The following is a 72089-nucleotide window of genomic DNA, read 5'->3' on the forward strand; positions in this document are numbered from 1 at the left end:
GCCGTAGTTCTTGTTTTTACGTTGTCGTAGCTTAGATCGTAGAAGTAATTTTAAGTTTTATGTGTTTTCTTGTGTTTCGTCTTCTTCAACTTAACTTTTTCAGATCTGTTGCTACTCTGTTTTCTTTACGCTGATCTGTTGAGGAAGACGATTCTATTAAAGTTAATTTACTTTTCGTACTGTTTCGCAGGGTTCTGACAAACTCGTTTATGCTGTTTCCCTTTTTATAGTAATGTTTTCTGAGTTGATCAGTTAGGTAGTTTAGTTGCTCAGTTTAGTTAGTTTTTTTCTTTTCCACGCCAGTAGATACTTAACCCAACCCAAAGTAAAGCGTGGAAGCAGCCAAGCCCCAAGCCGTATCACACAAACAATTCAAACCGCTTCATCTCTGTGGGATCGATCCTTACTTCCCTATACTAGTTGTTAGTATTAGTGGGTTAAGGTTTTTTTGACGCCGCTTCCTTTCCATCCTCTCATTTTCTCTCGCTCAAGTCAGAGCCGCTCAGCTTGATCAGCCCGAACCTCTACTAGATCCACTCACCTGCATTTTGTAGGTGAAACAGGCAGGAATAGGTTGGTTTGATCAGGTCGGATGCCCAACTTGAGTAGTGAAGTTCACGCTAGACACACTAGTGTGTGGGTGGTCACTGTGTGCATAGAAAGAAAATAACAGGTTTCCTAGGTCCAGCAAATCCACTAGATCACACGGTCTAGGAACTCGTTGGTCGTCGGAAAATCCTGGTCGTCGGACACACAGAGCACGCCTTCAAAAACCCTCAACCACTTTACTATAACCTAGCACAGGGAAGTAGGGATTGATCCCACAGAGATGGATGCGTAATAATCATGCTCAAGGATTTGGGGATTGTTTTTGGGTTGGCTGCTGCCACACATTTTTTTGGGTTGAGGAAATTAAACTTAACTTGGGATTTTAAACTGCTACGCTAAAAGCTAGATCTAGGCGAAACAACAAAAGCATGCACGGAAACTAAACCGAACAATCACTAGATTTGAGAAACTACTCTAATTACCTAGATCTGGGAAACAAACTGACGGTGGGGACCATAACTGGGCAGAGTACGGACGAAAAGCTGGAAAAACAACTAACTAAGGTACTAACTAATAGCGACATCCTCTTCTCCAACCAATTTGCGTAAAAAAAACTCAGAAGAAAGCAGCATGAGCGAAATCGGAACAGAGCAGACTGGATTTAAACAATTTTAATGAGTAACAATTAAGAACTAAACAGATCTACAGATGCTAGACGAAGTAAAACAGAAAGCAAGCAGAAAACTCAAAATCCATGCATAACTCGACTTCCCCTGTTCAGATCCAACCTCGAACGCTAAATCCACTCCGGATCCAAGCGCCCGACACAAACTCCAGCCAAAAGAAACATTTCATAACTTCAGATTTAACCAACAACCTCCGATCAACAACAACACCGCAGATCTACAACCAAATTCCCAGATCGAGCACCAAAGCAACAAAAACAGAGATCAACATGTAACTTGCCGAAATAAAAACTCTCAACAGCAGGATCAACGTAAATCAACTTGAAATAACACAAATAATACGAAAACTAAAAGAAGTGCATAGATAATCAGTAACATCAACAGCCAAATCGACTTCCAAAAGTGAAGTTCGAACGAAAAGAGTGCAAAACAAACTGAAAATAAAGAGATTGTATCTTCGCCCTCACGCGGACGGTGTTACGACGGAATCTTTCTGAAGAATTCACCCCTTGAAACCGAAACTACCCAAGAACTCCCATTTTCCAAGTGTGTGTTGTGTATGAGCTAAGAGTGAGCGAAAAAAGTTCTTTTTTTTGTGTGTTGCATGCTCCTCTATTTATAGGCGTTGAAGTGGGCCCAGCGAGGTATAGATAGACTTTGTTGGCCTCAGCTATTGACTCCCTTCTTCAAGCCTTCTTTTTCCTTAGATTCTTCTCACTTCTACTTCATTCCTTCGCTAGACTGTTTCCTTCAGCATCTCCTGGATCTAGCGATTCTGTCACACACCTGGCTTAGAAACCGTGTTAGACCCAGCAAAATGTAATGTTTTTCACTATATAACCGATGCATGAAATTAACCTTATCAAGTAGCTTACGACAACACAATCAGCTTTTAAGAGGAGGGAGAACGAGAGGGGAGAAAGCGGTCCGGTCAAAATGGCGCCGTTGCCGGGGATAATGGCGCAAGGGGTAACTTCTTGTGAGATACCTTGGGTGTAAATATTTTTAATGTCTTCTTTGTGTCTTAGTTTTTATTTGCAGTTTTTCGAGATAGCTCAGGCAGCAGGAGAAGATCAACAACCTTGTCTATGAGGACTGTTCAGTTGTCGTTCTGGTGCTAGCCCACGACCACCAATGCCAAATGATACTTAGATGGGCAGAGCATCTCAAGTTTTAGGTAGAAATTTTAGTTTAAATTTTATAAATGAACTTTTTGTTTCTATTTGTTTACCCCAGTTCGATGGCACTGAGTTGGAGAGGCAAGAGGCAGAAGAAGGAGTGAAGCCACAAGATGCTCAAGTTGAACCATTCCCCACTCCACCACCAACTGACTCAGGGGCCTGCAATGAAGAGAGTGAGGACACCACCTTGGTGAACTCACAGGAAGTGATATCCGCCCCAAACCAAGAGGAGATACAAGAAGAAGTCATAATGGAGGGTGCACAGAAGGAAGATCCGGAGATAGGTTCGATCTATGCCCACTCTATGGCTGAACCACTATCTGCCATATCTATGACAGAGGGGCAGAGAGCTGTGTACATGGACCCAGAAGTGCTTCCCATCTTGCCTACTTTCTTGGGAACTGATGCCGAGGACCCGATTAAATTCCTTCATGAGTTTGACAAAATTTGCAGAGTGCAGAGGAGACCAGAGGGGTCAATTGAGGATGATCTCAAGCTGAGAGTCATTTCCCTCTCTTTGAATAATGAAGCAGATGCATGGTTTAGAGGTTTGGAGCCCAACAGTATCAACACTTGGGCAGAATTCAAAATGGAGTTCCTAACCACTACATCCCAACATCAATCACTACTGCACGATGAAGGTAAATTAGGGAGGCTTCGCAAGGGTATGGTGAGAGCTTGGGCAATAACTGGGACAGATATCATAGCCTTCTGGAGGCCTGTCCGAATCATAATCTGAAGGAAGTGGAGATATACTCCATATTTTTGACGGAATGGATGCTAAGAGCAAGGACCTGATGAACTCATCAAGTGGAGGAAGTTTCTACGAACTGAGACTTAGTCAAGCTAAGATTGTCCTAGAAAATCTGCTAAGTGTAAAGCGGGACTACGAGGATGCAGATGAGACCTCATTGCAGGAGGAGGAGAAGAGTACTCCCACAAACGACAAGGACAATCTACTGGAAAGCTGAATTGACAAGTTGGAAGAAGCCCTCCAAACAGTGATCCAATCCAGCCAACGCTCAACCATTCCTATTCAAACCCATTTCCGAGCTGAGCATGTTAACCGCCTCCAAAGTACAAGAGAATTCTGGAACACAAATGAAAGTCGAGGGGCAGAGGAGTATCAGAGTTTCCAACCCTATACAGACCTCTACCCTATTTTTACCCAAACACCCACCTGACCGGTGGAGTATCCAAGCTACCAATCGTACTCTTGATATCAAAGTTATGAATCCTACCCACCTACATACCAACCTGACTACTCCAACCCTCACCCTTCATACACCAAATCCTACCCAGACCAAACTTGTCTAGATCAACCTTATCACCACCCTCAACCGCAGCAGAGTTGTAGAGTTGTGAGTGTTAACATCTGAGGAAAAGTGCAATACGAACTCTGCAGCAGGGGAGACTGAGGGAGTTACTGCATTCTAACCAGACGTGCGGAATAGCACGAAATCAGAAGCTGAAATGATCATGGAGAGCAGCACACTTACGAGGAACAACAGTCCCACATGGACAACATCATCAGACAAGTGGCTTTACTGGCTGAGATGATCAAAGAAGTGAAAGAAAATAGAGGTGAGTGGAAGTGCAGAGGTGAATGAAGGGGTGAAGAGAGCTAAGGAGAGAGAATCAGCTGAAACAGAGTAAGAGTCAGAGGCACTATTCGAAGGAAAGGAAGCTGAGGAGATAGAAGCAAATGAGGAGAAGTCGTCAACCACACCTCTTGAAGATGATGTATCAAATAAAATCATAGAGGAGACATGCGATGAGTCTCGTGGGGATGAAGAGACCATCGAGTGTGGTGAGAAAATCGACAAAAACTCGTTCTATCCTAAATCAGATATAGTGCACGCGCCAGAAGAGAAGGTGAAAGAATTCACAATCTTGGTGGAACAAGAAAGTACACCAGCAGAAGAACCATCTCCAGTGATCGACCAATCCGAGGGGTGTAGCTATAAGGAGGAAGAACTAGAGTGGAAGGAGGAAGAGAGATCAAGGAGAAAAGCTGCAAGAGCTATATATTGAGTGCAACTATAACCATGGCCGGAAATACGAAAGATGGCCAAGCCTCCTCACTCTGGAGTACGTCCCAAGGAGAATAAAAAGGTTCTAGGGAAGTACAGACATTATCAGAAAATGCAGGATATCAAGCTAAAGGCAATCCCCAAGAAAATCAGTGGATAAGGGTGAAAAAAGTTGAGTTGGTATTCTCCGAGTCTGCTACCTTGATAAGTGGTCTACTGATACCAAGTTGATCAAACTGGAATGAACCTGGACCATCTGAATCCAGTCAAATGCAAAAGAGGCACTTGGGTCAGAGACTACTAAATTCAGGGAGTATCTTTTTCCGCAGCTCTTGCATCGTTATCCACAGGAAAAAAATATAATAGCTTTAGATAATAAGATTAAGAATAAAGACATAATAATAATAAGGTTTCGTTGAAGGAAATGAGAAGGGAGAAATGTAATTTTCGTTTTTAACTAAGTAAAGTAAATAGAGGCGGAACGTTGAAAATTTTTGAAATTCAAATTCGGCGAAAAAGTCGAATGGCCACTGACGTCATTGACACCATTCCCTACTCTCTTTTTTTACTTTCGATTAATCAAGAGATTCTCTCCTTCAATTCAATTTTAGCAGAAAGTATATCCTTCTCTATTCCAAAAACCGCTAAATTTTTCCTCTCAGTTCAGGCAACATCACTCCCTATCGTTATCCATGGACAAACCCTCGGCATCCAAGAAATCAGGAAAAATATCAATCAAGTGACGGAGCCGGGAAGTCCCCATAGTCGCCAGTCTAGAAGACAAAACTCTCCCGACGCTCGGCACATCAGGGGGTGCGCACACCAGGATTATTAGGAAGGCTATAAGTGGGGCCAGTCTAGAGAAGAGTAGTGAAGAAGAGATGGAACCCATATCATCCTCCATCCTCGGACTGAGTTCGGGTGAGGATAGTCAGGAGTAAAAGAGAATCAGAAGGAGAAGCATAGGGCTGAGCAGTAGGCCAGGAAGTGAAAAACTTAATCGGGTCATTGAATGGCTAGCGGCAAAAGCGAATCGAGAAATGCAGGAGATTGAACGATAGAGGAAAGGGAAGTCGGTGGAAATTCCAGGAAAGGCAGGGGAGCAACTGAAGGACAAACGTCAGGTCGCAGATGTACACCACCTGTCTGAGACAGAAGATGAAAATGAGGCTGCACCTCATGGTTGGGAGAACCTCATGGAAGAGGCGGTAGACACATTGATTGAAGTTAGTGCGGCCCAACATGAGTTGATGGAGAGTCATAAAAGGCTGAATACGAAGGTTGCCAACCCCCTTGATAGGATGATCTCCCGGAGAAAGGAAGAGCATCGACCGTGTCATCCTACCTTACCTAGATTCAGGAGAAGGCCCAAACCCACCACCACCACGTACCAACCACCCTCTGCACGACATGGCCCGTCCTCGGCAAAGAAAGCAAGGCACTCTAGCCCCCATGGGGGCCAGAGGAGAAACTAGAACAACTAAACCAAGTAAATTTAATTCTGGTTTTAAGTTCGTTTTTTACATTGCGCTTAAAGCATGCCTAAACATCTTTTATCAATACTTACTCTCACACTAAGCCCATTGCGTGGCCTCCGTGTGAGAGGGTTGTTGCTTTCTTTTTGCTGGTAGTATATTCTGCATTTCTCTCACTCAGCACAATGTCTGGATTGACTTGTATTCGTGTTCCTGTTAATAATCATATCTATATGTTTTGTACTCTCACACTTAGCCCACTTCCTGGTCTAAGTGTGAGAAGTTTGTTTGTTTTCTTTGTTTAGTTTGTTTGTTGAGCATGTTTGTTGAGCATGTTTGTCTTCAAGTGTATCATCTTCTCCCACTTAGTCCAGTGCCTTGTCTAAGTGTGAGAAGTTTGTCTGTTTTTCCTTCGGTTTTCTCTTTTTTGGAGCTTGCTCTTCAGATTGTTTTGTTCTCTCCCACTTAGCCCAATGCTTGGTCTAAGTGTGAGAAGTTTGTTTGTTTTTATAGATAGTTTCCTTTTGCTAGTTTTGTTCTCTGTTCTCTTTGTGTTTTTGAAAATAAAGAACTGGTTTAGAAGAATAGGCAAGTTTCCCTTAGTGAGAGCGATTGATGAGAGGATGCATGTTGATTTGTGGGATTCCCTTCTTTAATAAACCAACTCTGCTTGGAAGATGTAAGAACGATAAAAATAGCTTCGATCCAACCCTCCGTGAAGCCCTCTAAAATGTGAGTTATAAGTCAGAGTAGAACACTTTCTACTGAGAAAAAAAAATGTACATACAAAATGCCCTTCAAATTTGAATAGGATAAGATTAAATTATTTTGAAATGATAGTATCATTAGTTAGATACTTCTATGACTAATTTAACCTTATTTATAATTACAGTAGGAAAGTTACACTAATACAAATTTTCCTATGTAACTAATTTTAATCTTGAAAATATCCACAGCTATTAAAACATTCACAATGAAATTTTAGATAAATTATTCATAGTATTTTAATAGAATAAGTCTTTCTCATTTATTTTATTTAAACTATCACCATGATCTGAATATAAATAAATTGTTCATTTTTCTACAAAGTAAAAATGGGACAGTATATTTATATGTAATATTTTTTTCTTATATTTTATAAATACGACTAGCATTTTGCTAGTATATAATATTTCTCTATTTGTATAATGTAATAAACAAAGATTTCAAAATGAAAATTTTATATAATTTCGAAATTATTATGGTTGAATGATATAATGTAGATGTATGACATTTTTATAAATTATTAATAATATAATAGGGTCAAATGATGAGAGATTGTTTGATGCAGTATATATAATAATTTTCTAATGTATAGTTCGTGTTGCACAAATTGATAAGATCATGAAAATTTGAAATTATATGATAAATTACTATAATTTCAATATTTTACTAAAATATTTTAATGTAATTTCATATTTATTTCCATAGTTTATTGAATAATATCATAATAGGGATGGTCTGATGATAGCAACCCGTTACACCCGACATGTAACTTATATTTTAATTGTATGACTACCAGATAAAACAATTATATATAATTGATAAACTTGTTTTATCAACTGCCTAATATTTAACGTCAGCATTATATGAGGACAAAGATCAGGATATGTATGAGGACATTTTTTACATGTAAGAACTAATTCCAAGAATTTGATATCTACAGCAACTGCCTAATATTTGACGTCAACGAGCGGTTGAGAATTGGTTAGCTAACAACTAGTTAAGTGGAGAGATATGTTATTCATTTTGGTATGGAATTTTATGAGTATTGTTGAGAGAATTGAGAGGCGCTTCTAGACCTCTGGAGAGTTCGTATAAGTGAAGCAGTTTCCGTGTATATTAAAATATACATTAAAATATAACAAAACAAAATCGCTTCATGACCTATAGGCATGCATATTCTAAAGGATCCTTTCGGTGCTCCCCCGCACACCAATACTTCCGCTACTATTGCTCCTGAGGATATCCGCAACGGAAGCAGAACTGCAGAACCCGAACTAGGATAGTTCCTAGGATCCCCACCCGGGATGGTAGGGTAATTTCTTACCACCACTCTCCTTACATAGTCGAACAAGATAGCTCGATTGTTGGCGAAGACAAACATATTCCCATCCACATTCAAGAAAACAAAGGGGTAGAGATTGTTTTCAATGGTCGGATCACGAGTGTCCTTAAGGAAAGGCAACTCAACAGCTAGATCAGCTCCGGATGTTTTGGGGTAAAACTCGTACGAGAAGCGGTCGCGTCCACCAAAAATGATCTGCCTACCATCAGGTAAAATATGATTGGAGGCATACCATCTTCTGTGTTTGAGGACATTGCTAAATTCCTGCCAATCACAAGAATTATCGTTGCATGGTTTGAACACTCTAACGGTATTATAACCGTCGTTGAATCCTCCCGTCTGCATTAGAGAACCATCAGGCATGGCGGCTCCAGAAGAGCACCACGTGTTGCTGTACACGAACAGGGGCCGGATTGAGTTGGAAGCCACGTTGTACTCAACAGAATGCGCTGTGCAATCGTGTTGGAGTGTCAGATCCTTTGGGTTGTCGCGACACCGGTTGTTTGGCAGGGAAATGTTTGAGGCTCCGAAATCAGTCAGGTCGAAGATCACAACACGATCGTTGTTCAGGAGTTGCATGTGCATCGCAGACACCCCGATGTTCGACCGTAAAAGGTCCCACTTGCCCCCACCAGCACCAACAACAATCATTTGCAACATTGCTACTAGCATCAAACTCAAACCAATTACAATCTTTTTCATATCCATCATATATTCAATTGAAATCAAATCAAATGTTTTTTCAGATTGAATTGAATTGATGTTTTCTCTCTTCACTCTTCCCACATCCTTAAATACTAGTAATTTCCACATTTAATTTTTAATTAGGTTGGAGTGTGCTCTATCAATTTAATCCAATGTTTCATTTCATTCATTCTTCTCTACCTGCATGTACTAGACGTGCTCAACATGCCAGATCACTATTTCAATTATTATTATGTTATGTCTAGCCTATATACTTATTCATTTATTTTATTTGTTTCTACCAAAATGTTTCTTCAAAATCATTTCTGCCTACCAAAACTAGTTCATTGCCCTTTTATCCAAATTCAACGTACGTCAATGTATTATGCATACTAATTTAATAGGCCCCTGAATAGGCTCAAAGAGAAACTTACATATCATTCTTCTGAAGTGCTTGACAAAATATAAGTAGACCATATATAAAATATTGTTTGTGCATCAAATTTTTAAAATAGCACACACAATAAAGCTAATTTGGAATAGAATTATTACACGCACTTTACTAAATTGAAACTCTAAAGTATTATCAATTTCATTAATAAAACTCATCATAAGTAGACACACAAGTCTTGTTTACATTAGAACGAGGGACATCTTAATTATTTTTGAAGTCACTAAATTAGCCTACATCATAGTATATATCCCTGTCTATATAGCGCTTGATCCATCTACTATACGTGCTCACCTTCCCATATCATCAACATTAATTAATAAATTATGTTTCATTTCATTCTGTTTGGTATGTATATGTATCAATCTTCATCTTAATTTTTTAAGCTACTCTTGTCGCTGTCGTTTACTCTTCTCCAAATGTTCTTCTATTGTTTGACTTTAGTTATTTCCCATATTTAATCCTTTATTCACGTAATTAATATATTTATAAATTAATCTTAATTGTGGATATATTTGATTATCTTGTCTCACCTTTTTAATTAGATATAACCTCATTGATATTGTGTGTGTTTCTAACAAGTAACAAGTATGTTACGACTTACGACACAAAGTCTTCTCAAACGTCAAACGACCAGATGCATGTATTAATTACTGATAATATTATGCTTTATTTGAGCAGCATAATAGACTTTTATGGGCTGAAATCTATAGTATATCAGTAGTTGGTAATTTTTAGTATCTAATGGAAGCGCCCTAAAAAATAAAAAGATTAAGTTAATTTGTTCTTAATTTAGGAATGCTTTCTTTAACGTCCTAAATTGTTCTTATTTTTTAAAATTCACAACGCAGGTAATTACGTTTCAATTTTTGTGTCCGGATTCATTTTTTGAAGTGATATAATGCCTTTTTTGTGCTGCAAAATAAATTTTGATGGCTCTAATTAGTTGGAAACTTTTAATAACCGATCATGATTATTATTAATACAATGTACAAAATTTCTTACAATGTTTGGGCAAGAATTACCCAGCTATTGGAATTTCAAAACTCATATCCCTTTATCCAAATCATGACTTAGTCAAGTATAGTGATTTATGTTAAGATGTTAAGATAGACAGACAAGTCTTGTTACAATTGGAATGAGATATGTATATCTTATTTTTGCGTATAAGGTAAACAAATCTATCAATTATTCTTGAATTTTGAAATCATTTGACTTGAATTAAGAAATTATGTTTCTCTATTTGACTTGAATTTAGAAATTAATTTTCTACTCAAATTTGTCCAACATTATTTCTACCTAATCTAGTTCATTACCCTTTTATCTACCTAAATTCTTTGTTGAAAATATCCTTTGTTAGCCTTCTTTTTAAGTCACGGTCCCTAAATTCGAGGTGTTAGTACATTATTGAGTAGTTATTGTTGGTGGCATGAAAAATATTATAAGTTTGAATTATTATTGGATGGTATTCTATTCACTTGGGGATACACATTTCAAAAGGTCATTGTTTTATATTGAAAATGAAAAAGGCAGCCTTTTAAAATAGATAAAAACCTATTTAAGCAAGTTTGAGCAAAAGAAAAGGTTAAATTTTTTAATGAAAGCATAAAAAGAGCAGATATTGTATAGTAGTTTGTATTATAAAAATCTCCAAGATTATTAGGGGTATTGAGCTGTCAAAATTTCGTGCACAAATTTAAGTTGTGATTGATGTTGCTATTATGGCAAGTGATAGATGTTGTTTTCATCCCACTCTAACTGAAAAATTCTATTACAATCATATAATAATGACTTTATAATTTGAGCATTATTGTTGGGACTATATTGATTTGTTTTTCTTGAGTTTTGTGGAAAAACAAAATATAGTTAAAAAAGAAAATAGACTATATTTTGGTCGATGACAAGATCTTAGGTATTTTTATTTAGAATATTTTTACCAAGCCATCCATGTATGTCTAACGCCTTGCTTTGTAGTACAAATTGTTTTGAACTTTATTTAGAATAATTTTACCAAGCCATCCATATATGGCTAACGCCTTGCTTTGTAGTACAAATTGTTTTGAACTTTATTTTGATAGACAACATCAATTCATTTTTTTTATACTGTGCTTGTATCTATTTGTGCTATTAGAACGTGAGTATTTAACATGGCCTTAGCCTTACTTATGATGTCTCTTTGACTTGAAATTTTGCTTTTACTCTGATGTATTCCAAAATTATTTCAATCTGAGCAAGTTCATTGCCCTTCTATCCAGCTACCTAAATTATTTGTTGATAATTTTGAAGTCACTAAATTAGCCTACATCATATATCCCTTGTCTCTGTATCCCATTATCCATCTACTTTACGTGCTCACCATGCCATATCATCAACATTTAAGTAATAGCTTATGTTTCATTTCATTCTATTTGGTAGTAGTATATGTATCTAATCATTATCTTAATATTCTATGCTACTCTGGTTGCATACGTTGACTAGCTTTTTAGTATGTTCTTTTATTGTTTCACTTTAGTTATTAATTTATTTGGGATTTTATTCATTTAATTTATATATTTACATATTAATCTTAACGTGGACATCTTTGATTATATTCCCTCACATTTTTAATTAGATGTGTCTTCGTTGATATTTTCTGTGTTTCTAACAACTAGGACATGACATAAAGTCTTCTATAAAGTCAAACGACGAGATGCATGTATTAATTTATGATAATATTATGGCTTTTTTGAGTTGCATAATTAAGTTTGATGGCTGAAATTCATACCTTAGTAAGTTTCATGGATTTAATTTGATTCTATTGATAACAGCAACTCCTCGACAATGGAACATTTTTATAGAGTTACTAAGGACCCTATGCAATTCAACTCTCTTTTGCGATACGTAAAAGAAACGACAACGAAAACCCGAAAAAGGAGTTGCAAACTCATTTATTTATTATGTTAAAGCTATATAAAAAAATGATCACATGTTACAATCAAACTCAAATCTTAGGAGGAGTACTTTTTTTATTTAATAAAGATGGTTCAAACTCAAGGAAATAAGACACATTATAGCAAACAAATACTTGTTGAACCAACTTTATTTCGGAGGACATGTTGAGCATCTAAAAGCGCAATGGCAGACTCCAGATGTGCAATAAGCATTTTCTAGATTTCGGACAAATAAAGTAACACAGTCGGCTTGACACCGATCATTGCACGGTCCAAGATCTTTTACACATGTGCATACCTGCTTTATCTCAATGCTACTACTAACTGCAAAATTTAAAAAGTTGGGGAAACAATTAAAATTGAGAAATCTTGAAGTAGTATTTTTGTAAGGAAATACAAACAAGTACTTTTATAATTATTTAAGCGTGGAATAAAATTTAAAAACGAACCCGATGCTAAAAGGATAGAGCATAAGATGATGACGAAGACCTTTGAAGAGATGGCCATTTTCTATTAGAGTATATGTTTGACATTGGATTAATCGGAAGTATATATATGTATATAAATGTTTCCACAATTTAATTGTGGTAAAATTATTTAATTAATATTGCCACAATTTAAATTATTTTACCACAATTAGATTGTGGCAATAGATATTAAATAATTTTACCACAATATATATCATGTCATGCCCCAGTTGTTAGAAACACACAATATGTCAATGTAGATACATCTAATTAAAAAATGTGTGAGAAGATAATAAAAGATGTCCACGTACATTAAAATTAATATGTAAATATATAAATTAAATGAATTAAATCCCAAATAATTTAATAACTAAAGTCAAACAATAATAGAACATACTGAGAAGCTAGTCAATGAGAGCAACAAGAGTAGCATAGAATATTAAGATAATGATTAGATACATATACTAGTACCAAATAGCACTACAAAAAAAATACTGTTTCTCGACCAACACTCGCCAAGCACCTTACTTGTGCTCGGAAACTGCCGAGCACCTTTACCTTTGCTCGGTAAAATAGCGATTACTTTTACTTGTGCTCGGCAACCCAGCGAGCACTTATAATTGTGCTCGGAATATACCGACCACTTCCACTTGTGCTCGGCAACATGGCCAACACCTTTAGTTGTGCTCGCAAAATATGTAATATAGATTAAAATGCCAATATGATTTCAAAAACAACAAGTAAGAAGAAGAATGGAGATAGAGAATAACAATAATTTTTTTTTAAAAAAAGCAACAATATTCACCACGAATGATAAAAGCTGCACAATGTATGCAAAAAAAAAAAAAATAGTATAATTATTCAATGAGTGTCAAGCGAATTGAGGTTAAATATTTTTCAAAATTCATCTTCGCTCTCTGCGAGCATTGGGAATCAAGAAGCAATTTGTGGACTACTTCAGAGGAATGGGATTTGGTTGGATAATGGAACATGCACCTTGTGCGGTACCTGTGAATCTTGCGAAGGAGTTTTTCACTTTCTTCCATTTTGAGTCAACTACTGATCTGGACAAGGAGTTCATTTACTTCAGGTTTTTCAACCAAGATATGGCCATGAATCTAAAGGAATGGTCGTTGAGGTTAATATTATTGAGCTCTAAGATGAGCGAGAAAGGGGACTGGTCTCAGAGGGAAATTGGCCAGCCTAACTGTACAAAAGAGTTCAATGCTGAGGAAGCATGGAAATAAATAGGGGTTGACGGTGCAAAACCGTTTAAAACAAGTGAGTCAAGAGGGGAAGAGATAGCAGATCCTGTTTTGCGAATGGCACACCTCTTTCTGGCCAATAACCTCTTGGGCTATGTAAACACCACAATCACCATGATTGAACTCTATTTCTTGTGGTGTATGGTCAAGAAGGTTAAGGTGCATCTTGGGTATTGATTGGCACATTCGTGCCACAAAATATCCATCACCATGTTCGACGTTTGTATGCTTGTCACCTTGTGGGAGTATACCTGCAGTTCCAAGGTCATCCATGGCTTTGTGTGAGGAACCAGAGTGGTTCGACAAAGATTACTTTATCAACATCGGCCTTATTGAGGAAACAGTGGAGGGTTTGGTGTTTTGCGGGCCCAAACAAGCCAAAGGGGAAGGTGAGGAAAAGACGGATGAAAAGGAAAATGAGCCCGAGGAGGCTGTGGAAGTGGAGATTTCTCCAGAAAAACCGTCTCCTACCCCAGCAAAGCCGGAAACCCCAGCAAACCGTCTCCCGAGGAGGCTGTGGAAGTGGAGATTTCTCAAGCGAGCAGAACTCAAGGGGTATGGAGGAAAAATGGCAGAGGATAATCGAATTTAAGATGCAGAAATTAGGAGAAGCCAATAAGAAGCAACATGAGTTTCTCACTCTCCAGAACGAGAGCATGAACCAAGCACTCTCCTTGATCGAGAGGATGACAGATTTGGGAGAGCAGAACAATCAGATTACCCTCCAGCACTTATCCGCAACCTCTGCATCAAAGAGTAATCAAACCCAGGAGACTCCCCAGAGACAGCCTCTATCAGGACACTGAAGAGAAGAGATACCACCAGCCAACCAACATCCGTCTGGACGGGCAGAACCAAGTAAACCTTACTTTTGGGTTCAATCTAGCTTTGCGCTAGTTTAAACATAATCGTTCCTATATGAAGTTATATGCTGACTAAGTCTTCTCCGCATGTCTATACTGTGTATATGTTTGTTTTGTCTTGGTTGTTCTTGTCACTGTTTAGTATGATCTGTTATTCTCACACTTAGCCCACTGCTTGGTCTAAGTGTGAGAAGTTTGTTTTTATCTGTTCATGTGTTTTTGTCACACCCCAACTCTTATAACTTATGCACTTACTATAAATAAATTCAAAATTTGAAACAAATAACCAACATTTATCAAGTACATATTTCGTAACATTCTAAACCGTAGTGAGATTTTCTCACCACTCGATATACTATACATTTATCTACATGCAAAAATGACGAGGAGGAGAAGGTTGCCAAAACGCGTCAGCCGCCGACCCTGATAACGTATGGAGTTCTTTTGACTCACATCAACCCAAAAGGTTCACTGATATCTTAATCCTGAAAAATATTAGTGGTTTATATGTGCCACAACTCAGTACGTATAAACCTTCCCTTTAACTTTACACACAAATATCAAACATGTTCTTTCGCCAACATATATCACCAAAAGTAATAAAATGTCATAAACACTTTAATATTCATATGCATATGCCTCTCCGTTCTTTTTATTATTTTGTGACAGATCAAGCCTGGTATCTGCCCGGGATTTCCATTGTATACGACCCGAAGGTCCCTTTTAATTATTTGACATTTCCACGAAGGCCCCTCTTTACATTTTAACCTTTCCACGAAGGCCCCTCTTTGCACATTTTCTTTGACCCGTATGTCCTTTATCATTGAATATGATCCGTAGAACCCAGGACAAGACTGTCACATATCCTCTTTAATCCAATGATGCAAATAATTCTAATGTTATATTAAAAATATATCCATAGCACCACTCTCATATTTAATATTCCACCATCAATATCAAATAATACATAACCATTTTAGGCTCACATCATATGATTCAAATATTCACTCCGAACAATTAATCACATAAAATATGTAAAATTAAAAGTGTGATTTATACACACCTGATAAAAACTGAACTCCTGATTCCATCTACTAATTTACTCCTCGATCTTCAATCTATTTCCATACCATTTGTTATATCTATCGTTTGCCTTTTTTTCTTTTTAAGAACTTTTGTTTCTCTCCTCCACCAGAAAATATCACTCACATGTGTGTGTGTGTGTATATATATATATATATAGGGGAGCACTAGGGTGCTCCCTTATTTAGAGTCACAACGTACATCCAATCTGGTGCTGCCATGTGGCACAAAACATGCAATATTTTAAACACAAAAATGCAATCTAGTTGTATATGCATTTTCGCAGATTGCATATTAGTTGTATGCAAATTGCATTTTATAGTGTTGAGTTTTGCATTTTCACATAAATTGCATTTTTTATTGTTAAGTTTTGCATTTTCACATATAAAAATGCAACTCGTCTATATATAAAATGCAAATTAAACAGTCAATATCAAAAATGCAAAACTCAATGATAAAAAATGCAATCTGCATATAACAAAAATGCAATCCGCCGAAATTCATTTATAGCTTCTACAAATGTGTATTGCATTTTTCTGTGTACAATATGGCAGCACGTGGTTGGAAGTACGTTGTAACTTTAAAATTAGTTGTTATACTAGTACATCCCTATATATATATATATATATATATATATATATATATAGGGGTGCGTTAAAATGACAACACTCTTAAAATGACACTGTGACACCACGCTAGACTGCAATACCCAATACACTAGACTGCAATCTATAGATTGCAGTCCAACGTATTGGATATTGCAGTCGGGAAAAATTGTAGTCTAATGTATTGGATATTGCAGTCCGCGAAAATTTACCCTTGAGCAATTTTTATGATTGCCACATGGCAGCTTATTATTCGTCCACGTGTACAAATGATTGACTAGGAATGGTGGTATGGTGTTATTTTAAGAGATGTTGTCATTGGAGTGGTACATCCAAGGTATAGATGTGGCGTTCTGTGTCTCAAACCTGGAGCCGAGCTGATTATTGGGTCGATAAATGAGGGGTGTAAGCACAGGATTACGAGCTATACCCCAGCCAGCTGTACAGCAGCGGCCCCATTAATAATCAAGACATTTCCATTGAGGAGAAGCACCATGTCACCCATGACTCTGGCGAGAGGCATGGTTTCCATGAGCCACTGCGGATTTGGATCGTTTATTCCGATCATCCCACATGTATTAAGGGCCGCTACAAAAGCAATAGAGGCGGACGAGGAGAGCTCCTTCACAAAGGAGTTGGTAGAGCTGAAAGTTAGGGTGAATCAGATGGACGCATAGAGGAGACAAGATCCGGTTCCACCGACTTCCAATATCGCAATCACCAAACCCGATGTTGAAGCCGCTCCCATTGAGGATGTCAACTACGTGCAACAAGGAGGCGGACCCAACAGATCATTTAACAACAACAATTATCGCCCTAACCACGGGGCGGTAATTACAATAATTATAATGGGAACCGCCCTCACCCCAACCTTTCGTACTCTAACAACAATTTCTCGCAGCCCTCTACAGGATTTAATGTTAGTAAAGATGGAGTAGTTGAGCCCGCGAAGAAGGAGGAGAAATACGAGGCAGGGATCATGAAAATCCTTGAAGTGCTAGTGCAAGATAGAAAGACCAACGACACCAAGATTGGAGTCGTGGAAGCAAGGTTGAACAACCTCGAGGCTGGGATAAGTACGCTCATGACTACCGTCACTTCGATAAAAACTTAGATGGACCAAGTCCAACAAAAGTTAGAGGAGGACAAGAAGGCAGCAGCACGAGTAGCAGACATCAACAAAAAGTGGGTCGCGAAGCATAAAAGATTGGCACGAAGTTGGTCCAGTTCGCGGTCTTTAGCACTAGGGTCATTGATTCGCCCACCTAGTTTGGTCTCTTCAAGTCGAGCCAATGACTTTAAAACAAAGGCGTTTGTTAGGAGGCAACCCAACAATGTTTTGACAATTTTTTATTATTATTTTGGTTATTGTTGCTTTGAATTTTCATTTTAAAGCCTTGAAATTTTTCGCAGGTTTCTGGACTCCCGCTAGCGACCGCTGCGTTTGTCGCAGCGGCCCGTTGGCCATGTACTGGAACAATCTGACTCATCCGTAGCGACCGTTGAGGGACGCCCAACGACCGCTGCCCAATGGCAGTTCCAGCGTGATTTTCGAAGTTTGTCGAATTTTCGCCCCGTCCGGATCCCACGAGAAAAATTTCAAGGTATCTTTATTGTTTTCTAGTTTACTCACGTCCCTTCCGACTCTACAAACGTATTTTACACTTTGTTGTATATAAGTATTGGAGGATGAAGTGGTGGACCGTGAGTTTTAGGGTTTCTTTTGTTTTAAATCTAGTAAATTTTTGCTTAGGTTTTTGTTTTTGTTTTTGCTTTGGTTTGAAATAAAACCCAAAAATGAATCCTTGTGAAAACCTTGAAAAGTGTCGTGGACTTAACATGAAGAACTTAGAAACACACATGCTTAGGGACACACTTTAGACCGAGTTGCCAATGATATTACATTCCATCCATGTTTAAGTATAGCTTGACGTCTTGATTTGATGGTTTGGTAAAAAGGTGCATAATTAGCGAATTGCTTGTTCTCCTTGATTCATGCTTTATACCTTGTGAGATTTAAGCCTAAAATTATTTCTTGTGTGATTTATCTGCATTCATGTATATGTTTCTAGAATTACTTCTAGTCTTGCCTAAGTTTACATAGTGTTTAAGTTGATAAAGGAGGATGTTTGGCCATCTTTTCTAGCCTACTTTTTATCCAAAATTTTCGACCCTCTCAAAATTTAAAATTTTTCCCTTTGGAGCCAATTTTGAGCCTTTAAGCCTTTTCTTTGGAAGCCGATTAAATGGGGACAATTCATTGGGTTAGTATAGTTGTAAAGGAATTGGAGAGATAAGGAGAAAAGTTGAGAAAATTAGCGTGCTTAAATGAAGAGAAAGTGCAAGTTGTGAAATAAAAAAATTCAAAAAAAAAAGTGTGCTTGATCTCTAGAATGGATGTGTGTGAAAAAGAAAAGAACAAAAAAGAAAAAAAGTGTAAAAGGTTGTGAAAAGAAAAAAAAAATCAAAGGATTGGAAAGTGAGTTAAAAGAGAAAAATAATGAGTTGAAAGTGTCTTGGGGTTTAGAAAAGTGGAGTCAATTTTACTCTACATGGGATATCTTTATGTTTAGTCACTTTTTAGCAAAATATTCCTCACCTACCAAAGAGCCTACATTACAACAAAAAAGAAAGACCTTTTGGACTTTTGATGCTTAATCACATCTAGTAGAGTAGGGATTAGACTTTGAGCAAGCCTATGGTAAACTTTGCATGATGCATGATTTGAGTGCTTATACACTTAGCCTATATACACTTTGAGAGTGAGAGAAAGAATGCTTCCCATCTTTGGAAGTTTGCCATATGTGAGTGCTTGAATTCAAGGTGTTCTACGAGTTAGTAATGAAAGTGCACTAATGAGCCTTGCTTGATTTGATTGCGTTAATACATGCTTCATCTGCTTTTCATCTTTTGAGGCAATTATGACGTCTAGTCCTTGTGCATTCCGTGCGTCTATATTTGTGTCTTTATTGTTTTGTTCGAGGACAAACAAAAATGTAAGTTTGGGGGAGTTGATACGCTCGGATTTTGCACTCTTTTAATGCCCTTATTTGGTCTGTTTTTAATGTCTAAATTGCAATCCATGTCCGTATTTTACTTATTTTATCCATTTTGGTATTTTGACATGTTTTGAGAAAATTATACATATTTTAACTTAAAAGATAGGAAAAAGTCGAAGATGGAAGTATGTAGCGTTCAAGACGGCCAGCGGCCCGCTGCGTGTGTCGCAGCGACCGCTGAGCCCCAGCGATCGCTACACCTATAGCGGTCCGCTCCGGAGAAAGTTGTGCTAAGAGTCTGAAGCAGCGACCGCTGGCCAAGGTGCAGCGGTCCGCTGCAAAAACACGGCGCATGATTTGACCTAGATTTTCTCCAGATTTTACCAAAATTAGCCAACCTTTTCCTTATATCCACAGGATTCGAAATTCTCCCTATATATACCCCCCTCAAACCTCTTCATTCACAGACACTTTTACCTTGCTTTTTGCCTCACAATTCTAGAGCATAATATTTGAGAGATCTTCACTGTATAAGAGGTTGAAGACGGATTCAAGTGAAGATCAAGGCTACAGGATTCTACCTTTGGGTTTTATCGCTTTAGTTCTTATTTTTACATTGCTTTCCCTTCAAACTATGTTTTTAGATTATTCTATCATGTGTAACTAAATTCATAGAATTCTAGGGATGTGCTAGTAACTTTTATTGGTTTATACAATTCCTTTTTCTATTTAATATCTGTTTTGTTTATACTTCGTTTCTTCCTTAAGTTGTTCCGTAATACTACATGTTTGAGTGACACATTCGATGCTGATTTGATATAACTTGCTACATAATCGTGAGAAGAGGTTGGCGAGTTAGATCCACTTAATACACACTACAATTAGCTTCCCTTAAAACTGTACTGTTAATTGAGAGTGAGGACTTTTCAAGGGTCTTAGGAGCTTTTAGGAGTTATGGATTTAAGATTGACAACCCTAGTGTTAGTAATCTACGCTTGTACCGCATGTGTATAACTAGTGTGACTCGTTCTATCGAAGTATAAACCGTGCTACGGTATTGTAGTTGGAATTTGTATAACTATAATTATGAACGGACATCCCCCGAAATTCTCTTATCTCATATATTTTATCTCTAGTCTTTGTTGCAATTTGCTATTTATTGCTTTCACTTTGTTTGCTTTCAAAAGTTTTTCAAAACCCTACGCTTGTACCGCATGTGTATAACTAGTGTGACTCGTTCTATCGAAGTATAAACCGTGCTAGGGTATTGTAGTTGGAATTTGTATAACTATAATTACGAACGGACATCCCCGGAATTCTCTTATCTCATATATTTTATCTCTAGTCTTTCTTGCAATTTGCTATTTATTGCTTTCACTTTGTTTGCTTTCAAAAGTTTTTCAAAACCCACTGTTTCTCCAAATAGTAAAAGAAGCTCAGTAGAAGGTAGCTAGTCGGTGATCTTATTCCCCGTGTTCGAAAACCTGGTACTGAACTTTAGCTATATTAGATCTACCCTGTATACTTGTAAGTATTTTTAGTGCTAATAAAAAGTGCATCAGCTGACTGTACAAAGGCATGTACGCTCGAAGCATCTTTTAGTATACAAACCCAAACAGAATTTGGTGAACATGGGTTAGGCGAAGGTATTTGATGAATGGTAGAAATAGTACGACTACGAATAGATGGTGTGTGATAACACGAAGAAGAATTATCAGTAGGTCTAGTCTGGTTTCTTGAGGAACAGTTTTTCATAGGGAGAGAGGTTTTTTATGACTTTAGATGGCATGAGATTGATTAGGTGGACAACAGTTATGAAAGAATCATCCCAAAACTTTTGAGGCAGAAAGGATTGGGCTAAAAGAGCCAAACCGGTTTCAACTATGTGCCTATGCTTTCTTTCAGCTAGACCATTTTGTTGTGGTGTATATGGGCAGGATACTCTATGAACAATTACACTCTCCCTAAGGAAAAGAACTGGACCCTGAAACTCACCTCCCCAATCAGATTGCAGGATTTTGATTTTTGTACCTAAGAGGTTTTCACTCATTGCCTTAAACTGTGTAAAAACAACATACTGATCACTTTTGTTTTTGAGAAGTAAATCCAAGTAAATATAGAGAAATGATCAACAAATGAAACATAATAGGAATAGCCATTTCTAGATTTTACAGGAGAAGGCCCCCAAAGGTCACTGTGAACTAGCTCAAGAGGTGAATGATATTCTGAAAGTGAGTTGGAATATGGCAGTTTGTGAGCCTTTGACACACAACAAGGATAACAAAGTGAAGGTTCTTTTATTGCATCATAGGGAATATTACAACTGCTTAGAGCAAGTTTAACAACATCAAGAGTAGGATGTCCTAATCTATTATGCCACAAAGACAAATCTAGACTAGAAATATGAGTTGAACTACTGCTAGAATTGAAGTTGCGCAGGCTCAAAGAGTCTGGGTTTTCTTGACTGGAAGGTTAGTTGGAGCTAGAGCTTCTCTTGATTGGGGAATGATCTTCTAGGAAATGATAAATACCTTTCTCAAGGGTTCCTTTGAGCATTACCTCCCTGGTGGTGCTCAGACTTAACAATACAAAAATTTGGGTGAAATTCAAAAAAATATAGAATTATCTTGAGCAAACTTAGACACACAAAGCAGATTTTTAGTGATGTTAGGAACATGTAAGAGATTTTTAAGATGGAGTTTTCCGGAAAAATTAGCTGAGTGAGATTTAAAAGCACATTCTCCAATATTTGCAATATTAACAGCAACCCATTACCAAGCAAGAGATTTTTACCTCCTGTATACTCTAAGCTTTGTAGAGGTTGCTCAAATCATTTGATACATGATGAGTGGCTCCTGAATCTGGATACCAACTTGAAGAGGCATTTGGTCTATAGTTGAACTCTGATGGTGCAACAGAGAAAGAACCTAAAGGGGATCTTGGAACAGATTGAATCAGGTGAGCTGAAGGATTAAAGAAGCTCTGTTGTTGCTGTTGTTGTGGTGGAGAATTTTCTCTAAACTGAACTGAGCTGGTGTGTAGTTCTGCTCGAACCTGTGCCAGTACTTAGCTGCAGAATGGCAGGTTTCTGACACAACTGGCAAAAAATTTTGTTGCCTCCTCTACCAAAGCTTCTTACACCACGGTCACCTCTTTGGTTTCTTCCTCTAAAGCCACTTCCACCTCCATGCTCAAACTTGTTGTTGCCAAAGTTTTGCTGATCCATTTTCTGTCCGAAAAACTAGATTGAGTGATGGCTGCTATCTGAGCTGATGGAGTGAGCTCTAGTTGATTCCATTCTAGACTCAAAACTTAGCAGAAAGGCACTGACATCTCCAATGCTCCATGGATCTGACCTTGAGGTCACTGGATCATACTCTTGACCCAGATCTCCCAAGATGTGTAGCACTTGTTCTCCTTATGAGATTCTGCAACCAACAGATCCAAGTAAATCAAATTAGGTTCTCATCTTACCCAAATATTCAATCATTGTCAAGCCATCTTTCTTCAAGGTCTCCATTTGTTGTCTGTACTGCATCACCTTGGCCGTTGAGCGGCTTGCAAAGTTGGTCTCCAGTGTTGTCCAGATATCTCTTGCAGATCTGAGCCCTACCACCAAGGTCAAGGCATACTCTTCTATCTTGCCTTTGCCATGTCACAAATGTTGGATTTAACACCATTGATTTGTTGGAGATCAAAGAATATTCTGCAAATAAAGAAGATTGCACAAAATCAGTAAAAGATTGAAGGAAGATTTCTGCCAGTTAATTAGGAAGATTTTATTGAGAATATCTTACCGTGTATAGTTCTCCCTTGGCCTATATATGATGTATCATCTCATTGTGAATAATATATCAAACAATTATACAATTCTACATGGTATCAGAGCAGGTTCAGAATATTATCATCATAGCCCGCAAATACCTTTCTCGACCAAAAACGGCGAGAGATCAGTCCAACCAAAATGACAGAAAACAAACCAGAAATCGAACCTGTTGTCGAAAAAATCAGATCAAGTAAGAGTGTTACCGTAGCCTTCAAATTGAATGGCTCAAACTATTCACTATGGGCACGATTGATGAAGGTGACCATCGGCGGCCGAGGAGTCTACCGCCATATATCTGGAGCTCCGCCTCCACCACAGCCGGAAGAAATCGGATATACCGATTGAGAGGAGATAGACTTAATAGTCTTCTCTTGGATTATTGACAACACGGAAACCAATCTCATAGCGGATTTCGTGCATCACCAAACGGCGAAATCACTGTGGGACACCCTCGCCGTAACTTTTGCAAGTTCGGCGGACTCATATCTCATATACGACCTGCGAGACAAGGCAAGCCGAATTTTACAAGGAGACTCAACGTTGGAGGCCTACTGGAGCAAGCTTCACGGACTATGGATTGACATCGATCGATGCCCACACAAGACAGTTAATTGCTGTGACAAAGGAGTAGCACAATACCGGGAAATCAAATCGGAACTACGATTATTCAAATTTCTCACCGGACTGAACGAGAAGTATGACTGGGTCTGACGCGAGATCCTCAAGGAGGATCCATATCCCTCAGCCGACGTATCGTATGGATGGGTGAAACGGGAGGCGGCTCGACTCAAGATCATGTCGCCGGCGACCGATTCGACCTCTACCGCCGTCGGTAATGACACATCATCGGGAATCGGACTCGGATTTGGAGCTAGAGAGTACCGCCCATCACAGCCGCAGAACAGGAATCAACCGCCGATGCCACGCTCCGCCGCCAACCGCCGGGGAAACAACAAGCCGGATAAATCCAAGCTCTGGTGCTCCCACTGTGGAATGCACAAACACACGAAGGAATCGTGCTTCCAATTGATAGGATATCCAGAGTGGTGGGAAGAGGAGAAAGCCGGGAAGGCGAAGGTCGCCATCGGAGCAGAGGGTGGAGGAAAGAACCCGAGCGAAGGAAGCCGAGAGGCGACGGGATTCCAGGAGAGGAGGCCTGATACCGGAGGTCTCCCAACCGGCGGTGGCAGGCGAGGCGACAACGGCGGCGGTGGGGGGAAGACGGCAGAGGCGATGGTGGCGTCTCTCAGATTGGATGGCGGCGGCGAAGATGGAGGTAAAGGGTTAGGGATCGAAAACCCTAACCCTAATAAGACCCCTTTTTCAATTCAGTCCTCAATTTCTGAGTATTATAAAATTTTACCCCATCTGGATAATAATTACAGAACTCGCCCCCAGCCTAGAAATACTTGCAAAATCGACCCTATTATATGCAAAAATTCGTTTGCACCCTTGGAAAATTTATCGTATGCTTTTGAGGCCCAGGATTGTGATATAGTTGATGATACGAGGTGGATTTTTGACTGTGGGGCCACCGATACCATGACATATGATAAAAATGATTTTTTAGAAATTCATAAGACTCCTAAATCACATATAAAAGCTGCCAATGGAGGGGTTATACCAGTTGAAGGAGCAGGGACTATAGAGATTTTTCCTAATGTGCATATTCCCAATTGCCTTTATGTTCCTAGATTATCTCAGAAGTTGATGTCGATTAGTCATGTAACTAAGGATCTAAATTGTACTCTACTGATGCACCCAAACTTCTGTATGTTACAGGATATCCGGACGGGGAAGATTATTGGACGTGGCACTGAACGTCATGGGCTCTACTTTGTGGATGAGATTGCTCGACAAGATGGTGCGGCGATGCTTGCTCACGGATCCACTAATCGAGATACTTGGCTCTGGCACCGACGGATGGGCCATACCTCTCCGGGTTATTTGAAATCCTTATTTCCTAAACTTTTTGTTCCTAGAAACTTCTTATGTGAAGCTTGTGTTTTGGCCAAGAGCCACCAAAACACTTTTAAACCAAATGATACTCGTGTTGACACTGTTTTTTCCTTGGTTCATTCTGATGTGTGGGGCCCTGCGCCTATAGGAACTAGCTTTGGTTTTAAATACTTTGTGATATTTGTTGATGATTGCAGTAGAACAACTTGGGTATATTTCATGAAACATAAATCTGAAGTATGTGATAAATTCATATTGTTTTACAAAATGGTCCAAACCCAATTTCAAACGTCTGTTAAAATCCTACGATCTTGTTCCCACACACCAGAACAAAATGGAGTAGTTCAACGAAAAAACCGAATCATCCTTGAAATGACCCGAGCCCTCCTATTTGACTCAAAAGTCCCACCATCCCTCTGGCCTGAAGCCATAGCCACCTCAGTTTATCTCCTTAACAGACTTCCCACTAAAATACTAAACCGGAAAACCCCGCTAGATCACCTTTCCACCTTAACCAAAATTCCCTCGGCCTTATCCTTACCACCTAAAATCTTTGGTTGCTCTGTCTATGTACATGTCCCAAAGCATGAAAGAAATAAGTTTTCCCCGTGTGCAATTTAAGTGCGTTTTTGTAGGGTATGGGATCAACCAAAAGGGCTATAGATGTTATGACCCTAAGAACAAACGGGTTATTACCACCATGAACTGCAACTTCCTTGAGATAGAATTCTTTTACCACCTCGGGACTCAGGGGGAGAGTGAGAAACAGGGGGAGACCCAAGAGAGTGACTCCCTTCGGTGGTATGTGCCAAGTAACTTTGATTCGGAACCAACAGAGCAGGCTGGCACTATCCATGAGCCGATCTCGTCTACAGAGTCGATCCCAGCAACGCTTCCGCCGCGTTCCTCTGATCCAACCGTAACAGAATTCGAGGTAATATCTAGTCCAAATCCTGAAAGTTCAGATGTTATTTCTGACCCACTTGGTACAGAAGAAGAGGAAGAAGATACTACCATCGATCACGATACAGGGCAGTACGTGCGTCCCCCACGAAGTACGAGAGGAGTCCCCCCCAAGAGATACTCCCCGGAAAGAATAGGGAGAAAAAGCAGATATTCAATGACGAATTTTGCTGAGGCTAATATGTCAAAAATGGCGAAGGCATTCCATACAGCATTATGTGAAGAGGAGATACCGAGGACTTTTGAAGAAGCCATCAAAATTAAACACTGGAGGGAGGCAATGTTAGTCGAAATGAGAGCACTGAAACGAAACGGCACTTGGGAGGTCAGCCCGTTGCCCGACGGGAAACATACAGTAGGCTGCAGATGGGTCTTTACGATTAAAAGAAGACCAGATAGGAGCATTGAGCGATACAAAGCTCGATTGGTGGCAAAAGGGTATACACAGACTCATGGGGTGGATTATTCAGAGACGTTCTCTCCTGTCGCAAAAATGAACACTGTGAGAGTTCTTCTCTCCATTGCGGCAAATAAAGATTGGCTGCTCCATCAGTATGATGTCACAAATGCATTCCTTCATGGAGAATTGAAGGATCCTATATATATGGAGGCGCCACCGGGCTTCACAGAAGAGTTTGGACAGGGCAAGGTGTGCAAGTTGAAGAAAACTTTATATGGGCTGAAGCAATCTCCGAGAGCCTGGTTCGGAAGATTCACGGAGGTAATGAAAAGATATGGCTATCGGCAAAGTAACTCCGACCACACTCTCTTCATCAAACAAAAGGGAGAAAAGATAACTTGCTTGATAATTTATGTAGATGACATGATAATCACCGGGGATGATACAGAGGAGATAAGGGATCTCAAAGGGCATCTGGCTACAGAGTTTGAGATGAAGAATCTAGGGGATCTCAAATACTTTCTCGGAATCGAAGTGCTCAGATCCGGGAAAGGAATCTTCATCAGTCAACGAAAGTATGTTCTCGACCTCTTGACAGAGATTGGAATGCTCGATTGTAAACCCGCAGATACTCCAATGGTTCAGAATCACGGCCTTCAAATAATCAAAGGGGCAGCTTCAACTGATCGGGGGAGGTACCAAAGACTTGTTGGAAAACTAATCTATCTATCCCACACCCGGCCTGATATTGCATATGCAGTTGGAGTGCTTAGTCAGTTTATGCACAGCCCGCAAGACGAACACTGGGAGCCGGTGCTTAGAGTGGTGCCCTACTTGAAGGGGACCGCCGGACATGGAGTATTGTTCCGAAAAAATGGGCATCTTGACATTCACGGATACACTGATGCAGATTGGGCAGGGAACCCGGTAGATAGGCGCTCTACAGGAGGTTACTTCACCTTTGTCGGGGGAAATTTGGTTACTTGGAGGAGCAAGAAACAGAAGGTGGTGGCTCTCTCAAGTGCAGAGGCCGAATTCAGAGGCATCAAGAGTGGACTAACTGAAATTATATGGCTTAGGAAAGTGATGAAGGAGCTAAACTTGGAGTCACAAAGGAGTTGCAAGTTACTTTGTGATAATAAGGCAGCGATTAGTATCTCAGAGAATCCGGTGCAACATGACAGAACCAAACACGTTGAGATTGATCGGCATTTCATAAAAGAGAACCTTGAAGAGAAGATAGTTGAAATTCCATATGTGAAGTCTGAAGATCAACTAGCGGACATTTTGACCAAAGCCGTATCTGCAAAGAATTTTCAAGAAGTCTTGGGCAAGTTAAGCTTTGGGAATCCTGTCACTTAACTTGAGGGGGAGTGTTGGAGATCAAAGAATATTCTGCAAATAAAGAAGATTGCACAAAATCAGTAAAAGATTGAAGGAAGATTTCTGCCAGTTAATTAGGAAGATTTTATTGAGAATATCTTACCGTGTATAGTTCTCCCTTGGCCTATATATGATGTATCATCTCATTGTGAATAATATATCAAACAATTATACAATTCTACATGATTCACCACCTAAATCTGGAATAAGCTTCTCAAGAAGATCAGTATCTCCTTTAAGATACCCAAGGCCATGGCCATAAACTGCAACATCTACTTGTTGCTGCCACATGAGAAAATTTTCATCACTTAACTTGACAGAAATGGGAGGTAGCTGAGAAAAAATAGGAGGCAATGTTGCCAGCGGTATGGATTCGTTGGCTTCTGCCAATTTTGAAAAAGAAACAAGAAACTAGGTTGAATAGGTAGGAGAGACATGATCAAAAGGATCCTGCTCTGATACCATGAAAACATCCGGTTAAATTCATGAAGAAGAAAGTAGAATGCAGAATTTACCAAAAATAGTTTAAGAGGAATATGATTGTTTCATTGCATAAAGACAAATTCTCATTGAGCTCATACATATACACATCAATCGAACTCTCCAGAATCATTCTCTAAACTGTGTATTACCAGATAAACACATACTAAACATAACTACCTCTGCAAATCCACTGTCCTCTTTAATCTTTTGATCAACACGTCTCTCCAAGTACTACAATGGTCCTGCACCTTAGCTGTTATCTTAGGTACAACAACCAACTCAGCTCGTGTGGAGTTGTTGCTCACTTTCTCTCGTGCACCACACGTACCTGCATTTTCCGGTTGCTCATCAAATTTGGCTGACAGCTTCACATTGCAAGCAATAGCTTGATCATATTTGCAATGCTCTCTAACCGAAATCTCATCAAAGTATAAAATGTACTTCGCCTAAATTATTGTAAAAGTATATGTGGGTAAAATCTCACTTACTAACATTATTTGGGAAAGATTGTAATCGAAGTAACTTTTACGTTTATTTTATTTTATTCGCTCTAATTTTAAATATATTACTTTATCAGCCAATTAATAAATTTTTTATTTTGCCATTTTTGACCATCCATAATAAACTTTTCATTTGCTCTTTTATTATTAACGCTCCACGACAAGAGCCACATTTTGTTATTTCGGTCTGTTTCACAATAAATAGTAAGTAGACTCCAATTGATGAGTTATGTAATCAATTAAAATACAAATACTATATTTTATTTTCAACATTTTGAAATAATAGTAACCCACAAGATAATATGTTATTTTGATTTTTCAACGTTACCAAAAATAATGAATAACATAATCAGAATTGATTTGTAATTAATGGATTCGTTTGTGATTAATGAGATTTAAAAATATATATTTACTCAATGTTTCAAATCATATTCTTTAAATATGATTTCACTCTTTGTTTATGCTAAATGAATATTTAAATCTATACCAATTTCACACATAATCGCCACTTTTATATGTACAACTCTATGAAGTGATTCCATTAAAATGTCAAGGTCTAGCTTTTAAATTCATGGCAGACAGAGAAGAGGAAACTCTCATTATCGACATCCCTAAATCTTAGCGGCGCATGCTGTACAAAGTGCTGGTGCAAGTGCGACGCGACAAGACGCACATTTATGAGCCAGCAGTTGTTTCGTTCGGCCCACATCACCACTGTCAGTTGATGCTGGTGGAGCCATTCAAGGATGAGCTACGAGATATTGTTTGCGGAGGTGCTGACCGAGAAAGGACCCTACTAAGAAACATCTATGAGCGGATAGATGAAATTCGTCATTTCTAAGGCAGAGCAGATGGATACACCGACAAGGAATTGACTGAAATGATGCTTCGTGACGCTAGTTTATGATACGACCATGGAGCTTGACACACAAGTAACGCCGGATCGTATGTCGCCGGCGGCAAGGGAGGAAGAAGCTGGCGGAAAGGACGAAGCATGAGTAGACCATCAAAGAATGATCAGCCCAAACGTGTCCAATCTCGGCCCATGAAGTATAAAGACTTCGTTACCTATTAGACCATGGATTTCCTTTAGATTTGTTTTGCTATTTTTAATTGTTATTTTCCTTATTCTGCTGGACGTTTTTCCTTTTAAGATTGAGTCAAATCTTTTCGGGTTTTCTTTTGATTCTTTCCCAAATCGTAAGTCCGAATCAAGCAGGGGGAATTCTATAAATTATAGAATTCCCTTAGATCGAGTCCAGAGAAATAAAGCAATAAAAACCTTTTATTTTCTCATCCCCTGTTCACGTTACCAACTTTAGGCCATTGCTAGAGTTTTTGATCAAGTTTTTCTGCAAGTTTGAGTGTTCAATTCATCACTAGGATCGCTAGTCCTATTATCTGGTGCTTCATTGACCTTCTCTTCCCCCGCACACACGACGACGATGACGGGAAGCACTTCTTCGCCGCATGATGCCACAGATCCGGAGGTATATTCCTTTCAAGAGGTTGGCCGGATGGTTCACGACTTCACGCTGCGTATCGCTAGCGATGAAAAGAAAATTCAAATTAATCGCTTCGCGCACGAATTGTTTGAGCGGCAACAGACAATCCTGAACAAAAGCGTCGAGGACCACATGACTAAGTTACTTGTCGCAGTTGAGAATCTCGGCAAGAAACCGCCCAAAGGCGACGCGGCGATAGCAAGTAACCGCCCAAAGGCGACGCGGCAATAGTAGGCAAACCAACGAGAGGCTGGTCTATTCTGCGCTCAATCTTGGTCAAACCTATTAGTTTTGACGCTGATTCCTGGCCCAAACTTAAGCTCGACCCCCCGCGTTTCAGTGGCGACGGGGTCAATATGTGGATCAAGAAGATCCAAAAGTATTACAACCACAATTTCACTCCTTTGAACGATAGGCTGTACTTGACGGAGTTTTTATTAGATGACGCTGCAGAGGAGTGGTTCACCTTTTGGGAGGCGAACAACGAGGGTCGTGGATGGGATGAATTTTTGATGGACATCAATCGCCGTCCCGATCTTTATGAGGATTATGTGGGACGTCTGGAAACCTTGCGACAGACCGGATCCCTAGATAACTATCTGGCTGAATTTGAGCCAATACTACAGAAGGTCTCCGGTGTGGGAGATGGGACTCTTACGTCCCTTTTTACTGCTGGACTGACCCCCGCTTTGAAGCTTGAACTACTAACCCGCAGACCGGCGTCCCTCAGCGACGCTATCGCCCTCACTCAGCAATTAGCAGCGTGCCAGGCAGCGACCCTCCAGCCGACGCCTTCCTCGGCCGCTCGGGTTGGAATAACCGCGACCAGCGGCAACCGTTCAGGTACTCGGCGCAGACTGCTAAAAACTCGGACCAACAGAAACCACAGCCGAACCAGAAGCCTGCAGCGACAGCGCTCGACAACCAGCCACGTGACTATCCTATTATTCGAATTTCAGCAGCAGAGAAGGCTGATAGGACGCGGCGCAATTTGTGCTGGTATTGCCCTGAGAAGTTCACTCGCGAGCACGTATGCAGCAAAAAATTTTATGCTCTTATTGGTGAAGATAGTGATGAGGAGGAGTTAGATACTAAGGGAAATCCTTGCTCACCGACGACGGAGAGAACATGGTAATCACAGGGCGATGTGTCTACTATTCATGTCATTGGCCCGAAGTTGAAACCACGATCGCTGCGGATCACTGGCACAATAAATGATGCTCAGGTGTCGGTGTTGATTGACGGGGGCAGCACGCATAATTTTATGAAACCCTCCGTCGCCGAAAGGTTATGTCTTCCACTCCATGTTATTTCCCCTTTTCGTGTATTTGTGGGAAAGGGTGCTTCTTTACGTTGTGATTATGTGAGTTTGAGCACCCCGCTGACATTGCAGGGTCATTCTTTCGACATCGACTTATTTTTATTACAAGTGGAGGGCCTGAATGTTATATTGGGGGTTCAATGGCTGCAAGATCTGGGAGACGTGACAAGGAATTACAAAACGCTAACGATGAAGTTCGAGTTGGATCAGGGCCCGGTTTGTTTGTAGGGCGAGGACGTTCCGCCCCGTTGGATATCATACAATGGTTTGTTTTCTCTCATCGGCCATGACCCTGATTCTGAAATTTTTGAAATCGTGCCCATCGAGAACCAGGCAGCATCCGAGAAGCAGCCTGTGCAGCCCCTTAATCCTCTCCTACACGACACTTTGGCTGATTTTGAGGGGGTATTTTCTTTACCGACGGGTCTGCCACCAGCCCGCCAATGGGACCACAAGATTCATCTTCCCTCATCAGTTAAGCCTATCAATGTCAGACCATATCGCTACCCATACTTTCAGAAGACAGAAATCAAAAAGCAAGTTCGAGAGATGCTCGCCTAAAGTGTAATTCAGCAGAACACGAGCCCATTCTCCTCCCCCGTTTTGCTGGTCCGCAAGAAGGACAGCACTTTCCGCTTTTGTGTCGATTACCGTGCTCTTAATGCTGCAACAACACCAGATCATTTTCTGATCCCTACGGCGGATGAACTGTTCGACGAGCTACATGCTGCAAGAATTTTTTCTAAACTTGATCTCCGTTCAGGATACCACCAGATTCTTATGCATATCGATGACGTTCATAAGACAGCATTCCGTACCCATGACGGACATTTTGAATTTCTGGTTATGCCATTCGGCCTCACCAACGCACCATCGACTTTCCAGACTGCGATGAATAGTATATTTCAGCCATTATTGCGCAAATCTGTCATCGTCTTTTTTGACGATATTTTGGTGTTCAGTGGATCGATGGAGGAACATATCCAACATTTGCGCCAGGTTCTTGGCATTCTGCAGGAAAATTCATTCTTCCTTAAGCAGTCTAAGTGTGCTTTTGGGGTCGCGACTATTGACTATTTGGGTCACATTATCTCGGCGGGCCAATTGCGAGCAGACCCAGCGAAAATCGAGGCGATGGTGGCATGGCCCGTTCCTTCGACGATCAAGCAACTTCATGGATTTTTGGGTTTGACAGGATCTTATCGCCGGTTTGTCAAGGACTACTCGCTTATCGCAGCGCCCCTTACAGAACTATTGAAAAAAGATGCATTTATTTGGTCGGACGCCGCGACCGCAAGTTTTGAAGCGCTGAAATCGGCCATGACTTCCACACCCGTTTTACGCCTGCCGGATTTTTCCCTTCCTTTTGTGCTCGAAACTGATGCCTCTGATTTTGGGGTAGGTGCGGTCCTTATGCAGCAGGGCCACCCGATCGCGTTCTTCAGCAAAAAGATGGGTCGCCATCGTCGTTTAGCTTCTACTTATCATAAAGAACTATACGCCATTGTGGAGGCGGAGCAGAAATGGAGACAGTATCTCCTTGGTCGCAAGTTCATTATACGAAGCGATCAACGAAGTCTTAAAGAGCTCCTTTCGCAGGTCGTACAAACTCCCGATCAGCAATTTTATGTGAGGAAGTTAATGGGTTTCAAGTTTACAATCGAGTACAAGTCCGACACAGCAAATAAGGTAGCAGACGCTTTGTCTCGTAAGGGTGAGGAACCGCGAGCTGGGCTGCCTCAGCTATTTGAGCTTTATACTCGACCGAATCCAGCGGTTCTCGAGAGCGTTCGCGCCGATAACACAACCCTTCCTGACCTCGTTCGTTTGCATGAGGATGTGGACCGCCTATCTAAGTATGCTCATTTCGGTGCTCTAAAGCCGGGTTTTGATGCGCGGCAGGTTGCGAAGTTGTTCGTTGAAACAGTGGTGAATATCCACGGCTTTCCAAAGAATCTTTTATCCGACCGAGATTCCATTTTGATGAGCGACTTTTGGAATGAACTCTTGACCTTAAGTGGGACGAAGCTTCAGTTCACAACTGCTTATCACCCGCAGACGGACGGCCAATCTGAGGTGACAAATGAGCAGTGCCTAAGAGCCTTCACTTATGAGTGTCTGAAACGTTGGCTGACTCTGCTTCCTTGGGCGGAACTTGCGCTTAATTGCAGCGTCAACTCTAGCATTGGAATGTCGCCGTTCCAAGCCTTGTATGGAAGGGAGCCTCCGAGTTTGGTCGACACTTATGCCAAGCCCTCTCACAATGCTGAAATTGCTGATCTACTTGCAGAGAGAGAGGAAACGCTTCGGACTCTGAAAATTCAGATCGCTAAGGCACAGCGCTCTATGGTGGAATTTGCAAATCGCAAACGTCGTGATGTTGAGTTCAATGTGGGGGATTCAGTTTTCCTTAAGCTCCAACCATATCGTCAACGTTCGGTGGAGAAACCTCTCTCAAATAAGCTAGCTCGCCGTTATTATGGTCCCTATGTCATTTTGGAAAGAATCGGGAAGGTGGCGTATCGTCTTCAGTTGCCTGCGGATAGTCGAATCCATGATGTGTTCCATGCGTCTCTCCTAAAATCGTTCGACCCCAGCATTAAGGCGGTGTCAGCTTTACCAGATGAGTTCAATCGGAGTCAGCCAAATGATACTCCGATACGTGCTATAGCCAGCCAAACTGTGCTGGTCGATCGTGTGCCTCAAGAAAAATGGATGGTGCAGTGGTCGTCGGATGCGTTTTCTGATGCAAATTGGGTGGATGTGAGTTTGTTGAAGCAGCATTTTCCAGATTTACGCCTTGAGGACAAGGCGTTTCCAAAGGAGGGGGGAGTTGATACGACCATGGAGCTTGACACACAAGTAACGCCGGATCGTACATCGCCGGCGGCAAGGGAGGAAGAAGCTGGTGGAAGAGGACGAAGCATGAGTAGACCATCGAAGAATGATCGGCCTAAACGTGACCAATCTCGGCCCATGATGTATAAAGACTTCGTTACCTATTAGACCATGGATTTCCTTTAGATTTGTTTTGCTATTTTTAATTGTTATTTTCCTTATTCTGCTGAACGTTTAAGATTGAGTCAAATCTTTTTGAGTTTTCTTCTTGATTCTTTCCCGAATCGTAAGTCCGAATCAAGCAGGAGGATTCTATAAATTATAGAATTCCCTTATATCGAGTCCAGAGAAATAAAGCAATAAAAACCTTTTATTTTCTCATCCCCTGTTCACATTACCAACTTTAGGCCATTGCTAGAGTTTTTGATCAAGTTTTTCTGCAAGTTTGAGTGTTCAATTCATCAATAGGATCGTTAGTCCTATTAGTTTACTTCCAAACGTGTGAACGCATGGGAAGGTCTGCTATGTTGTTCATGGCACGTGATACGCGTATGTTGGAGAATCAAATTCCGTTATGGCTAAACTCCGTAATACACCCTCATCCCTAATCATTGTTGTGCGAGTACTTGAGCTACACTGATTACAGTATGACACAACTCACCTGGAGAGAAGGAGAAGAGCCTCTTCACCTACTCGAAGCTTTGAACTGCACCTTCCTTCACCTCGTTGAAACCCAACAAAATTCAAGTTGCTTTAGGCGGCTTATCAACAAATATAATCAGCCACGGGCATCATTGATGAAAATCACAAGTGTGTGGCAACTGTTTGACAGTCCATTTCGGTCGGTGACAGATCTGAAAGCAAAGGGTATTCATCTCCGTGGGAGTTCTCATTGTTTGACCGACATCAACTTCTACTCCTTCGGCTTGTTCGCTCAACTCTACCTTCATGTCTTCTTCATCAGTGACAATGACATAGTCACCTACTCCAATCTTATTACATTCGAGATGTCACCATATACAGACTTTGGCGTGATATCTTACTTTAATTTCATGAAAACATTGATTAGTGATGTTAAAGATGTAAAGGTGTTGCGGGAGAAAGGCATCTTGTACAGCTAGTTGGCGAACGATGAAGAGGTGGTTGAAGATGAGGATTAATGAACACTGCAACAACAAAGCCAAAACATGGATGGCCGACCTCTTCAATACCAATTTTCAGAGCCCATGGACTATTATGGCTCTTCTTGCCGCCGCGTTTCTGCTTTGCCTAACATTTCTACAAACTTACTTCACAATCAATCCACGCAACTAAACAATTCTATTTGATTTCACCTTCTGTTTCATGTATGTTTGTTGCTATTTCATTTCACCTTTTGCTTCATGTATGTCTTTCAGGTGGTTAGTATTTGTTAAATTCTCCAAATCCTTGTCCCACATCGGCTTGGTGATGATCCTAGCTTCTCTATATAAGTGTGGATAACCCTCCCCCTTATGAGGCCTTTTAAGGGGAGAGTGGCCCATTTCTAATATGGTATCAAAGTAGGGCCCAAGTCGATGATGGTTTATCTCTTTATCTTTTCTCTTGCCTACCCACGTGATGGAAGTCCGATGTGTCATTCCGGTCCACGCGTGAGGGGGCGTGTTAAATTCTCCAAATCCTTGTCCCACATCGGCTTGGTGATGATCCTGGCCTTTTAAGGGGTGAATGACCCATTTCTAATAGTATTGGTAATGTAAATTAAGTTGGAAGTCAAACTTAGCTGCTATATATCATGCTATAAGAAAATAAATGTGGACTGTTTGTTTTTATTTCTCAATTTTAATTGAGTAATATGTTTGTTTGTCCACATCTTAATTACGTGATTTGGGATTCGATTCAGCCATTTAGGATATAGGTTGTCGAAATTGTGACATCCCTAACCCAAAAATATTCATCTTTTGTACAATTACATGTTTTAGTATCATTCATATTATAGAGATATTCATGGAAAATCATAAAAGTAATACTCCATTAATTAAATGACCATGAGGTGTTCATATAATTTAAATATGTAAAATAGTTATCCAAAGTCTTTAGTTAATTGTGCATGGTTATTGTAACATGGGAATATATTTGTGTAATACAAAATAATTAAATATATACATACAGGGGTGCGTTAAAATGACAACACCTCTTAAAATGACACTGTGACACCATGCTAGACTACAATATTATAAACGCTAAACTGTAGTATAAACGCTACACTGCAATCTATCGATTGCAGTCTTACGTATTGGATATTGCAGACGAGAAAAATTGCAGTCTATTGTATTAGATATTGCAGGTCTTGAAAATTTACCCTTGAGAACTTTTTATGATTGCCATAGGGCAACTTATTATACGTCCACATATATAAATAATTAGCTAGGAATTGTGGTATGGTATTATTTTAAGAAGTGTTGTAATTTTAGCACAAACTTATGCATGCAAATTATATGTAGAAGAAATTAGTAATAAGGGTTAAAAGTACACGTGCTACACAACTAGATATATAAGTTAATGACGTAGAATAGTACTAATATATATTATGGTTATCAATTTAATTATTTACCTAGGAAATTTTCTATTTGCTCCAATTGTGCCACGTCTTTACATGTTAATATACATATTATACATATATGTAAGTCGGCACAAACAGAGGGGGATGGATAAAAAAAATAAAAAGATGAAATATCACAAAGAACTTGATTTGCGTAGCGAAAGAGAGTCACGAAATTAGAGAAAAAAGGAGTTAAGATTTCATAGAGGAAGTTCACCCACACTCTTTCTGTTTTAGGACTGGGGATAGCACTTTGTAAAATGGTAACAAAGAATTCGGTCAGATAACATATCAGGTGGGTATAAATCAATATTTTTATTCTACATGTTTTACATGCTTCTTTGGTATATGTTCAAATGCAGCGATTAAATAGATTATATCAGGTGGGTATAAATCAATATTTTTATTCTACATGTTTTACATGCTTCTTTGGTATATGTTCAAATGCAGCGATTAAATAGATTATATGATATGACTCTGATATAGTTATGTGTTATTTGATATTAATGGTGGAATATGATATAGATTTATGAATAGTGCAATGGATATGTTTTATACTCCCTCTTTCCCATTAGAAATGAAACGCTTTCCTTTTTGAATTGTTCCATTAAAAATGAAACATTTCCTAAATTGGAAACATCTCTATCTCTACTTTTTCATCTCTCTTACTTTACTCTATTCATTAACTCACAAAACAACACTACATAAAAACCCGTGCCGATTCTCAAATGTGCCAGTATCATATTGAAATTATTTATTGGAATATGATATGGATATGTGATTGTGGCAATGGATATATTTCATATAATATTATGATATTAGAATTATATGAATCATTTGACTAAAGAGGATCTGTGACAGTCTTGCCCTATGTCTAATATCAATGACAATGGACCTACGGGTCATATACAATGGCAATGAACCTATGGGTCATATACATATTTATACAATGATAATGAGACCTCCGGGTCATGTTATACAATGACAATGAGACCTCCGGATCATATATATATTTGTACAAAGGCAATGGGACCTACGGGTCGTATACAATGGAAATATCGGGCAGATATCAGACTTGATTTATCACAGAATAATAAATTGAACATAGAGACATATGCATATGGATATGAAATTGAGGATATTTAATGTTTATGGTTATGTGTGTTTATACAAAATATTTGTACATAAGCTAATAAATGGTTGATTTTGTAATTATGGTATTTGGACGGTGACGTAATTAATATATGATTTCTTTACTTAAATTTGTATTTGTTTATTATAAGTATATGCGATAAAAATTGGGTTGGGGTCTGACAAAAATTGTGTTATGATTTGAGATTTGAGGAAAATGCACACATAAAAGATTATATTGCACAACAATTTATACTTGAATCCAATCCGCCTAACATGATTAACCTGCCAACCTGAACTAGCTAACCCGATTAGCCCATCAAAAACATGATTTATATTTATTTATATTGCACAATATTTAATAACTTTTTTAAAAATTAAATTAAAGCGGAAAAATATTTGATTTCAATTGGACTTGATTTAAGGCCTAAATATTATACTTCCATCCATGAATTAAAGTATACTCGTTCATTTCAATGATGTCTGCCTTTACATGTCTCATATATTATTCCGTTCATGAAAATATATGAGCGTTGAGTTTAGTCTTATTTTCAACCTTAATTATTATGGTTTGACTTGATGAACCCACTTGCCATTCATCAATTGGCACGAGTATGGGCTTTCACTTTTCATAACTTGCTTGTAAGCTATTGGGCCTGTCTATTGGACCTCTCAATTTATTTAATTGGGCTCATATAAAACTAGTTTGCTATAATTAATTTTTTCTGTAAAAAATAGTCATATTTTATATTGATTTATCTATAAAAAATAACTCTATATATTGATGCTAAGATTTTTTCTCCTGTGAGATGTCTTTTTTTCATTAAGGGCATGATTGGTAGCAATCTTGGGCTTTTACTGGAATCCCAGTTAACATGAATAACAACAATTTTAGATTATTAATATTGGCTTTAATGATGTTTGGTACAAACCTTTTTTAGCTTAAACCATTGTTTGGTAGGCCAAAATCAATTTACTGGAAAGTCATACTCCCTCCGTCCCAGAGAAGTACTTTGAAAATGGCACGGGATTTTAGGAGGTTTTGTTTTGTGTGTTAAATGGAGAGAGAAAATATAATTTTTATATTCATGTGAGAGAAAACTTTTTCCAAAAAGGGAAATGTGACATATTTTGTGGGACAAACTAAAAAGGAAAGTGTGCCAACTTCTCTGGGACGGAGGGAGTACTAAACATTGTGCTACCATTTATGTCCTTCCTTTTTGAAGGCAAATGACTCTCTTCTCCCTCTCTTCTTCCTCGTGACCCCTCCGCCTCTCCCTCCCTCTCTTTGCCCCCCTTATCTATTGCCTTTGGGGTCCTCCCAACTGCAAAAACCCTCATCCGGAAAACCCCGATTTCCCTTAATCACCAGAAAATCAAACCCAGAGCAAAATCAATCTCATCAAACACTGAAATCTTGCCATGGAAGATATCTCCGTTGTGATTCCCAAGCTCCCAAACAACGTGATCATCGAAATTCTCTCGAGGCTACCAGTAAAACCCTTCTAGAAATTTAAACGCGTCTGCAAATCATGGCGAGTACTCATTTAACCAACGACTGCACCGACATACCTGGGTGGTTGGAATGGTGAGTATGGTGCAACGAATGAGGGCTTTCCGGGCTTCTTGATTATGGGTAGCTGCTTCTACAAAGCGGAGTCGTTGGAGGGCAAAATAGGTACACAGCTGCAATTCACTTTGTCGGTGAAAAACTAATACCACAAACTTGAGAAGATAAGGAATTGCAAATATTGCTGATTGTAGTATGAATTTGTCGAAGATCCGACTCTTTTCTTCCGGGTTCACCGACAATTTCTAGATCTACCATACGGAATAAAAGGCTGTAAAAAGGGTGTCTTTTTGGGCTTTTCTTGGTTTTTTTGGCCTAATACGAGCTACCAATCAAGCCCTAACAATAATTCAAACACTTTTTAAACCTCTATTTCTATTATTTGACCAACTATTATGGAGTATTAAAATATGCGTAGTACAGTAATATTTCCTCCGTTTTAGTGTTGCGATATGTTTTAGAGTATGAAGATTAAAGAATAATATTCAGTGAAGTATGTGAAGTGAAAATAAAATGTGAGTGAAGATTAAATTAAAGAGAAATAAGAGAATAAAGCAGAATACAAAATAAATATGTTGGATTTCATTAAAAGGAAAATGACTTAACTATAATGGGACAACCTAAAAGAATACAACGTATAACACTAATGGAATCGAAAGAATACTATTTTAATTTGATGGAAAGAATTAAATCATCATTTTAGCGGCTAATAATATATCCTATTTTAATTGTCTACTAAATCATTATTTTAGCTGCTAATAATCTTATTTTAACTGTTAACGCTACGAAAAGGCATACAAATAAGCATGTTTTTTTTAATACTAATATGAAAGGTATACTCTGTAGCATGTTGGCGAACAATGAAAAGGTAGTAGAAATGTTTAAAAGCATCGATACTCGTGGATTACCAAAAAATTGCTTTATTGGTGATGTGAATATGGTAATGGAGCAGCACTGCAATAGCAAAGCAAGGACATGGATAGCGGAACTCACAACACAAACTTTTGGAGCCCATGGAATGTTATAGCTCTCACTTTTCTGCTATGCCTCACTTTTATACAAACGATAATTACTTCACAGTCAATCCAACCAATTAAACACTACTGCTGCCACTTGATTCCATCTTCTGTTATACGTAATTTTACAAATGGTTTGTTTTTGTTAGGGAGATTTAAAATATTAAACAAAAACGGATAATCTGAAAGTCGTGATAAATCACTTTCAGATTAAATCAATTTCGGTGGTTCTATCAAAATATTTGATCGGATACAATTCAGAAGATTCAGAACTATAATATGTTGATATTCGAGAGATATATAACCAGAAGAATCGATCAGATTTTGAAGAAGACGAACCAGTGCATCTACTGATGAACCAGCTCGACCCCAGCCAAGGGCTCTACCCCTTGGACCCCGCTACCCGGGGGCGCTGCCCCCGGACCCCCATCCATCATAATGAATTCAAATAAACGTGCACTCCGCACTTCCATACTTATATGATGTATCATTATGATAATACTGATCAATCAAGTTAACCCAATTACACTAAAATATCCAACAATCATCCCTTATTTTAATGCAATCCTTGATTAACTAAAACAAGTCATCTCAAACATTCAAACTATTGCATAAATGAAATATCGTAACGATTGAATTCCACCTTAGTACATTACACATTTCAAATATTCGAATACCCTGGGGGTCTCTAAGGATTGAACCCTAGGAACTCACATTGAATACACGAAGATAATGTACACAAAAGTTTACATACGAATATGTTCTATCTTGACACTATATTTTACTAGCCTATGTCCGTATCCTTCATAAACATGTCGAAACCAAGTCCCAACTTCTTGAAGCGGCTAAACTTCATGCTTATATAGGTAGCTCCTTTATTCTTGCACCTATATTTGAAAATTTTCAAAAGAACTATTAAGAATATATACATTCAACCTCCTTAACTTGTAGGTCTGAACACATACCTTGGGACGTTTTTCAAATGTGTTCCAATCTCCAAATATTAAGTCTTCTCCATTGAATTCTGCATCTAGTGTCATACTAAATGGGAATTGAGTATCTTAATATCAAAGATTTGTAGTGGACTTTAATCCCATCCCTATAGCCGATTTGTGCACAAGATATCTACTTAACCCTTTGGTTAAATGATCGGCTAAATTATCATGAGTTCTCACAAACTCCACAGATATCACACCATCCATAATAAGTTCACGAATCATGCTATGTCTAACACCTAAGTGTCTTGTCTTTCCATTATACACTTGACTATATGCCTTAGCCAAGGAAGCTGCACTATCACATCTGATAGATATATGTGATATCGGTTTAGACCACAATGAAATTTCATATATTAGATTTCTTAGCCATTCAGCCTCTTTACCAGCTGCTGCTAATGCCACAAACTCCGATTCCATTGTTGAATTCGTGATACAAGTTTGTTTCTTTGATGCCCAACATATAGCACCACCTCCAAGACGGAATACCCAACCACTTGTGGAGGAATGATCTTCCATATTGGTAATCCAACTTGCATCCGATCAACCTTCAAGAACAGAAGGAAATCCAGAATAAGTCAACCTATAATCCATGGTTCCTTTTAAGTATTTAAATACTCGATTCATTGCTTGCCAATGGATTAAACTTGGATTATGAGTATATCGACTCAATTTCCCAACTGCAAAGGCTATATCGGGTCTAGTACTAATGATAACATATATTAGTGATCCAATAGCCTTTGAATATTCAAGCTGATTCACAGCAACTCCTTTATTAGGCACGAGTTTTGCACTAGGATCAAAAGGAGTCTTAACTGAAGAACAATCTTTGAAGTTAAACTTTTCCAACACCTTCTCAATATAATGTGATTGAGAAATGGAAATTCCTTGTTCTCCATGTGTGATCTTAATTCCAAGAATCACATCAACCTTCCTCATGTCTTTCATCTCGAACTTAGATGACAAAAATTCCTTTGTTTTATCAACTTGATCTTGGTCAGTACCAAAGATCAACATGTCATCCACATATAGGCAAATGATAACCCCTTTACCGGTAGCATCAAATTTGCTATATACACACTTGTCTGTTTGGTTTAATACAAAACCATTCGACAACACCACGTCATCAAACTTTTGATGCCATTGCTTGGGGGCTTGCTTTGGTCCATAAAGAGATTTTACAAACTTACAAACCTTATGTTCATTACCAGGAGTGACAAAGCCTTCTGGTTGTTTGATATAAATCTCTTCATTTAATTCACCATTCAAGAAGGAAGTCTTAACATCCATTTGGTGAATTACAAGATTATGTATAGCAGCAAGTGCTAACAATAATCTAATTGTGGAAATCCTAGCAACAGAAGCATAGGTGTCAAAATAGTCAATTCCTTCCTTTTGTCTAAAGCTTGGATAACCAATCTGGCTTTATATTTGTCTATGCTTCCATCTACCTTCATCTTCGTTTTGAAGATCCATTTACTATTCAAAGCTATACAGCCAGGTGGTAAATCAGTCAGTTTCCAAGTACCATTTTGGATTATAGAATCCATCTCCTCTTGGATTGCCTCTTTCCAAAAAGCAGAATCCCTTGAAGCCATAGCTTCTTTGTAGGTCCTTGGATCATCACCAATAGTAAAATTAATTTCATTTCTTGATCCTTCTAGTAAGTACAATTTGAAATCGTTTCCAAAAGACTTAGTTTTTCTTGCTCTACCACTTCTCCTAGCACTAGGAGGTGTATCAATCACTTTTTCAGTTACACCAGAGTTACTAGACCTTGCAATCATGTCTTCTGGTTTAGATATAGACGTGAATCTATCCTCATTGCCAAAATCAGCATCCCTTGACTCTAATAGAGTGCACAGATACATAGTCATTGGGTTCTATGACATAGAACCTATAACAAGCAGAATTTTCAGAATAGCCAAGAAACATACAATCTATACCTCTTTGACCTATGGTTTTCATTTTAGGGTCAGTTAGTCTTACCACAGCTCGACAACCCCAAACTCTGAGATAACTCAGTTTTGGTGGTTTCTTATGCCAAAGTTCATAAGGGGTTATCTTGTTCCTTTTATTAGGAACTCTATTCAACAAATAACAGGCTGTTAATATAGCCTCACCCCAAAATCCTTCACTTAGGCCAGAATAGCACAACATTGAATTAATCATTTCTTTCAACGTTCTATTCTTTCTTTCAGCTACACCATTTTGTTGTGGTGTATATAGAGCAGTCGTCTGATGTATTATTCCAGTAGATTCAAAATATGTTGGATCATAATACTCACCTCCTCTAACAGCGCGAAGAACTTTAATCTTCATACCATGATGAAGCTCTACACTTTCTTTAAAGATTTTTATCAAGAGCTTCATCTTTTGAATGACATAAATAGACACAGCAAAATCTAGTAGCATCATCAATAAAAGTAACTACATACCTTTATTACCAAGTGATGGAGTCGAATGAAAATCACACAAATCACTATGTATAAGTTCTAATACCTTAGTAACTTTATTGACATTCTTATTGAAAGGTTGTCTAGTTATTTTAGTTAACATGCAAGTTTTACACCTTTCATTGTTCAACTCAAATGCTGGTATTAAACTCATTTTCGACATCTCTTTCAATCTCTTGTAATGTACATGTCCAAGTCTAGCATACCACAATTCTGATTTAATAGCATGATTACTAAAAGAAGTAGAAGTCATGCAAACAGAATTATTTATAAAAGAAACATCTAGATTCAACCTAAACATACCACATAGATAACCGAAACCAATAAAAGTACCATGCCTTGACAGAATGTATTTGTCACTTTCTAACACTTGTTTATAACCACAATTATTTAACACAATGCCAGATACTAAATTCTTACGAATACCAGGTACATATACAACATTTTCTAACACTAAGGAATTTCCAAAAGTAAATACTAGGCTAACAGATCCTATTCCTTTGATTGGTTCAGTTGCAACGTTGTCCATCTTCAATTGGTTTAAAATCCTTGAACCATTGACGATCCTTGCATATATGACATGTTGCACCCGGATCAATCCACCATGAGAGATCATCATCCTGCACATAAAATGCTTCAGAGATTATTGATGCATAATAATTCTCAACAGAATGATCATTAGGTATAGAAAACAAACCTGATTGCTTTTCAGGATCCTTGGATCCACTTGAACCAGCCTCGTTTTTCCATTTTCCTCAACCCTTTCCAGACTTACAATCCTTCTTGAAGTGCTCGGATTTGCCACACTTCCAGCAAGTCAGTTTAGGCTTCTTATTCCCATCCTTACTGTTATTCCCTTGAAACTTCCGTTTCCCTTGAAACTAACGTTTCTCTTTACCAGCCTTTGAGAATTCACCCTCTTCCACCATGTTCACTGAAGAACCAACCATGTTTCTAGCATTACCAACAGAGCCCTTTTCCATATCACGTATGGACTGTTCAATTTGGAAATCACTTCCAAGTTCGACCAAGTTCAATTCCTCCTTCTTGTGTTTCAGATTATTTTTAAAATCCTTCCAAGAAGGTGGCAGTTTATCAATAATGCTAGAGACAGAAATGGATTCATCCATTTTCATATCATATTGGGAAAACTGTCCCAATATCCTCAACAATTCGTTGTATTGTTCCATGACAGGCCCGAATCAACCATTTTATAGTTAATAAAGTTACCAACAAGAAATTTCATGCTAGAGGCATCTTCTGCCATATATTTGGCTTCGAGAGAATCCCACAATTCCTTAGCAGACTCAACATTTTGATACACATCAAATAGAGAATCAGACATGCCGTTTAAGATGTGACCACAACATATGTAGTCATCGTTCTCCCACTTCATCAGCCTCCTCGTCTGTTCCAGAGTTTCATTTTCAACAGCCTCGGGCATGGGAGTACTCAGAACGTACACGACCTTGAGATTCGTCAGCATGAAATGCATCTTCTTTTGCCAACGTCTGAAATCTTAGCCAGTAAATTTATCCAACTTCGCGAAACCTTTCGTTCCTTCCTTCACCGTTTCCTTGTTCGACATTTTCTATTGATTTGATCTTTGTTATGGAGATTTAGAATATTGAACAAAAACGGATAATCTGAAAGTCGTGATAAATCACTTTCAGATCAAATCAATTTCGGTGGTTCTACCAAAATATTTGATCGGATACAATTCAGAAGATTCAGAACTATAATATGTTGATATTCGAGAGATATAGAACCAGAAGAATCGATCAGATTTTGAAGAAGACGAACCAGTGCATCTGCTGATGAACCAGCTCGACCCCAGCCAGGGGCTCTGCCCCTTGGACCCCGCTACCCAGGGCGTTTGCCCCCAAACCCTCGTCCATCATAATGAATTCAAATAAGCGTGCACTCCACACTTCCACACTTATATGATATATCATTATGATAATACTGATCAATCAAGTTAACCCAATTACACTAAAATATCCAACAGTTTTTAAAGAAATATCATTCTAATATTAAAATTTCAATCATCCTCCGATGGACCATCTAAGGAAATAAAAATAAAAATAATTTAGTAAATCTTCCGATTAAAGTCTTTTTGGCCCATTATATAAAGTATATACAATCGTTTTACTAGGCAAATTGATCGATTATTTAATTAGTTTGACACACTATTGATCGATTACTTATTGACAAATGGGTCGGGGTAGATGGACTAAATTTATGAAAATAAAACTGAATATTTGGAAATCCCAACCATCCTTTGAACAAATCATGAAGAGAGTTAGGCATGAGGGAAATTTATAACATTTACGAAGATTAATTACTCCCTCCATCCACCAATAGTCATATTGACTGGACACGGATTTTAAGAAATATAATACGAAGTGAAAGGATAGGGATCGTAGAATGTGAATCATACTTTTATAGTTTTATAATGAATTTATAATGGATAGAGTTTTGACTACTTCTTGTACTCACTTCGTCCCAAACTACATGTTTGGTTTTCCATTACGTACATATTGTCCCAAACTATTTACACTATTCTATTTCTACAAAGTGTTCACATTATTGATCGATTAGCTTATTGACTATGGGTCGGAGTAGATAGATGGGTTGAGTAGTGGACAATCAAATTGAATATTTTGAAACCATCCTCTGAACATTTCATGAAAGTAGTTAAGTGACGAGGGAAGGAAAAGATTAATTATACTTCATGACCCTATCAATGTGTGTTAATTAGAGTACTGTGGTTACTGCAGAGAGTTTTGACCTTTTTTGAAATATGATTTCAGTCTTTGTTTAAGTTCTATAGCACTCTCCCCGTCTCTAATATTTTGTCACTATTTCACTTGACACATATTTTAAGAAATTAATAGGAAGTGAGTTTAAATATAAGTCCAACTTTTATATAGTACTTCATCCGTTCCTTGTTAACATGGGGCATCTTTTTGGCATAGAGTTTAAGAAAAGTGTGCTAAGTGGTTAGTGAAAGGTGACAAATATTTGAGGGACAGAGAAGTAATTAGTTTAATCTTATGCCAATTTCACAAGTAATCGCCACTTTTATACTACTATAAGACTATGAAGTGATTCCATTAAAATGTCATATCGAGGTTTTGAATGCATGGCAGCCATAAATGAGGAAATTCCTGACGCCGTCGACATTATCGACATCCCTAGATCTCAGCGGCGCATGCTGTACAAAGTGCCAGTCCAACTGCGACGCGACAAGACGCACATTTATGAGCCAGCAGTTGTTTCGCTCGGCCCATACCACCACCGCCGGGATTCACAGCTGATGCTGGTGGAGCCATTCAAGGACGAGCTACGAGATATTGTTTGTGGAGGCGCTGACCGAAAACGATCCCGTCTAAGCAACATCTATGAGCGGATAGATGAAATTCGTCATTTCTACGGCGGAGCAGATGGCTACACTGATGAGGAATTGACTGACATGATGCTTCGCGACGCTTGCTTCCTCATATGCTTTATGCGCAGATTAGCTGTGAGTGGGGCAGGAACTTACTACCGGATGCGTGAACGTATGGGAGTCTCTGCTATGTTGTTCGTGTCATGTGACATATTTATGCTGGAGAATCAGATTCCATTATGGATCATCTCCCTAATACACCATCAACACCAATTATTGTTGTGCCAGTACTTGAGCTACGCTATTTATGGGGATTACAGTATGACACAACTCCCATGGACCGAAGGAGAAGAAGAGCCTCTTCACCTACTCGAAGCTTTACGCCGCACCTCCCTTCGCCTCGTTGAGACCCAACAAAATTCAAGTTTCTTTTGGCGGCTTATCAACAAATATAATCAACCAAGGGAATCATCGAAGAAACTCACACCAAGTTTATGGCAAGTGGTGGACAGTCCTTTTCGGTCGGTGACAGATCTGATAGCAAAGGGTATTCATCTCCGGGGGAGTTCACATTGTTTGACGGACATCTGCTTCTTCTCCTTCGGCTTGTTCGCTCAACTCCACCTTCCTGTTCTCTTCGTCGGTGATGATGACATAGTGACCTTCTCCAATCTTATTGCCCTGGAGATGTCGCCGGGAACATACACAGACTTTGGCGTGACATCTTACATTAATTTCATGAAAACATTGATCATCAATGCTAAAGATGTAAAGGTACTGCGGGAGAAAGGCATACTGATCAGCGTGTTGGCAAGCGATGAAGAGGTGCTTGATATATTTAAAAGCATCGATACCTATGGACACTCAAACTTTGGTCTTTTTTGTGAGGTGAAGATGAGGATTAATGAGCACTGCAATAGCAAAGCCAGGACATGGATGGCCGACCTCATCAATACCAATTTTCGGAGCCCATGGGCTGTTATAACTCTTGCCGCCGCCACTTTTCTGCTTTGCCTCACTTTTCTGCAAACTTACTTCACAATCAATCCACGCAGCTAAACAGTTCTATTTGATTCCACCTTCTGCTTCCTATATGTGTGTTTATTGCTACTTGATTCCACCTTTTACTTCATATATGTGTGTTTATTGCTACTTGATTCCACCTCCTTATTCATATATGTATGTCTATTGCTACTTGATTTCACCTTCTGCTTCATATATGTCTTTTAGGTTAATGTTTGTATTGTAAGTTAAGTTGGAAGTCAAAACTTAGCAACCATCGTGCTATAAGAAAACAAACGTGGACTGTTTGTTTTTATTTCTCAATTTTATTTAAGTAGAAGTAATTTGTTTGTTTGTTCACATCTTAATTGCGTGATTTGGGGTTTGATTTAGCCATTTAGGATATAGGTTGTTGAAATTGTGGTATGATTTGAGATTTGAGGAAAATGCACGTATAAAAGTTTTTACTTGTCAATCCAATCAGCCTAATGCGCTTAACCTGCTAACCTAAACTAGTTAACCCGATCGGCCCATCTTAAACATGATTTATATTTATTTATATTGCACAACCATTTATAATTTTGTGGAGATTAAATATAAAACGGAAAAAGATTATATTGGATTTCAGTTGGACTTGATTTGGGCTAAAGTTTTGGTTTTGCACACTATATTGCCCAAAAATTATAACTGAGTTAAACTTTAAAAGCCTAAATATTATACTTCCATCCATGAAATAAAGTTATATCGTTCATTTCAGTGACATTGCCTTACATATCTAATACTCCATCTGTCCCAGTTTAGGAGTACAATTTAGTTAGGGCACGGGTTTTAAGAAATTGTTGGAGTGTGTAATAATTGAAGTAAGGTATGTTGTTTTGTTTTATTTTTATGAAAGTAATGACATTTGTGTGTAAAATTTCATCAACAATGAGGTTAAATTTTATGTCCAAATATGGTAAATTCTAAATGGGACTCTTAAACAGAGACGAATGGAAATGATAAAATAGAACTCTTAAACTGAGGCGGAGGGGGTAATATTGTTCCGTTCATGAAAATATATGAGAGTTGAGTTACTTTTTTATGTTGAATGCATGTTTCAACCTTAATTACTATATATGGTTTTACTTGATGGACCCACTTGCCATTCATAAATTGGCACGCGTATGGGCTTTCGCTTTTCATAACTTGCATGTAACTTGTTAGCTATTGGGCCGGTTTATCGGACCTCTCAATTTATTTAATTGGGCTCATAGAATTTGTTTGCTATAAGTATTTTTTTATATAAAAAATAGTCAAATTTTTATAATATTGATTTATCCATTTAACAATAATTCAACACTTTTTTACCTCTATTTCTATTATTTATCAATTTTTGTATTAAAAATATGTAGTACATTATTAATATTATCCCTGTCCCATTAGTGAGACATTTTTTTTATAAAATGATGATTAAAGAATAAATATTTTGTGAATTAAGTGAACTGAAAATAAAATGAGAGAGAAATAAAATTAAAGTAAAATAAGAGAATAAAGTAGCTAGGATAGAGAATAAATGTGTTGGATTTTGTTGAAAGAAAAAATGACTCAAATATAATGTGGAAAGGACTGAAAAAGAATACAATATGGAGTAACACTAATAAAATTGAAAGAGTACTAACTTTATTGGATGGAAAGAATTAAATCATCATTTTAGCGGCTGATATATTGTCTACGCCATAAAAAATTATACAAGTTTATAATTTTAGTAATATACGTATGATTTTTTCAGTACTTATACGAAATCCTTTATTTCAGGGAATAAGAAATTGTCATGAGCCCAATCCCTGATATTTCGATCTTTCCCCAGAACCGAACTTTATTAAATACTATTTCCGTCCGATATTAGGAGTTTCGGTTGATCATTTTCATCCGTACGGCAATAGGAGTCCCGGTTAGACATTTCCATAAAAAGTGAAATAAAAATATTGTAAAATAAAAAACTAAAAAGAACAAGTAAAAACACATCCAAAGAATAAAGCAAATAAAATAATACTCCTCCCTGAAAATTTGTCACTTATTTTCATTCCGTTCGTCCTTAAATATTTGTCACCTTTCACATTTACTATTTTTGGTAGTGGACCCCATATTCCACTAACATATTCTCACTCACATTTTATTATAAAACTAATATATAAAAGTAGGACCCATAGAGTCATATTCTAATGCTTATAGCACCCTAATCCAAAATTAAGACCAAATCTCCACCTTTAGATTTTAAAATGAGTGGATGAGATTAAATCTAACGAATCTCAATAAATAGTAGACAAAATATCAACAAAAGGGTAATATCGTCATTATGTTATCATATGATAATTTTCGTGAATGTTTTTTTATATCAACATATAGTATTACAAATATCAACAATGTGACATAAGATTATAACACTAGTACAAGAAAATATCAACACATATTTATTGAGATTTCTACATTGTTTTATTGAGATTTTACATAGTTTTATTGAGATTTTTTGATCTATTTGTTGAAAAAAATTTGGTTATCAACATTTACGAAAACTAAAATAAAAAATATCAAATTTCATCATCCGAACGTCGTCGGAACATATGCAATTGAGATCTCGTTGGAATCCTTATAAAATTATCTTTAATTTGATATATTTTTTGCGAAAAAATAATTTAAATCGAGAGAGTTACGTAAATTTAATGTTTTAAGATGATTTTAACGAGAGAGAATTGACATTAATACCTTCTAATTTTATTTATTAATTTTCTTAATTAAAAATATAATCCATGTGACATTATTTCAACCACTACATCTTCTAGTCTAATGGCTAAGATTTAGTCTTAGTTTTAGATTGCTAATTAGTTAGCAATTGATCACTCCCCAGTACCCATATACTACTAACTTTTTTATTACATTTCTTAAAATCCGTGCCGGATCAAATGGTGACAAATTATGAGGGACGGAGGGAGTAATGCAAATGAGTCCCACATTCCATTATCACACAGTCCAATTATTACACACTCAAACATTTCTTAAAACCTGCACCCAACTCAACCGGGACTCCTAATGCCGAACGGAGGGAGTAGTTAAATGCTTCCTTTCTGCCTCTGTCTCAAATCCAATATTAATAAAAGTCGATTTTTACATTAAAGAAAGAAAGTTGAAAAATTAATGCTGTGGAAAAAGAGTCAGAACTATATTGGAGGCAGATCCAGATAAAGTATTGAGGAAGCTTGATCTGCAGGTGACTTTTCTTGCCATGTACATTTAGTATCCATTTTTTTTTGAGTAGTGCTAAATGGCCACATTATGGCCAGCCATAAAAATAAAATATTAATAAAAGATAGTGTATTTAATGTATTTTCGTTGAAATCAATACTTCTAAAAAGTATCAATTTTATTTGTACAATTGTACCCTTAGTTATGAAATATAAATATGAAGAGACTATAATTTATTCAATTGGTTCATTTTTTATTGCATGAAATTTATATAAACAAAAATCAACATTTATTAAGGTTAATGATAATTAATTTAATTCTTTCTTATAGTGATAATACTTTTATTTTTCATATTTACTTAAAATACTCGAAATGTCTGTATACGTACTTTTATTTATATTAATAATCATGGGTTAATATTATAAATGATCGTTAAACTACAGACCATGTATCAAATTAGTTCCTAAATCAATTTATTTCATAAGGAGTACTAAACTTTATATTTCATTTCATTTAATGTTTTTATTTAAATTTCTTAATTATTATTTTAAATGGAAATTAAATTCGGCATAATCTCTTCTATTTAAATTAAATTACTGAACTTTTTATCAATTGAATCTAGTATAATATTCATTTGCAATTGCAATTTATTGAAAATTATACAATTACAACAACTTCATGATAAAAAAAAATGCACTAATGGCAAGTAACAACTACCCTCATCCATGTATGCCAAGAACAAAGTAGTAATTCAAAATACGGTAAAAAGTTTCTTAAAAAGAAATTTCATGTTGATATTATGCGTTTTACATTATTTTGAATAAAGAAGAATGGTGTGGTAGTTAAATATAGTTTTCAATTTCATTTAAATTGAAAAAATTCTAACATATTCTAATCTATATTAACATAATAATATTAATTACTACTATTATTAGATTATATCACAATTTATAATTGGAAAGTATATTAATATAATAAACTATTATGTATAATGTTTCATTTAGTATATTATAGGCTGATAGATTAATATACTAATGCAATAATGTGGGAAGGATTAGTTTTTGTAAGAGAGTAGACTCAAGGGAAACGGGAAATTTCATGTGATTTTTAAAAAAATTTATTCTATTTTAAGATTTTATTATTTTAAAAATAAAATTCAAGTCGCAACCTGATATAATGTGTTTAATGGAGTATAAAAAACAAAAAAGAAAATTATATAAACACAACTATAAAACAATTATTAGTATATTGATATATGAAATTATATTATAATACACTATATTTTTAGTATAATTAATAGTTTTGTGTCACAACTTAGTTAATATTGATTCCAACTTGGTATAATAGGAAAACATTTCTAAAAGGACAAAAACTTAATCTTAAATTAAAAAAACAGTTTAAAAATAAATTCTTGAAAACAAAAAATCAAAGAATGAATGAATCTAATAAAAGAAATACGTATGGAAATGTAAAATTTGGATTAGAGAAATGAAACAACAAAAAAAACAACTAGAATTAAATAGAAGGGTAATAATGTAAAATTGTTTGAGCAATAAATGACTTATTTGAAACATTAATAGTCATACCATCTAAATTTACTAAAATGTCATTATATGGCTAGCCATAATGTGGCCACATAGCATTACCCCTTTTTTTTATGTAATTACGGTTTAAGAGTAGAAAAATGCCTATATAATGCTAATAGAAATTGATTATTAAAGAGCTATTCCCTGTTAAAATCACAAACTTTTGCCCAAATTAGTATTTCTAACTTTAAACATGTTAATACGGTGAACTTATCGAGATTTGAAAATTTTGCGAAAGATTACAAACTCAAGTAACACACAAAACAATGTCGTTTTATAAGTGCCATGTTAAGGTGAGCCTTCCCTTAACGTCGATTTTCCTGCACAAGAAACACAAGCCGACGAGATCGAGCGCCCACGAGGTATGGGTCGGCGATTACGATCGGCGAAAAGAGTTTCTCGTCGGCAGCGATAGAGGGAGGTTTCTTGTTGCACAATTTGCTGGGCGAAAAAACAATGATTTTCATAGATATCTTTTGTGAATAACGTGGCCCTATTTATACTAAGACCCTAGGGTTGGTTCGACCTAACCTATACGTTCGGGAAAGAAACAACGAAGAAAACCCAAACGGGGCTTATAAAAGGCCCGACTCCATTACAAATGAAATAATAATAATAATGTTCTCAAACTAATAAAAAGCATGAAAATAAAGAAAAGACTAACTATGGAATTACTCGCTACTTAGCGACGTAATTCGCAAACTTCTGCGGCGGCTTGATTCGATCCCTCGGTCTCAACGTTCTCGCCTCTGGACTCTTACTCTTCCCCTGCTCCTCAGCCGACGCCAATACCTCCTCCTCTGTCTGCTGCTCGTCGTCCTCATCAGAGGGGTTGGGGCTGCTCGTATCATGCCATCATTTCTTTTGTTCACTGTTTTGTTCAACTCCATAATCTAACTTGTCATGTCAAATTTAACTTAGCTACAACGACGGGGACTTGGCTGAATGATGCTTCGCGACGCCTGCTTCCTCCATATGCTATATCCAAGAAGGTGAGGTTCATACCCTAATTCACCAGCGCTTGAGAATGTCTGGGGTATTGTTCATGAATCGCGATGTGTTTATGCTGGAAAATCAGATTCCGTTATGATTCATCTCCTTAATACACCCTGATCCCCAATCATTATTGCGCGAATTCTTAAACAACAATGTTTGCGGGGATTACAAGTTGACACAACTTCCATGGGAAAACGGAGAGGAGGAAGAGCCTATTCACTTACTCGAAGTTGTGCATCGCACTAGCTTCATCCTTGATGAGACACAAGAGAATTCAAGTATTCTCTTGCGGCTTATCAAGAAATGTAAGCATCCAAGAACTGATAGGCAAGTGATGAACAACAACACTTCTTATTGGTCCGCGACTGATCTGAAAGCAAAGGGGGGGTCGTTTCAAGCAGAGTTCATTTTGTTTGACGGATATCAAGTTCATATCCTTTTGCATGTATGCAGAACCAGCGGCGGATCCAGACCCCAAAAATGGTGGGGGCGAAAATTTAATATTTAAATATTTAATATTTAATTTATTAATATTTTTAATAATTAAATAAATATTATTGTATCAATATTTAAGTAGCACTAGCTTCGTTAATAAAATATAAACATGAATTACCATGCAAATATAGGCAAATTAGTAAAAGTTTAGATTTCATAAAGTATTTAAAGGTATTATTTTGATGATAAGAAATAAATATGAATAGATTTTATAAAGTATTTATATAAATATGAATAGATTTTATAAAGTATTTAAAGGTATTATTTTGATGATAAGAAAGAAATATGAATTGATAAACTAAAAGAGTATAAAATTAAAAAAATATGCTCTTGTTGAGGATTGATCCTTAGACCTCTTAGAAAAAAATCAACACACAAACCATTAGACTACTCCATTTCATATGCTATTTATTGAAAACAAAGTATATTTCTACACTCCACGGAGGGGGCGGATATGTCGGCTTGATTCAAGAGAAAGTTTAGGCTCTACGAACGGCCGGGAAGGGGCGACCGCCCCCTCCTGCCCCCCCCTAAATCCGCCGCTGTGCAGAACTCCAACTTCCTCTCTTCTACATCACCTACAATACCGAAGTATTCTTCTCTAATGCTATTCATTCGAGATGTCGCCTGAGACAGAAACAAACATGGGCGCGACGGCTTACTTTAATTTCATGAACACTCTTATCAACAATGCTGAAGATGTGAAGGTCCTTCGGGAGAAAGGCATACTCTGCAACATGTTGGCGAACAATGAAGAGGTGGTTGAAATGTTTAAAAGCATTGATATTTATGGATTACCAAATAATTGTTTTTTTACTGATGTGAATATGGGGATTGCGGAGCACTGCACTAGCAAAGCAAGGACATGGATGGTCCAACTCATCAACACCAATTTTCGGATCTCATGGACTGTTTTAGCTATTACTTTTCTGCTATGCCTCACTTTTATACAGACTGATTAGTACTTCATAATCAATCCAACCAATTAATCATTGCTGCCACTTGATTTTCCATCTTGTGTTGTATGTATGTTTATTATGTCACTTTCGTTGGGAGCCAAACTTAGGTACTATCATAAGAAAATATATGTTGTGTGTTGGTTTATTTGTCCACATCTCAAAAGTTTCACGTTATGGAGTATATTGTTTCCCCAAATCTTTATACTACAATTAATGAAAAAACTGATTAGTTTACATACAGCTTGAAATATTAGTGCATAGTTGAGATGTGAAGGAAGGGGGGTCATCTTCCTTGATACGGAGAGAGTATAACTAGTTTTTATGGACATGAAAAATATTGCAGACAAATTTTATATGAGCCCAATTAAATAAATTGAGAGGTCCATGGATCGACCCAATAGCTTACGTGCAAGTTATGTAAAGTCAAAGCACATACCCGAGCCCATTTATGAATGGCAAGTTGGTCCATCTAGTCAAGCCATATAGCAAGGTACTCCCTGTTGGGGGAAAACGCAGCGGAAATTGCAAAAACAAATAAAACCACAAAAGAATCTATTTAGGTGATTATGTAGATCGATTCAATTTCATGTTTTAATATATAGAGACATTTAATTGCGTAATTAATCACATAATTTAAATTAGATTATGATGTTGAATACTTACAATAATGATTCTCCAATGAATAGAAGTGGCTTGCTACTTCTCCACGTGTAGATCTTGAAACTTGATTGTGAATGTAAGACCAAAGATCTTCTAACCTATGACCCTTAACTCTATAGATCTAAATTCCTTGTGGAAGGGATCTTTTAGAAATTATAAGGATGGAGAAGACAAGAAAACCAAGAACACACAAAGAGGAATTTCGAATTCCTCTATTAGAGAGAGAGGGTCGAAAATTCCCAAGTGTGGAGGCTAGGGTTTTGTGTTGTATATTGTCTCCTGTCCTTACATCCTTATTTATAGAGTTTATGATGGGCTAGGCTAGGGATCTATAGGGCTTGGATTGGGCTTCCCCAATTGGACCTTCTTTACTAATTAAATTATAACCCATAATTCAATATAAGGCCAATGGAATATTTCTTGTGCGACTATCGAAGAAATACTGACCGTCCATCCAATCCGTGATTACAAGCAATCCGGGTTAAACTCTTTAATATATTATTTCCCGTGTCTAAGACTTTCTATATCCATTAATTAATTTGTAGTCTGCTATAGACTTTAAATTAGTTAATATCTTTTTATTTCCAAGAGTTTGTCTAGTACGAGATGTATATCAAAATATACTTTTCCTTTTCTATTTATTCTTGGATTAAATCCAAACCGGCCGAGTTTGCGAATAAATGAACTTCTCTCGAACACCTCTTGGGGATATAGTCAAATCACGCAGGCACACGATTCAATGTAATAATAAAACTGACACCGTACTGGTTATTAATTACTTCTACCCAAGATATCAGGAATATTGGGTTGCGAAAAACCCGCACCTATTGATAAGTCAAAGCAGCGTATGATTAAATAACATGTGTCCTATATTATTACAAAGATTAGGAAATATTAAATCTCCAAGACATCGTCTTACAGTAGATAGAAACAAAGACGTGTCTATACTTTAGATCCATTCAATGCTATACCACACCAGTGTCACTAGTCATTCTCAAGGTAAAGACGACTTTCGGATGGACATTGCAACCTTTCATGATAAGTAGGCAAGGCCTATCTAGGTTGTGAAAAAGTTTTACTTCTACAAGGTACCGGTTGGGCCACCTACTGTGATGACCTATTCCACAACCCAACCTTCAATGTAAAAGACTTAGACTGATTTTACTTTCCGGCGTTTTAATTATATAATTTCATATATAATTAGATACGGTCAATACTCATTAAAGTAAAATACACAGCATGAAGAAAACATTTATTATTCTCATTAAATGAAGAGTGCTTACAATATACAAGCAATTTATCAAATTCAAAATAAACTCGAAAAATGTTTTTTAGTATATCTGTTCCAACACTCCCTCCGTCCCATAATAGATGACATACTTAGGGATAAGCACGAGATTTTAGGAGATGTTGTTTTGTGTGTTAGGTGAAGAGAGAAAATAGTATATTTATATTAATATAAGAGAGTGCTTTTTCCAAAAAAGGAAATGTGACATCTTTTTTGGGACAAATTATAAAGGAAAGTATGACATCTATATTATGGGACGGAGGGAGTATAATATAATCATGGGAGATGTGCTACAAAATTCAGAATAATAAAGGTTGAAACATGCATAATGCATTCAAAATAAAAATTAACTCAATTGTCATATATTTTTATATATTTTCATGAACGGAATAATAGATATGTAAGATGGACATCACTGAAATGAACGAAACGAATATTAGTTCGTTTTTTATATGTAAAACAAGAACGAGTAGTACTTTATTTCATTGACGGATGGAAGTATACTATTTAGGCCTTCATATTTTAACCTCCTTACAATTATGGCGCAATATAGTGTGAACCAAATGTTAGCCCCAATCAAGTCCAACTGAAACACAATATGGTCTTTTTGCCTCTTAAATTTTATCTCCAAAATATTATTAACAGTCGGGTAATAAAAACAATTACTACTCCACAAATCATGTTTAAAAATTGGGCTGATCGGGTTAGCTAGTTTGGGTTGCCTGAACGCATCAGGCCGATTGGATTGCTAGGTAAGCACGTTTAATTTTATTTGCCTTGCTGTTGCTGGTGATTTGAATCCCGACTTATTAGATTGGGATGCAACATTCTATCAATTAGGCCGTGTTTCATCGTCATTTGAGGCAGCTAAAGTCCATCTAGCAGTTGGGTATTTTCAAATATTTAAGTCATGCGTTAGTGGTCAGTCATGGTATTGTGTTTCTAATCTGTTACTAGTAGTAGTATTATATGTACATTTAATTAGGGACGAGTGAATCAATGAACAAATAAAAATTTGTATTCACTTATATAAGGGTTATTTGCATGTAAATACACGAAATTAGTAGCAACTCATGCTACTGATTTGTAACAACTTTAGAATTCAACAATGTATCACATTTGGAGTAATAAACAAATCGGGGTGTGGTCCGTTGCTAACTTTTCTTAAGTTGCTAACTTGCTAACTTATCAATGCAATGTATTAAAAATGTCAGCACGATAATATTTAAATGTCAAAATAAACTTATATTGATATTTTAATACATTATTTTGACATTGATATTTAAATGTCATCACAATTTATTAAAGTGTCAACACAAATATGTGTTGACATTTTTAATATACTACGTTGATGAGTAGGCAAATTAGCAATTTAAGAAAAATTAGCATTTTAACGCACCCCCTAAACAAACCAAATTCAAGTTTGATTTTTTATTCACACTTTGAACATTGTCATTAAGTCATCGCTTTTACGTACTTCCTCCATCCACGAAAAATAATTTCATTTTGTCATTTTGAAATGTATATGAAAAATAATCACATTTTTAAAAATAGATAGTTTCTCAATCAAATTTTATTCACTCATAATTTATTCACTTTTTTCTTTTTTCTTATTTTTTTTTCTCTCTTGTTAATCTATTCTCATTAATACTTAAAACTTGTGTTGTCCACAAATTAGACTAATTTCTTCCAAATTAGACTAGTTTCTATGGAAGGAGGAAGGTAGTAGTAGTATATTGGAGCCGTTAATTGCGGTTTCTTCTTTGACTTAAGCGCCAACTCACAACTTACAATTCATGGGCACGTTCTCTTTCAATTTCTTAACAATAATCATTTAATAATTGGTTTACTATTCCAATTGATCAATAATATTGTTTAATCAGGTTCACATTATTGATCGATTAGCTAAATGGCTAGCTAGTGTGTTGGAGTAGATGGATGGACTATTAAAAAAAAAGAATTTGTTAAGGACGATTTTAAATGCATTTAAGGATGGTAATTTGTTTTGCTCAGTATACCATCAATGCTTCAAAAAGTGTTCTATTATTGTAGTCCCAACTAGAGAACGCAAACAAAAGCGTCGTAAAAAAAGAAACAAAAGATCAAGTTAATTTATTATTAAGTTAAGGACCCTTTCTTCTATGTCTTTAATTGTTATTTTTAAAAAAATTCCAACATAAGTAATAGTGTTTCAATTTTTAATGTCCTTAAAAAATATTCTCTCCGTCCAAAAATTAGATTTACATCTTAATGGGTAAATGGCCCGGAGTAGATAGATGGGTTGAGTAGTAGAGGACAACAAATTGAATATTTTGAAACCAACCTTTGAACAATTCATGAATGGAGTGGTGGGTACTGTGTAGAGTTTTAACCTTTTTTTCAAAAGATGATTTCAGTCTATGTTTAAGCTAAATGATTATTTAAATCTATGCCAATTTCACACATGATCGCCACTTTTATATAATAATACGAAGTGATTCCATTAAATTGTCATGATCTAGCTTTTAAATTCATGGCAGACATAGAAGCCATTATCGACATCCCTAAATCTCAGCGACGCATGCTGCACAGAGTGCCGGTTCAACTGCGACGACGGGGCAAGACCGACATTTATGAGGCAGTAGTTGTTTCCCTCGGCCCATACCACCACCGCCGCAAGGGTTCACAATTGCATCTGGTGGAACCATTCAAGGACGAGCTACGAGATATGCTTTGCAGAGGCGCTGACCGACGAAGCTCCCTTATGAGCAACATCTATGAAATTCGACATTTCTATGGTGGAGCAGATGGCTACACCGACGAGGAATTGGCTGAAATGATGCTTCGCAACGCCTGTTTCCTCATATGCTATATGCATGGATTTAGGGATGGGAACAATACTACTTACTTCCAAATGAGTGAACGTATGGGAAAGTCTGCCATGATGTTCGCGCCATGTGAGACGCTTATGCTGGAGAATCAGATTCCGTTATGGCTCATCTCCTTAATACACCCCAACCAATCATTGTTGTGTGAGTACTTGAGCTACTATGTTTATGGGGATTACAGGATGACACAACTCTCATGGACAAAAGAAGAAGAGCCTCTTCACCTACTCGAAGCTTTGCATCGCACCTTCCTTCGCCTCGTTGAGACCCAACAAAATTCAAGTTTCTTTTGGAACCAAGGCCGACACGGAAGAAGCTTAAAACAAGTGCGTGGAAACATTTGGACCGTCCTTTTCGGTCGGTGATGAAAGCAAAGGGCATTCATCTCCGGAAGAGTTCAAATTGTTTGACAGACATCAACTTCTTCTCCTTCGGCTTGTTCGCTCAACTCCACCTTCCTGTCTTCCTCGTTGCTGATGATGACATAGTGACCTACTCCAATCTTATTACATTCGAGATGTCGCCAGACATCAATACTGACTTTGGCGTGATATCTTACTGCAATTTCATGAAAACGTTGATCAACGATGTTAATGATGTAAAGATGTTGCGGGAGAAAGGCATATTGTTCAGCCAGTTGGCGAATGATGAAGAAGTGGTTGAAATATTTAAAAGCATCGATACTTATGGATTTTCAAACTTTGGTCTATTTCATGAGGTGAAGATTGATAAGCACTGCAACAGCAAAGCCAAGACATGGCTGGCCGACCTCATCAATACCAATTTTCGGAGCCCATGGACTGTTATGGCTCTTCTTGCCGCCACATTTCTGTTATGCCTCACTTTTCTACAAACTTACTACACAATCAATCCACACAACTAAATAATTCTATTTGATTCCACCTTCTGCTTCATGTATGTTTATTGCTACTTGTTTTCACCTTATGCTTCATGTATGTGTTTTAGGTTATTGTTTGTAATATAAGTTTAGCTACTACTATCATGCTATAAAAAATTAATTGTTTGTTTGTCAACATCTTAATTGCGTACGTGATTTGGGGTTTAATTTAGCCATTTAGGATATTGGTTGTTGAAATTGTGGTATGATTAATGCAGATATAAAAGTTTTTATTGCACAACTATTCATACTTGTTAATCTGAAAGTGCTCCCTCTTGTTCTAGATGCTTCACGATATTGATATGGAAATCAGCGCAGACTTATCAAGAGTACATCAACCGACTGATCTAGCAGACACGCTTTCACCTGTCATGCAATGGTGCACAGACTGATCAAGCAGTGAAAATCTAACTGATCAAGACTGACTCCTAAAGCCAGCTACATGCCGTGTGGCGCACAATTCTAGAACGAGGAACCTTCAAAGCCTTAACCCACAATACAATTAACTAGTAAAGGGAAGTAAGGGTCGAATCCCACAGAGATGAGGTGTTTCAACATTTGTTGTCGACATTTTGGGGATGGCTGCTGCCATGCATACAAAGTGAGTTAGCATTTATCCTACTTGACTAAGTGGACTAAAGAAGTTAAACTAACCGGTCAAGTAAACTAACTATGTCTAAACCGGTCAACTTGACTAAACTATGCTAAGAACTATTCTACCCTCGACAACTACTAACTGGATTAAACTGAGAGAAAAACATACAAATTTGCTGAAATAGCCGGACAAAAGGTAAAAGTAAAGTGGTGACCAAATCCCTCAACCAACAATCTCTGCTAAAACTGTCGAAAAGTAAAAGTTGGATAACAACTTCATCTTCTTCGTGTGATCGACGAGAACCAGAGCATAAACTGAAACTCAGACATCATTAGATCTATTCTAACTGACCAAACAGGAATTTCTTAAAGGATGTGAGAAGAGTGAAGAGAGAAAACATCAATTCAATTCAATTTGAAAAAACATTTCATTTCAATTGAATATATGATGGATATGAAAAAGATAATAATTGGTTTGAGTTTGATGTTAGTAGCAATATTGCAAATGATTGTTGTTGGTGCTGGTGGGGGCAAGTGGGACCTTTTACGGTCGAACATCGGGGTGTATGCGATGCACATGCAACTCCTGAACAACGATCGTGTTGTGATCTTCGACCTTACTGATTTCGGAGCCTCAAACATTTCCCTGCCAAACAACCGGTGTCGAAGTGGTGCTCTTCTGGAGCCGCCATGCCTGATGGTTCTCTAATGCAGACGGGAGGATTCAACGACGGTCAGAGTGTTCAAACCATGCAATGATAATTCTTGAGATTGGCAGGAATTTAGCAATGTCCTCACTCACAGAAGATGGTATGCTTCCAATCATGTTTTACCTGATGGAAGGCAGATCATTTTTGGTGGACGTGACCGCTTCTCGTACGAGTTTTACCCCAAAACATTCGGAGCTGATCTAGCTGTTGAGTTGCCTTTCCTCAAGGACACCCGAGATCCGACCGTTGAAAACAATCTCTACCCCTTTGTTTTCTTGAATGTGGATGGGAATATGTGATAAGGCTCGTTTCATGCATCGGTTTAGGGTTAAAATTCTGTGCATTTGAGGCGCTAATATGCGTTATTGAGTTCATGTGCGAAATAAATTTGCCGGACCCAGGAGTTGTTGTTACCGGACCTGGCAGATGCAAAAGAGATGAAATTGAAGCAAAATCAGAAGTCGCCGTTCGGACCTGGGTGAATCAAAAGTTGGCGACAGGAGCAAAATGGAGCGAGAGCAGATTATTTTAAAAGAGTCTTACTAAAGGGCAAGGGCGTAAAATCACCAGAGGGATACCTTAGGGATCAGAGCCTCACATATATAAAGAGCTCGACCTTGAAGAACAAGACATCCGTGAACAGCCACTTCTACGCTCTCCTAGCTCTAGTTCTAGTTCTCTACTTCAAATTTTTATCTTGGACTGCTGCGCACTTGGACATGGAGGATTCTGGCCACCGTGGTTCTCATCGTCGTCATTGTCATTTTGCTGTGTAACACCGCCTTGTGGAGGCGAAGAAACAATTTTATTTGCTTTCGTTTAGTACCTTGTTGGTTTTTAAGTTTCGCAACTCTAGTTTCTTGCTTTGATCTGCTGGATTCAGACTTATTTATAGTTATTATGGAAGTTTATGTCTGCTTTTGGTTGGATATCTCTGAGTTTATGTTAATCTCTTGTTTTTAGCTTTCGTTCTTAGTTTGTTGTTGGATGTCTGGAGTTGAGATCTATTGTTTTGTTGTTAGAGGTTGGGGATCTGCATATGGAGATGTTTGGATTTGTTGAATCGGTTTGTTTTGGAGTTGAAGTTTCGCACATTTGGTGCTTGATGTTTACGTTATGCATGAGTATGGCTATTTACTTTCTGTTCTTTGCATCCTTTAGGTCCAGTAGCGTAGATCTGTTAGTTTAGGCTTTAATTTCTCATTTTAAGTCTAGATCTAGAATTTGCTTTGTTTTCATGGTGTTTAATACTCTGTTTTCTCTGCTATTCTCGTTTGATTCCTGAAGAAGATGAAGTTGTTGGTAGTTAGAACCAGATCTGCTTTATGTCAGTACTTTTCTGCATGTACTTTACTTTTTCTGCATATCTGCTAGACTTGTCAGTACGATCTACTTTGTCTCTTTTACTTTTCTGCATGCTTTTCCAGACCCTGGTAGTTTGAGGAAACTTGTCTTGCTTTTCGCTTTATGCTTGTCTGTCCAAATTAGGAAAGTCTGTCTAGTTAAGTTTACTCCAGTTGTCTTAGAACTTTAAAATATCTCATTTTCTCTGAGTCATGTATGTTCCGTACGCTTTCGTTTCTTAGGCCCAATAGGTAGAGTAAAGTTTTTCTGATCTATTAGACCCAATAGGTAGAGTAAAGTTTCGCTTATCTCTCAGACCCAATAGTTTTAAGTTTTCGACCCACAAAAAATTGCGTGGCAGCAGCCAACCCCTTTCTTTTCCAAAACATCCTCAAATGCAGTGTCGTAACACCTACTTCCTCGTGGGATCGATCCTTTACTTCCCTGTGCTAAATTATAGTATAGTGGGTTGAGGTTTTTGAAAGGACAGAGTACACCCAACGACCTCTTTCTGATAAGTTTCATGATCTTCTAGCCTCTGAAGTCTAGATCGAGTGACACATATTGTACTGCACGCCTACTCTAGTCCTGCTCAATATGTTTGTCTTCGCCAATAATCGAGCTATCCTGTTCGACTATGTAAGGAGAGTGGTGATCAGAAATTACCCTACCATCCCTGGTGGGGATCCCAGGAACTATTCTACTTCGGGTTCTGCAGTTCTGCTTCCGTTGCGTATATCCTCAGGAGCAACTACTGGTACAGCTGGCTGGGGTATAGCGCGTAATCCTATGCTTACACCCCTTGTTTATCGTCCCAATAATTAGCTCGGCTCCAGGTTTGAGGCACAGAACGCCACTTCTATACCTCGGATGTACCACTCCAATGCAATATTGCTTCGCAATGGACGTGTTCTTTTAAGTGGAAGCAATCCAAATGCTTATTACACATTTACAGGGGTGCTCTATCCCACAAACCTCACAATCCATACTTATTCCCCGGAATACTTAGATCCACAGTTTGCTCCTCTTCGTCCCAACATCGTTTCACCGGCTTCTCATTCTCAGCTTGGCTATGGACAACTACTCATCATTAATTTCACCCTTCCTCAACCCACAATCAATGCTACTACTACTAATTCTCTTACTGTCTCTATCGTTGTGCCTCCATTCACTACACACTCATTTTCCATGAATCAAAGACTCCTCCTTCTTACCACTTCTAATCTCACATCTTTGGGAGGATCCAATTATCAACTTCGTGTCTCCACTCCCAATTCTAAAATTCTTGCTCCTCCATGATATTATCTTCTCTTTCTTGTGTATCAACAAATTCAGGAGGACTACTTATTTTCCTTCTTACTAGTATTAGTTAGTTATTTATGGAGGGAAAGATGAAACATGTGTAATTTCAACTTTATTTTGCAATGCTTGTCAAAATATGCTCTCATTGAGTGTACGTAAACAGTGATATATACAAAAATCCACATTTTATATGTGTATTCTTTTAACAAGGTTGTAGATCGTTCATGTAAATCAAAGCTCCCAACTTTCGTCAAATACGTATCAATCATCATCGTAAAGCTAATCGAAATTAGACATAACAAACCAATTGAAGCCTCTTTAGGTAATTATCAACCCTATATATAAAGAAACTGTAAGCGATTATGGAAATACTCAAATTGAGTAATAGGACTCCATCTACTCTATCTATATATATGTGCATGTATAAAAAGGGAGTTTTCAAAAAATTATCAAGAATGCGTGACTAATTTAAATGCATGTAATAACTTTTGTTCATCATTAAGTTAGCGAATGGTAGGTTACAAAGAATTGGAAAGCCAAAGAACCCCATGAACACATAATTGAGAACTCTCCATAATCAATTAAATCATACGTATGATGAGAACTCTCAATGGATATGAAACGCATTCATTATTAATTATATTCAGATATTAGAGCTAAAACTTTCGTCTGCACTGATCCAAACTGTTGTAGCTCTATAAAAATAAATGGATGCACCATTGAAATGAAGAGTATCCAAGAAGAAGAGCAAGTTATTATTTATAAATAAAAAAAAGATTAATGGGAATGAGGTGTGTAACGCCCCGCCCTCCTAGGGTATAATAAATTCGGCGGTCGTTAACTAGGCGAACTTAAATGCAATAAGAACAAGGCTTGAGTTTCATTTAAAGAGATTTGACCTAGGTATATAACAAGCTAACGAAGCAATAAGTCAACGGTTTGATAAGAATAATCAATGAAGAACAGATAGCATAAATGACGATCAAAGTCAAGGGTTGGAATGAATTCAACAAAACACAGTATGTCTCAGTCTTCTAATCCAAAAAAAGAAATAGGTTCAAAATGACTAAGTGATAAAAATGAGTTTCAAAATTTAGCGGAAGCATCCAAGAGAAAGTGAAGCCATGTATGTAACGCCCCGCTTTTTGAATCCTAATTTTCGGGTTATAAAATTTTCACATTAAATGCCTTTAATGCTATGGTATGTGGAATTATTGATGAGTGAATTAATTGCATGATTGTTTTGTGACCTAGTTGCGTTGTGGAATTGAGATTGATTTGAATAGTCAAATATATGACGTGGCGTTGAAAAGTCAAAGATGTGGAAAATATGACGTGGCCGTGGAATGGTCAAAGTCGTTGGAAAATGTGAAGTGGAGGTGAAATTCAAATATGTGAATATTTTGATGTGGGGTGAAATAATATTGTGGTGAATTATTTTTCTAAGGGATGAGTGAGAATTAAATAGGAACATTATTTATTTATTTGGAAATTTCGACCCATATCATTATTGGAGAAGAAATCCTATTTTCTTGGATTTAATTATTTACTTGGGATAATTATCCGAATTAAATCCAAAGTCCGATTATTCCTAATTTATTTCATAAATTTTCGGCCCCCATGATTGTTTCAAGGAGATTTTCGAAAATATCCTAGTATTGGGAGAAGGGATTATTTTATTATATTATTTGATCCCTTGTTTATTCTCTTCCATAAATAAATTCAAATATCCTAGCATATCTTACCATATCTAAGAAGATCTTGTCATATCGTCTTTTAAATAATATTTGAAATTAAATCCCTTGTGGGAGGAGCCAAAATCACGCCACTTCCGATATTATTTGGGAGGATTCATTATTTTTATTTTGCTTCGTGATATTTTATTCTACTCCGTAAAATATCAAAATAAAATCATAGGCTAATTAAATAGCCTAGAATTCGAAAATCCCCTTATTTCTCAACCATTTTAACGTCAATCTCTCTCATATCTCTACCAAATCTTTGATTTATTTAATTAAAGATATTATATCCTGCACTCTATAAATAAGAGAGAGATCCTAACCCTAAAAATCAAAATACACGCCCCCTCTCTCTTGAAGAAAAACGCCTCCCACTCCTTCCACTACTTCTTCAACTTGTTTTCTATTTTATTCAAGATCTCTTCATTCTTTACCAAGAATTGAAGTTGAAATTCAAGAATTTGTTGAAGAATCAAGGCTATTACTTTGTTTCTACCGTTCATTCTATTGAAAAAGGTATTTTCTATATTAATCTTTCTTCCTCTACCGATTAATCGGTGTTCTTGAGTCCACATGCATTTAGATTGAGTGAAGGGGAGATCAATTGATGAATTTGGGATGAATAGGTGTTTGTGTGTGAAACCGTGTGTGTGTGTGACCATGTGTGTGTGTATATGCATGCCTCGGTATGCGTGTTGTGCGTGCGTGCGTGTGTTGTGTGAAAAAACACTCATGCGTGACACGATTTGATGATAAATCAGGAGTTGTTGTGCGAATAAAAGTGATATGATAATCGTATATTAATTTTGAACGGTGATATTAAAACGAATTAGTGGGAAAAGGGAAACGTGGGAACATGCATGATTTTTGAATCAATGTTCGAAACTGATTTGTGATATGCCTAATTTAAAGGTGAAAATTCGCGCTCTCAGCATGATAAACAAGGAGAAGAGAATACTTTCGAGCTAAGCCGACGAGATGGGCTTTTCTTTTAAAATAAGGACATCGTCCTAAATATTTATTGATGAGAATGAGATCTGTGTTATCATGCCTTGATTTGTTTTGTCGTGCCTATCCCTTGTGGCTATGCCACTATTGATTTAATCGAATTCGGATCCTCGTAGAGCCGCAAACTCTACTTGGGTTAGTGTACACCAATGTTAGACCGAGCGCTGGCGTACGGGTCGGCCGGTCTAGTGACCTGGATTGCGGCCGCATTCCTTGTCATGTAGAATGAGGATATGGTAAACGTCGATGTGAAAAATGGATATATTTTGGTGCCTCGGGACTTTCTAAAGATAAAACCCCGATGGACACTTGAAATTGGCATGATAATTACTATTGTTGATAAAATTATTTTCGGCATAAGTCCACTGAGTATGTTTATAGTACTCAGCCCTGCATGTGTTTTCCCTATGTGCAGGTTGAGCAGTGACAAGCGGTTGGCGGTGTTGAGCAGATTAATTGAATAAAATGATTGTTATGGTACTTCGAGTGTAGTTGTGTTTTCATATATAGCTTCACCTTCTCTTGGTTTCTTCCGCTGAAAACATGAAACTTACTATTGTTCATTTGAGATTGAACTACTTCTTTTGTTATATTGTTGAGACATGATATTTTTGGATTATCTTAAGGGCCTTGCTGTTTTGGGAATGTTAATTGTGATAGCCCTTTTTCGATGAATCTCGTTGCTAAGGCATTATTTCTTCTCTTATTGATAGTTGCTCATTAAATACTTAGGGAAAATTCCGTTAAATGAAACCGTAGCCTATGATCTTGTTGCATTTAAGTCCGCCTAGTTAACGATCACCGCATTTAATATACCCTAGATGGGTGGGTCGTTACAATGTATGAAGACACGACTACACTCGAAGTTCATATTAACCATCTTATTAATTAGATTTGCTCAACACCCGCCAACGCTCGTCGCCGTTCAACCTGCACATAAGGAAAACACATGCAGAGTTGAGTATTTTGAAATACTCAGTGATCTCGTTGCCAAAACATTTTATTTAACAAGTTATGCCACCCTTACCATAGTGAACTCGAGTTTTAAGCAGTTATAAAAGAATATCACGAGTATCACAAAATAATTTCTTAGACTGGCTAGTCAAACATCTCCCCGCTTTTTCTCATCAATAGTCACAATCACAATCACAATCTTTCCATAGTGCAACGAAAGTGTGGCCACGCTTTTCGCCCACGAGACCGGCCGACTAGCAAGGATGGCTCCCGATCACACCGTGTACACAGTCTGGTAGGGTCTGCGGCCCGTACTCATACCCGAATTCGTTTAAACATATCCATAGCCACTGTAGCCTAATGGAGCGTACTCACAAACTAGGCATGAGACACACAATATCATCAAAAACAATCACAGGCATGGCATAACGTTTCAAACCACCCTTATAACACCAATCAATATTTTTGCAAGAATTAAGAGAGTTTAAGAATAAATCCCTCCTCGACTGCTTAGATTTCAAGTATGTTCTTTCCCTTTGTTATCCTGCTTAGCAACCGAGGTTTCACCTTTTTACCACATATGTACATACCATGTATTAGTTCTAATATAAATTCCTAAATCATGCATGCCTCACGTTTCCCTTTTCCCATCGATTTATCTTAATATCACCAATCAAAATCAAGTCCATCATATAAATTTCATTTGCATCTTAACTCTAGATCTATCATCAACATATGTCACACAAGAGTATTTTGCCAACATGCACACACACACGCGACGCACACACACACCCACACACGCACGCACGGTTTCACACATGCACACATATATTCCATATCCCCTTTATCCCACTTTCACTCAATCAAGATGCATGAGGGTTCAAGGATACCGATTAATCGGTTAGATGAGGAAGAATTAATATAAGAATACCTTTTTGAGAAAGACGAACGGTAGAAACAAAGTATTAGCCTTGGTTCTTCAAGATTCTTGAATAAAACTTCAATTCTTCTCCAAAAGATGACGAAATATTGGAGAATAGTATAAGAAAATTGAGAGAGAAGGAAAATGGGAGGGGGCGTGTATAATGGGGTGGGGGACGAAAATTTGGAGGGTTAGGGTTAGGTTTTGCTCTTATTTATAGGGTTCAATAAAATCTTTAGGTAATTAAATAGAATATTTGGGAAGATTTTATTCTCCACAATTAATTAAAACAAATATTGTGGAGTAGAGAAGAAGAAAAGGATCTAGGGTTCAAACATGGAGATTTTCCAAAAATATATGGCTTTTAATTAGCCAAGATTTTGTTTTGTATATTTTACGGAGTAGAATAAAATATCACGGAGCAAAATAAAAATAAAAATCCTCCCCATTGGTATAAGGAATAGGCGTGTATTTGGCCTTTTAAATAAGGAATGGATTTTTAATATTAACTAAAATATTTAATTTTAGGTGTGGAAGGAAATCAATAAGGAGTCAATTAAAAATAAAATAATGTTTCCTTCCCAAATATAGGTGATTTTCGAAAATCACCCTAAAACAATTATGGGTGCCGATTTTTCTCATTAAAAATAGAGAATAATTGGGTTTTGGATTTAATTTGGATAAATATCCCAAGAATTAAATTAAATCCGGAAAAATAGGATTTTCTCCAATAAGGCTAGGGGTTTTCGAAAATTCAAGGAAATAAGGTTATGGACAAATATCCTAATAATCCCACTCAACCATAAACACATAATTCATCACATAATTCCTTAAATTCAAATATTCGCATGCCACGTCATATAATCAACAAGTTTGACTTTTCAAACTTCCAACGCAACCCTAAACTCGACTCGGTCATAACTTCGTTCCTCAATTAATTCACGTCCCCTAAGTCATAAATTACGAAATTAAATTCTTGGCTCTAAAATTAGGGTTCGAAAAAGTGGGGTGTTACAAGGTGTGTTAGGATGACACCAGTCTTAAATCTTAAAGTGACCACTTGACAATAACGAAGTATGCAATCTGCGATATGAAATCAAAGCACTATGGTAACACCATAATTAAAATGACAATTTAGGCAAGCAATGTGCTATACATATGCAAGCAATCTGTGATACATAGGCAAGCAACTCGGCATATGGTTTCAAGCAATCTGCGATGCATAAGCAAGCAAGTCTGGCACGTGGCAGGCTAAGATTGAATCAACTCCCAAATCTAAGGGTCCTCATTGGTGGTATGTTGTCATTTTAATACAACAATTCTAATGGGAATTCCATAAAGTTGCTTATCGATAACAACAGCGTTGATTTCCTTTTCCACATACTCACTATACCTGATTTGGTGAGTCAAAAGGGGGCAGTTTGGTAAAGGGTGTTGTGATTATTGCTTGAGGGCCGAGACGGGGTCTAGGGGGTCAAAACCCCACCACGCCGGAAGCTCCGCCTCCAACATTGAGGAATAATAGGGCGACGATAGCAACATGGAGGCGGAAGGTCCAAAGGTATGGCGACGAAAGATGGAATGAGGTGTACTTCAAATCCATAGGAAATAGATATGATAGATGACTAAATAGAAAATATATCATGGTCTTGAAATAATTAATGCTCCCTCCATTTCAAGAAAATACATATAATTGGAATGACACAAAAATTAATGCATAATTAATAAAGTAAGAGAGATAAATGAAAATTATTGTAAGAAAATTATTGTTAAAATACTGGTAGTGGAAAGTGAGAGCCACATTATTATTAGTATTTATTGGTGGGCTCTAGTGATATAAATTGTAAATA

At 37.6% G+C, this 72089-nt stretch overlaps 3 protein-coding genes, 2 long non-coding RNA genes and 3 pseudogenes across 5 annotated transcripts; 5 read left to right on the forward strand and 3 right to left on the reverse strand.

Moving 5' to 3' along the window:
* Window positions 1–6018: 6018 nt before the first annotated feature.
* On the reverse strand, window positions 6019–8767 carry LOC148923046 (aldehyde oxidase GLOX pseudogene; annotated as a pseudogene).
* A 3312-nt stretch (window positions 8768–12079) lies between these two features.
* Window positions 12080–12606, reverse strand: LOC125207903 (uncharacterized). The gene is made up of 2 exons (XR_007174031.2): window positions 12546–12606; window positions 12080–12420 (listed from the first exon to the last, which is right to left on the reverse strand). It is a non-coding gene; the product is annotated as an uncharacterized LOC125207903 (long non-coding RNA).
* A 9570-nt stretch (window positions 12607–22176) lies between these two features.
* On the reverse strand, window positions 22177–24005 carry LOC125207902 (uncharacterized). The gene is made up of 3 exons (XR_016132262.1): window positions 23885–24005; window positions 23176–23702; window positions 22177–23084 (listed from the first exon to the last, which is right to left on the reverse strand). It is a non-coding gene; the product is annotated as an uncharacterized LOC125207902 (long non-coding RNA).
* Window positions 23978–25024, forward strand: LOC148923047 (uncharacterized). Its single transcript, XM_089059909.1, has 2 exons — window positions 23978–24480; window positions 24987–25024. Exons 1-2 carry the CDS (start codon window positions 24000–24002, stop codon window positions 25022–25024), a joined length of 519 nt encoding a protein of 172 aa, XP_088916035.1. The 5' UTR covers window positions 23978–23999.
* A 5313-nt stretch (window positions 25025–30337) lies between these two features.
* On the forward strand, window positions 30338–35870 carry LOC148923048 (uncharacterized; annotated as a pseudogene).
* Window positions 35871–47450: 11580 nt separating this feature from the next.
* LOC125206091 (UPF0481 protein At3g47200-like) lies at window positions 47451–48755 on the forward strand. The gene has a single exon (XM_048105395.1). It carries the CDS (start codon window positions 47451–47453, stop codon window positions 48753–48755), a length of 1305 nt encoding a protein of 434 aa, XP_047961352.1.
* Window positions 48756–61117: 12362 nt separating this feature from the next.
* LOC125206094 (putative UPF0481 protein At3g02645) lies at window positions 61118–61651 on the forward strand. Its single transcript, XM_048105398.2, has one exon. It carries the CDS (start codon window positions 61133–61135, stop codon window positions 61649–61651), a length of 519 nt encoding a protein of 172 aa, XP_047961355.2. The 5' UTR covers window positions 61118–61132.
* A 1114-nt stretch (window positions 61652–62765) lies between these two features.
* On the forward strand, window positions 62766–65139 carry LOC125206095 (aldehyde oxidase GLOX-like; annotated as a pseudogene).
* Window positions 65140–72089: the final 6950 nt, after the last annotated feature.

Source organism: Salvia hispanica, chromosome 6 (genome assembly GCF_029641045.1).
Source record: "Salvia hispanica isolate PSC_SH4W2 chromosome 6, Shi_PSC_v1, whole genome shotgun sequence".
NCBI classification, from domain to species: Eukaryota; Viridiplantae; Streptophyta; class Magnoliopsida; order Lamiales; family Lamiaceae; genus Salvia; species Salvia hispanica.

Bases quoted from the DNA above. Each gene is read 5' to 3' on its own strand.
- LOC148923047 (XM_089059909.1), top strand. From the start codon at position 24,000: ATGTCGCCGGCGACCGATTCGACCTCTACCGCCGTCGGTAATGACACA. The intron at 24,481-24,986 runs GTAAAGGGTTAG...TGTATGTTACAG, and splicing joins TGGCGGCGGCGAAGATGGAG to GATATCCGGACGGGGAAGAT.
- LOC125206091 (XM_048105395.1), top strand. From the start codon at position 47,451: ATGGCAGCCATAAATGAGGAAATTCCTGACGCCGTCGACATTATCGAC.
- LOC125206094 (XM_048105398.2), top strand. From the start codon at position 61,133: ATGAAAGCAAAGGGCATTCATCTCCGGAAGAGTTCAAATTGTTTGACA.